The sequence below is a fragment of the Apteryx rowi genome, unplaced genomic scaffold, assembly GCF_003343035.1.
Source record: "Apteryx rowi isolate R43461 unplaced genomic scaffold, aptRow1 scaffold_64, whole genome shotgun sequence".
Classification (NCBI taxonomy): domain Eukaryota; kingdom Metazoa; phylum Chordata; class Aves; order Apterygiformes; family Apterygidae; genus Apteryx; species Apteryx rowi.
The window spans coordinates 420086-481667 of NW_020450916.1; the positions used below are offsets into that span (position 1 = coordinate 420086).

At 39.5% G+C, this 61582-nt stretch overlaps 2 protein-coding genes across 3 annotated transcripts in view; one reads left to right on the forward strand and one right to left on the reverse strand.

Moving 5' to 3' along the window:
- The window catches only part of ALK (ALK receptor tyrosine kinase), a 369344-nt gene extending 348993 nt beyond the window's left edge, over positions 1 to 20351 (forward strand). Inside the window, exons 19-29 of the mRNA XM_026084463.1 lie at positions 145 to 243; positions 2131 to 2317; positions 4565 to 4655; positions 5584 to 5648; positions 6639 to 6768; positions 12450 to 12547; positions 14187 to 14279; positions 16015 to 16116; positions 17570 to 17704; positions 18209 to 18299; positions 19647 to 20351. Of these exons, the coding sequence (XP_025940248.1) occupies positions 145 to 243; positions 2131 to 2317; positions 4565 to 4655; positions 5584 to 5648; positions 6639 to 6768; positions 12450 to 12547; positions 14187 to 14279; positions 16015 to 16116; positions 17570 to 17704; positions 18209 to 18299; positions 19647 to 20351 (1796 nt within the window). The remainder of the gene's footprint in view (positions 1 to 144; positions 244 to 2130; positions 2318 to 4564; positions 4656 to 5583; positions 5649 to 6638; positions 6769 to 12449; positions 12548 to 14186; positions 14280 to 16014; positions 16117 to 17569; positions 17705 to 18208; positions 18300 to 19646) is intronic.
- Positions 20352 to 29645: 9294 nt separating this feature from the next.
- Positions 29646 to 60419, reverse strand: CLIP4 (CAP-Gly domain containing linker protein family member 4). 2 transcript variants are annotated; one of them, XM_026084443.1, is made up of 17 exons: positions 60380 to 60419; positions 58059 to 58117; positions 57328 to 57474; positions 54109 to 54248; positions 53114 to 53207; positions 52041 to 52202; positions 48551 to 48669; positions 46125 to 46361; positions 42921 to 43056; positions 42011 to 42151; positions 38783 to 38866; positions 35265 to 35405; positions 34692 to 34805; positions 32395 to 32518; positions 31552 to 31616; positions 30756 to 30828; positions 29646 to 30094 (listed from the first exon to the last, which is right to left on the reverse strand). In XM_026084443.1, the coding sequence occupies exons 3-17, from the start codon at positions 57458 to 57460 to the stop codon at positions 29773 to 29775; spliced, it is 2085 nt and encodes a 694-aa protein (XP_025940228.1). In that variant the 5' UTR covers positions 57461 to 57474; positions 58059 to 58117; positions 60380 to 60419; the 3' UTR covers positions 29646 to 29772. The 2 variants fall into 2 exon arrangements, with proteins under 2 accessions (XP_025940228.1, XP_025940229.1); XM_026084444.1 differs by lacking the exon at positions 35265 to 35405.
- Positions 60420 to 61582: the final 1163 nt, after the last annotated feature.

The window sequence follows — 61582 nt, forward strand, 5'->3', positions numbered from 1 at the left end:
TGACCATGTCAGAGGTTGCTCCTACACAATATAAGTGGCAGATGAGTAAATGGAAGGAAAAGCCAAAAAATCTGTCTGCAAAAAGTGGCTGCTGGAAGATTATTTCAAACCTGTAACTCCCTCTTCTTCATGTCTCTGTTACAGCTGAGCCAGTGGTTCATCTCCCTCTCTCCTTGGTCTTGTCTGTAGTGACTTCGGCATTGGTTGCTGCCTTAATTTTGGCTTTTTCAGGAATCATGATAGGTAAGTGCCTCTCAGCACAAGAAGTTTTCATATGAGATAGCTGCATCTCAGCCGGGAATATTTGGGCCCTGGTGGGGGAGCCAAAGGATTCAGGCTTTTAGCTACTGCTGTACTTAACCTCCCACTTTAACTACTGATTTTGATAATTGTTTCTAACCACAATGACCAATTTGAGGAAGTTTTCTTTGCAAGAGAGAGGCTGAAAAAGGAAAGATTTTTCAATTGCTGTTAGTTTAAGCAAATATTTTACACTTGGTGTTTTAGTACTTGCCAAGGGTAAGTGTAAAGAGAGACCCCAAAAACTAATTGCCTAGTTTTTGGTGTAAAGCTGCCAGAACACAACTGCCAATGGTTTTAATAGGAGTTGTTGGTACTTAATATGTAAAAGTTGGTCTCTCCTTATTTAGTGTGTCTAGATACAGCTTTAGCCTCTGAATGTATGGCATTTAAGCTTGAAATTATCACATAGGTTCTCTTTTTACAAACTGCTACTTAATAGGATGTGGATGTTCTTAGCATCTTTATTTGAAATTCTAAAGGTGTTTTTTACCTTTTCACTTTCTTATTTTAAACAATCCTTCACCTGCATTTGATTGCAAACAGGATAGATTGGAACCAACAAAATGCAGCCAGGGATTCAACCTACAACTTGGCCACCTTTCTTTGTCCACGCTGCATGTAGTCTTGAGGGAGGGAAGGGGAGGGATGTACCCAAAGCAGCAAATGGTAGCTAGTAAATTAGATTTGTGCAGCTGTTTCAGTTTTAGGAATTTCAGGAGTTATCAGTTGCGCACATATGGTCCTAGATGTATCATTTCTGGCCTAACAGTACTTCTTTAAAAATTACTAATTACTTCTCAGGGAGTGGAAGAATAATCCGCTTTCCCTCCAACCAGCCTATCATTCCCATCTCAGGAAAGAGCAGAGATTTAAGAAATGAAAGCGAAAGCATTGAGGAGGAAAATGGAGGACAGGGAGGGTTTGTGGATAGGTCATTACATCCATCTGGCTTTGCCGGTGCACGCTTACCCCTTAAATTCTTCCCTTGAGCAACATCTGCTGGAGTAGACACATTACTGTCACAGTCTATGGGCTCAATCCAGCTTCCACGGAAATCAATAGTAAGAGTAATATTGATTTAACCTATTCATGATTGGCATCTTGCTTTGAAAAAAATATATGCAATATCAATTACTATTTCAAGGAACATCCACATGATGTCTTCTTTCAAGGTATGATTTCTAATGACATTTCATAAGTATCAGTGAATTGATTTGAAGAATATAAAAGCTAACACAAGCTCATTTCAAATTTAGTCCAACTCTGTTGTTTAGAAACAGTTTGTGCTGAATCAAGACAGAGTTTTGCAAAATGAAGTATTTTTATGTATACTGTGTTATTCTGAGGTAAGAGTTTAGTTTAACAGGTAATCCATTTTGAACAATGTGATGCACTGATTCATTTCAGATTCTTAGTTACTTCTACACAATTTAGGAAAGTTGATTATACTGAGCTCCCTCAAGTTCGGTTCTGGATTCATAGTTAGAAGCTCAGGTTAAACTAAACTGAACAGAACAAAACAAAAAAAACCTCAAAACTTTAAAATCACAGATCTCTGCAAGTGAAATTCATATTACTCTTTTCAAGCAGTTCATGAGCAAGTTCATGGTTCTTAATGTGATTTGAAAATCAGAAGTTCCTGGATAACTTCAGCTTCCATTTTCTGTGTTTAATTATTTGACGTACAGAAAAATGGCAGTGTCACTGTCTATTTTGATTCATTGGAATTTGATCATGCAGCTAATTCCAGCATGGATATGCTGCACAGTTGCCATCATGTTCCAAAGGCAATCTGTGTCTCCAGTTTACCGTGTTCTCTATATTTAGTGTATCGTCGGAAACACCAAGAGCTGCAAGCCATGCAGATGGAGTTACAGAGCCCAGAATATAAACTGAGCAAGCTGCGTACCTCCACTATTATGACAGACTACAATCCCAACTACTGCTTTGCAGGAAAAACCACATCCATTAGTGACCTCAAAGAGGTGCCTCGCAAAAACATCTCCCTCATCCGGTAAATTCATCTTTGCCTTCCCCATACTTCACTCTGTATTCATGTGTGCTGCCTCTCTTATACGGATGTGGACTCAGGTCTTTTGTGCAGGCATATACAAATACTCATGCGCTTTTAGACTTGTACCCCTTTTCACAGAAAGCTGTAGAGCTGCAGTAGTTGTGTGGAGTGGATTAGAATTTGGTAGAGTCTCCTTAGCCTTTTACAGGTGCAGTGTTAATCTGCTGGGATCATGGGAGGAACTGAAGAGTCATCTCCAGCAATTCAGACACATTTCTTGCAGGCTGTGCAAAGAATGACCCATTTCCAGTATTAACTGATGAAATGCTGGAAAGCCTGAGGCTTGTAGGAGGCTCTTCTAAAACCTTTGATGGGATCTTTGGTAAAGAGAATGGCAACCATACATGCAATGGCAGCAAAAAGCAATGGGTTTGAGGCTGCCAAACAGTCTTGAAAGGACAGGAATTTAAAGCCGGCAGGAAAACCATGTTAGTGTCTAGATCAGAACTTTTGGAAAGCTGGAAGCAGTCTCTAAGAAAGACTTGAAAAATTAAGAGTTCTTTCCCACCTTGCCCTACTGCAGGATACAGTGCACTCCACTAATGAATATGACTTTACCCTGGTACCATGCAGTGTTACACAAATAGTCAAGAAGTGGTAGCAGGAGAGCTTGGGAGACTAGGGAGCTAAAAGAGACATGCTAAAAGAGACGACGCTCAGTGAGGTCCATGCAGTCTGCAATGCATTTCGGCTCTTATCTCATTCCCCCTCACCTACAGGTCTTGCCAGGCTGCTTCTAATGTACTTCGTGCTGCTGCTGCCTTTGTCACTTGGGCTCTGAAAGGATTTTTTAGTATGTATCAAGCTGCAGAGAGCAGAAGACACATCTGGGAATTGACAGGGGCAGGGGAGGTGGGCTTTGGGGGAGAAGGGTGAGTTATGAGCTGTAGAGAACTGTTTTATATCCTCATTTTGTAATAGGTGGGTCAAGCATAGCCAAGAATGGTGTCTCGAGGTGATACCTACCACGTATAATAAAAAGCCGCCATTGAATCACAGGCAGCATGAGTTTTCACTCTGGTTTCACTGCCTAGACTGCTCTTTATGCTGGGAAAACTACAGACAGCCTATACAGCAATGGAGCAGGCTGCCCCTTAGCAGCACCTGTTTGAACTGGAATGAGGGCAGCAACCTGTGTGAAAATAGTTCACCAATAGACAAGAGAACAGACAATCAGTGCAGCTATCGGGCCAGACCTGAGTCAACCAGGAAAGTGCATATTACTGTAGAAGTAGTGAGCACCTCTTACCCAGACCAAGAGGCACGGATGTCTCTGGGAGACTGAAGCTACTATTGCCCAATGTGCAGCCCATGGAACATAAAGAGGGAATCAAGAACTCAGATGCAACCTCCTTGTCTGCCACAGCTCACTCTATTGTTATCATATGCCATCCATGTGATTGTTGTACCAGCTGACTTTACTTTCATTACCTGATGACTGAATAGACATATGCAAAATCTGTATTACAAGGACATAGGACAGGATCTTTAATCTGTTATGTGATTACTTTAATTCCTTTTTTTATTTTCCTGTATCCTTATTCAGAATTAAACTGTAAGTTTCATAATATGATCAATTGCAGTGACTGCTCTCAGTAGAAATTCCTGGAGTTGAGAGCTTTACAAAGCACTATCATCACCCTTTACTTGTGAAGAAAACAAGGTGGCTAACATACTTACCCAGAATCACAAAATAAATCAGGAAAAGATCGTTGCTTTGGAATTCAGGTCCACTGAGAACCATTGTATCATTCCTAGTTTCTTGTTCAGTGTTTTCTTTAATGGTGATACATAAACATCATGGGAATTTTTGATACGTTTAGGGTATGGGAACACCGAGACATAAGACCTGTCATTATTGGCCTGTCTTGGAGCACCCACCACTAGGCACTGGCACCAACATAATAGAAGAGTGTTATCCATTACACACTACAATGACAGCAGGTTGATTTCACTGGGGACAGTTCACTTTTGAGGATTGCTTCCCTTACCAGTTAAATACATTGTAGGTCCAAAAAAGGTCTGGTCCCCTGCATAGTGTGCAGAATTAGTGCCATTAGTGCCAACATCCAGTTCTCCATGTTTCACTGCCATGAAACACATGAGCCCGTTCTGTGAGCCGTGACCACAGTGTTATAATATGTGTTCTCTGTAGTAAAACCTTCTTGTCTTCTCTGGTCTGTCCAGGGGTTTGGGCCACGGAGCCTTTGGTGAGGTATATGAAGGTCAGGTGGCAGGGATCCCCAGCGACCCCACTCCCTTGCAGGTGGCTGTGAAAGTAAGTGACAGTGTATGAGTTATCATGATGGTTGTGTGCACCTTTCACCCAAGAGTCCCAATGCATTATAAAAATGGAGATGAATTAAGCTTTACTACACCACTGGAGGACACAGCTAGAAAGGTTGTAGCTCTATTGTATCACTTCTGTCCATCATAGTGATGGTACAACTTACAGCATATGGGCTTGTGAGGCTTTTTAAGAAGAAATCTGAAGTAATAATAGATAAAGGTTTCCCATGCAGCTGCAGTAGACTGCAGAGATCAGAAATAAATCTGTCCTCTGTCCATCCTTCACATGCTACACCTGGTGTGGTGATCTGTCCAGAGCCTTTGAGTCACAGAACAAAAATCTTCACATGGCCAGGAGCAGTTGGAACATACATCAAAGAGCCTGCAGGTAGGAGATGGCTGGTTCTTTAGGGATCTCACCACTCCATTGCAGGGTGGGTATGCACTGGGTGCATAGCTAAATCCTAAGAGACCCTAGGAGGTTTCTTCAGGCCTTCAGCAGCCTAGCTAGCTTGCTTTCTCCTATAGATTACATAGCAGCACAGGCCTACTACTAGTTATGTGCTCTTGATAGGAGGTAGCAGTACTGAACTGTCTGAGAGCTCAAGTGCTATGCCTCCCCCTCTACACAGTGGAGTCCCGTGTATTCAGCACTGCTCCCTGTACATTTGATGGTGTGGGCTTTGCTGGGAGGAGGATGACAGAGGCACTGATGGACCATATGTTCTGTGTGATATGTATCTCTCATCAGGCTTCACACTCTGGTTTAGTTATGGCCTAGGCATTACCATAGTCTGAGGCTTCTTTTAGAGAGACAAGGACCACTGCAGACAATGTTAGTCCTTTTGATTGCATCAGGCGTTCACATTTGTAAGTTTAAATACCTTCTCACTGTCATCCTGTTCTTTCTTTTCCAGACATTGCCAGAAGTGTGTTCGGAGCAAGATGAACTGGATTTCCTCATGGAAGCTCTTATTATTAGGTATGTTTGAATCAGATGGAAAAGCACTTGTGCCAGCTTGCAAAGCACAGCAGTAGTAGGATAAAAGGTGCTTTGAGGGATGATGTCCATAAAAATATTTATACTGTAATTTTAGCAACAGCTCTCAGTATTTTACGATGGGTTACTATTGCTGTTACTATATTACTATTCTTTTTCATTCTTCTTACAAACGGAGAAAATGAGTCACCAGTTGATTAAGGGCAAAATTTTCAGGAGAGTTCACACAGATTTACATTATCCAAACTGAAAATCTTTAGGCCCAATTTTCAGAACTGGTGATATGCTCCTCTGATTTTCCTTGGAGGTCAGCGCATGAGAAAAAACAAACCTTTGGAGTGTCACTTTGGCTACTCAAAACTAACATGCCATTGACACAATGCTGTTGTCGTGTCACATGTCAGTGACTGAGTCCTAGAATTCAAGGAAATAGTTCTCCATTACTGAGGTCTGGAGAAATAAGGGAGCATCAGAGAGGCCCTGGGGGGATATGCCTTGCATAAGCTGATTCCTGTGTCAGCATGTTATTGTTGGAGCAGCCCTACCCAGCTCAGCTTCTACTCCCCAGGATAGGGAAATCAGAGGAGAAGCAATAGAATCTCTTCACTGGGGTGAAGAGAAAACATGACAGAAACATAATCCAGACTCTTCTCTATTATCAGATGTGCTCTGCCTCCTGGGGCCACAAGCCTTTGCTCTAGCCCAAAGAGGATGCCCAAAGAAGAGAGTAGAAAAGGAGCCAAAAGGGCCCTCCTTCCCACCCTTTATTTCTGCACTATGCGGAAGGACAGACACAAAGTACAAGGGCAGCCCTTTGGCTTTGTCCAGTTACCCTGCCTTTGAGTTGTGTTACTTATTCTGAAAAAAAATACTCCTCCTCCCCCCAGCCCCAGCAGAATGTTTTCATTATTTTCTGTAGTTGTGTTTTTTGGATCAAAGCTGTTTCATGACCAAGTATCCTTGTCTCCACAGCAAGTTCAACCACCAGAATATTGTGCGCTGTATCGGGGTGAGTTTGCAGGCGTTGCCCCGTTTCATCCTGCTAGAGCTCATGGCTGGAGGTGATCTGAAATCATTCCTGAGAGAGACGCGGCCTAGACCGGTAAGAAGGTAGAAGAGGAGCTGTTTCCCTTCACAAGACTTGCAAAGGCTTCTGCATCTCTCTGGTGGCTTGCTCTGTTGACCATGATGAATACCATTCCTCACTGTTTTTTTTCTAGGATGAGCTAATCCTAACATATATCCATAATTCTCTCCTTTTTCAAGAAAGTTGAAACAAGTCAAAAAATAAAACAATGTTAAACTGTCCTCTTACCTTCCTCGCACAAGCGCAAAAATAAAAGTGTAGAGCTAGTAGTCATAAAGCTGTTATTTAAACTGCTGATCAGGTGCATTTCTGTGGAAATCTGTCAGTAGAAGCAAGTTTGACATAGGCAAGAGGAGAATCAGGCCTAGAGCTGTTGACTTAATAGTAAGTATCTTTAGTCCAGAATTTTAAAAATTTTCCCACTAAAGTCAGCTTCAACAGGAAATGACAGTCAGCTGGAAATGTGTGAGAAATTAATTGCCTCTTTCAAGAGGAATAAGTACTTCCAAAGAATAAAGTTCAGTCTGGGCTATTGGATCAGAAAGGCCCCCAAGATGCTGTTGGAGTTTAGTGCCAGATCCCACCTTCATACTTTCTACCTTTCTTTGCAAAGATGAAAAATGCTGGATTTTATCAATACAGAAAAGACAGGAATTAGCTCTAATGGATATAGAGAAGAGTCTTCATTGAGACATCTGGAAACAGATTGACTCTCTATTTTTTCCTTGCAGTTTAGTTTTCAGACCTACTAAAAAGGATTTGTGTTGCCCAGGTGCACCACAGTCTTGGATGGGATACAGGAAAATGGCTGCTGCCTGGAGAAGAAGGCTAAGCCTCCAGAAATATAAGATGTTTAAAATCTGAGCTGGCAGTCTTTATAATAGAGGTTGGTTTTCTGTAGCACTTACAGATGTTCTTGTCAGCTCATACAAATGGGCTGAACGTGGTGGTAGGTGAGTAGGGAAAGTCATGTTTTGCAGTGTGGGCTCTGCTCTCACCTGGTGCAGGGAAAAACAGAACAAGCCACTGTATGTTGTCTGGTAGGTGCTTTGATCTAAACTGCCAAGACAGGCTGTGGTAGCTGTATGAAATGGCAGGTGAAACAGACGGATGGTGTAGGGCAAGGACATCCATTACTTTGCAGTGGAAACCTCCTTTTGGCTTGTTAAATTAGAGGGAGAAGCCAGCTTAGTAATGATCAGGGCCTTGTGAGGAAGCACCACGAACGTTAGTCCTGAACAGCAGAAATTTTGACCTTGCAGTAAAATGAACCAGTTGTTTTTGTGGATGAAAAGTCCCTTATCTTCATAGGATGCAGTCACTGGAGCCTTCTGATCTGACGGGTTTCCTTCTCTCTACCCTTACCCTACTCATGAGTTCTTCCTTGCATGTCAGGGCTTTTATTTCTGTCTGTTAGTGGTAGCTCTGTGCAACCTCTCTGAAAGCTAATGTCAGGAGAGGCAGATGATTCACCCCAAGCACAGCAAACATTGCTTCCTTACTGTTTTCTTTCTCCTTTCACAGTCTCTTCTTCCTTTCCTCTTCTTGCCTAGTCCTTCCTGACCTGCGTGAAGTTATCCGAGACTACCATATAACTGCTACACACAGGGGCTGCTCCCAGCAACTTGAAGATCCTCCTCTATTTCCAGCATTTAACTTGATCCTGTGACTAGAGGAGACATGGGACTGATGCCGCTGTTTTCTGCTCTGTCCCATGCCTGTCACATTTTGGGAAAGATGAAGTTCAAATGTGATGTGCAGTCGGTAGCTTATTTAAATCTCTGGATCCAGTCCCTTTTTAACAGTTGTGTGAGCCCAAATAGCCTGATTGTGTGCAGACACGGATCCACACATTTCAGCTCCACTTCTAACAGCCTGTTACTCTTGCCTTTCCCCACTTCTGCTACCGTCCCGTTTGATGGTTGCCTGGTGAGAGTGACAGGGTGACTGCAAGGGCAGCTTCTGAACGGCTAATGGCAGCTGTGAGTGCTGAGAAATAAGCCTCTGGTGCATGTGCTTCTTTGCTGGCTCAGAAACCATGAAACTAGAAGGTAGCCTTCTTGAGGAGAGATGAAATGTGTACAGGGCATTGTGCTGTGTGAAAAATGGGATCCAAGCACAGAAGTGGGTTTACCCTCTGTGTATACAGAGTCTCTGTACCTGGGCCTGTGGCTGTATCTTTCCTTGTTCTGCGCTTAAAGATTTCTGAGCTGTTTTGTTCCTCCTGTTGCTTTTTCAAGGAAGGCAGGCAGAGAGTAAGGATAGCTTGACTTCTAGTTTTCCGGGTCTGTTAAAGGAAAAGAAAGACAAGGAGCTGAGCACAGTAAATAGAAGGCTTCAATGAGCTTTGCTTCCAGCAGGAATGAGCTGAACACAACACCTAGCTGACTGATTCAGTAATAATGTTTTATTGCTTACTGTACCTTACCCTTCCTCTTCCTTGCACTACTGTTTTTGCATCCCCTTGTTTTTCTCAGTTTTGTATTCTCCAGCTGCTTTCCTCACTGCCTTTTATTTCCCACCCTACTTCTGCTTTCAGCCTGGTTCCAACAGGGATAAGATGAACCTGTTCATTCTCTACATTCATCCCCCAGTGTCTCCTCCTACTCCCTAACTTTCAACTCATTTACTGATTTCAGTTGAGACAGAGGTGTCAAAGGCATTAACATCTCACAAAGCTCATGAAAAGAGAAAGCACCACTCTAGAGCAACCACTGAGTGAAACAGTTGTATCATTTGGCCTACAACTGGCCAGTGAGAGCATGTGTGACTTGGAGCAAGGCATACAGCATGCTGCCACGTGCTCAGCTGGTAAAAACTGTGGTAGAGAGCAGAGGGAATGGTGGAGGAGGAGACAGTAAGTGGTGGAAGGGGGAACTTAAAACTTTGTTAGGGACTGTGTTGTGGGAAGCTAGAGCTACCACAGCAGGTGGTATTAGGACATAGGATGCAACTTCATGAGAGATTGAGATGCTGCCAGCACAGCCTATTGCATATTGTTCATCTGTGTTCTTCATGCAAATAATGAAAGCAATGTTTGACCAACAGATAATGATTATTCTGGACCCTAAGCAAGAATTATCACATATGTAGGCCAAACGTTCATCTGACATCACTGACAAAATACCAGAAACTTTTGTGGGATATTATCAGTTTATGCCAGCCAGGCATCTGTCTCATAAAATTGGCCCACTCCATAAGCTTCAGATTCAAACTTCTTTGCAGGTCCGGGTTTTACGACACTGAAGAGTTTCTCTGTTCTGTTTTTAATAAGGTTTCACGTCTTTTACAGGATTACCTCTCCCTCCTTTTCTGCAGAGAGGCAGTCCAGATTGATAGATTCAGAGATGCCTGGAACTGGAGCCTCAGTGCTTATAAGCATTGCAGAATTCTCCATTCTGGGAAGTTCAGCACTGATCCTTCTCACACACAGAAAAGCAATCAAGATTGGAAGATAAACTGTAGTTTCCCCTCCTTTATATTCTGCAGTGTGTTGCACAGAGCAGTGATCACACTGAACAATACACAGAATTTCATTCACCTTTAGCAAGATTCAACCTCCCCCAGGGAAGTGTCATACTAGTGTTTCCAGTGTGCCCACTGCTCCAAACACTGATGCTTTCCAGCTGGCATTGTCCATTCATTTGAGGAGCAAAAGCTGTAAACAGCTGTAAAGTTAATTCTTTGGTGTCTCAAGGCTGCTCCCCTTGCAAAATGAATCCAAACCTTCCATTTTTCAAATAAATTACTTGGCTAAATTGTCCTTGGCTGGGAAGTCACATCTGTTTTAGGGCTGTATTTAGCCAAATAAAAGGTGGAAGGAATTCATCCAAGGAGGGAAGGGGGAAAAACAAGTAGAAGAGGAAAAAAAAAGAAAGAAAAAGCCCTGCTGGTCAGTCAGCTTGCGGCTTCAGCCTCCTGATTGTCTTGCAATATAGCTCAGGTTTGGAGTCAATTGCTGCATGGTAAAGAACTGGGTTTGTTACTCAGTTTTCACTTCAGGTTTCTGAGCCTTGCTCGGAAATGGAGAGAATGGGTGGACTAAGGTATTAATTTCCCTTTAGCTGTGTGCTGAAAAGGGAAGGAACAGCATCTGCAACCTCCTTTATTGTAGCCATGTTGTAGCTGGTGAGACACTCTAACTCACAGAGGTAAAAAAAGATTTCTCCCCTAACACCCCCCCCCCAAAAAAAAAGAGAGGGAGGAAGGTTTTAATATTTTTAGGAAATTGTTACTCTACAAAAGGAAAGGCTTGGGGGGGGGGGCACTCAGTCTAGTCTTTTGTGTAAAGAATCAATTAAGTATATAACATGTATATACAATTAAGTATACCGTGTGCATAATAAAAAATAGGCAGGTGGTACATAGTCACCAATCATTTTGTTTTATGGCACCACAGTGAAAAACCAGGCTTTGTTTCCACAGAGATATATAGCATTTTTCATTTCTTTTGTTAGTCAAATATTGAGGCCAGGTTTTTCCTAACCTCTTCAGAAGACATTAGGGCTTTGATTTTACTAGCCAATGCCCAGTGTTCAGTTATTGGCTGCTGCCTGCTGCAGAGCCTGGACCTATTTCCAGTCCCAGTTCGCAGTGTTTTAGAGCAGGGGCGTAGCCAGCACAGCATCACATCAGTCTGGAGAGATGTTTCATCACAACAGACAGGCTGGCAGAGCCAGAAGTCCCTGTCACTGGAGGACCAGTGCTGGTATGTGCATCAGTAGGAGAAAGCCATGCGCAGGTGAGTCTGTCCCCTGGGCAGAATGGCAGGTGTTAGGAGAGAGAGCTAGAGGGCAGGATGGGATTGTTTAGTCAAATAACTAAGGCYACAGAGAAATACTTTCTTAGGGAATAGCTGCAGTGGAAGAAGTGCCACCCTGGTTGTTTGTCATCCACATCATCCCTGTGGCAGAAATGGTCTCCTYCTCCCCCCCAGGACTGGCAGCAGGGATCACTGATTCACACCTCAGGGCAGAATATGATGGTTTGGCTTCAAAGGCCCGCAAATGCAAGCTGTTTCTAAGCCTGGCCTTTTCACTAAAGCTTCTGGCTCCTGCTGGCAAGGGCTGGAGACTCTATCAGAGAGGCAGGAACAAGGAGTTGGCAGTTTTAATCTTCTGTAGCCATTGGCTAAGCAAACCTATATCAATGCTCTAAGGGGCAAGATAAAACCTACACAGATGTGGAGGAGGGAAAGAGCAGATGTGACTCATGCCATTATACAAAATGTCATTCTCATTGTTCAAGGTGACTTTAGGGAGAGAAGAGCTAGAAATAATAGAAAGAAACTGAGTGAGGACCAGTTCAGGCTACATATCTTCACAAAAATTTTTATCATGCTGAAACTGCAGAACTGTCTCCCAGGAGAACTGGGGGAAATCCATTCGCATCTTTCAATAACAGTGGGAAACTTTTAAAGGAGAATCCTGATTGAGATGGGAGATGGCCTGCAGCAGTAGGATGTCTGATCCAGCTTTCTGTTATTGGGGTTTGTATGATAAGGTGCCTGCACATCCTTTTAATGGCTCTTGGATATGAATGCTGTCTCTTGCGCTTGTCTGTAATGAGCATACACATCCCTTTGTGTATTAACATCTGAGCTGCATCCGTTGTTGGAGAGTTCCCAGTGCTGTACTAGTGATGAATCTTGCCATGTTCTTGCTTTTAATCCAAGTTTGTCCCTCGTCTTTTGGTAGAACCAGCCCTCTTCCCTTTGCATGCTGGACTTGCTCCACGTGGCTCATGACATTGCTTGTGGTTGTCAGTACTTGGAGGAGAACCACTTCATTCACAGGTAGGTGAACACCCCTGTGTCAGCATGGGCATGTCTTGTATATGGGCCAGCAGAGGAGCATAATGCCCTGCGTGATATTTTTATGTCCTGCTGCACTCTAGTGGCTGGAAACCTTTAAACAAGGTAGATAAAACCTGAATAATAGAAGCAATTAACATAAAAGGCTCCTGTAGACCAGGTGGCAGAGGTTTGTAGTTTTTATCAAAGATCCTGATCTCTGTCTCAGTGCCTACACTCATGCAGCCTATTTAGCTAATCTGCAAATGGAAATGTGATCTCCTGACGGAAGTCCTTAAAGGTCTTCCCCTCAAGAATTTTACTTGTTGCTCTTCTGCTCGTTCTGGAACCCTTCTCCTCTTGCTCTCAGAGAACGGCTACAGAAGCATAGCAAGAAGTACAACTCCTCGTGAATATTGTTTTCTGCTCCCACAGAACAGGGTGTTTGAGAAGTGTCCAAAATTTTGCCTATAGCCTTGAGCAGAATCATGCAAACACCCTGGAAAAAGCAGCAGAAAAACAAAAAGTCTGCATAGGGCAGAGAAAGCCCAAAACACAGAAAGTTCTTTGAGTGATAAAAGCTCCCTGCATCAGCGCTTGGGTTTCTACCAGCTGGAACCTCTGCTAGCTCCTCCACATTCTTCCCAAAAAGCCAGATGGGAAGGGGGCACCCTACTGTCTTCAAAGCAGAATAAATTTCCCTGTGCAGTTCTGGACCCACAGAGATTGCTGAGATGAGGAATAATCTGGCTGCCTACCTCTCCCTTGACAATACACTAAAAGAAGCATTACAACCAAAATAGATAGTAAAAATAATCCAGCTATTTTTCCCATGTGTCACAGCTTTCCAGCATCTTCTCTAGATCTTTGGCAACACTACTTTAGAAAATCATGAAGGAATGTCATAGCATTTAGCATGGTTAGGAGTAGCTGCATTTGTATTCCTTCCAGCTGTAAAGTAAGCAATAACAAGAGAGGCAGCAGTAACAAAAGCAAGAGATGCCAGCAGTTGTTCTTTGGCTCCCTCTACTCCTGTGCTGCTCTTGTTCATGTTGAATATGCATGGCCACCCCGCCTACATCAGAAGAGCACAGTACTAGTGTGTGGCTTTGCAAGGGACTGTGATGCTGTTGTAGCCAGACTGTAGTTAACACTTCTGTAAAAGTAATATACAAGATGTGTCACCATGTTATTCAGATCTCAAGGTTTACTTTAGCCCAGAAGAGATGGAAAGGGAGCTTTACCTGCATGCACAGATTCAGGCCCATACCTGTCTTCAGAGCAATATCTGCATCAATCAAGACAGCTTGATTTTGCTGAAATCAACTCCCCTGCTTGCAATTCCCTAGAGACTTAATAGCTCCTGTGGTGAAGGGAGGTTCACAGGAGACCCATCCATTCAGCTGAAAGGTGTTAAATGAAGTTTAAAGAGGAAATGTCTTAATAGCAGGACTGCTCCTAATACTGGGGTAGGTTGGAATTTGGGACATCACTAGTTTTCCATATACACTGACTTCTATGGGTGTTGTGTCTGCACCTCAGGAAATTAGATACTGTTCCTTACTTTCCTTTTGGTTTGCAAAATTGTTGAATGATTAAGTGGTTCTTCTCTTTCTGTTGCTTTTCTTCCCTTTCCTTATAGGGATATTGCTGCCAGGAACTGCCTCCTTACCTGTCGAGGGCCTGGGAGAGTGGCTAAAATTGGAGACTTTGGAATGGCCCGAGATATATACAGGTAGCAGGGCTAAGTCCAGGGTATCAGCAAGTGGAAGCTCACCAAAATAAGGGAGAAGCAGTGTTTGCTTAGGAGAGCATGCTCACGTGCTGCTCTGTTTAACCTTAGCAAGGCATGAAATTGGAGCGATCCTACCCCAATGAATCCCTGCTAATGATGTGTTGGTGTTGGCTTTCATCTGTAGTTTAACTGTACTCTGAAGACTCTCCCCACTTCCTGAGCACTTTCTTCTGAGTAATGAAGTCTGATAGCCACAGGCAGCATTTCCCCTCCCTCTTGTATGCTAACCACAGTTTCTTGCCTTTACTTTCTCCACACTGAGTGGCACCCATGTGCCCTTCTGTTTTGTGGCCCCAAATCATTCTGAGTTTAATCTTCCCCCTTCATATTAGCCCTGCCCCTTTGGTTTGGTGTCATCAGTAAATCTCCTCAATTTACTGCAGATAAAGGAGGAAGGTGCAGAGAAAGGTCAGGAAAATGTAATCGCCCAGACTGGAATTCAGCCAGGACACAGGGTTAACTACTCTGCTCTTGCAAGTGCCAGGAAATCTTTAATGACCACAAGCAGTCAGGCCTGCAGTTTGATATCTCATCTTCCACACAACACCTCCAGAAGTGCAGCACCCTGTCCTGCTGTGCTGAGGAATTGATTTGCCTCTGACTTAGAAAAAGAAGTGCCTTGTACTCAGTCACCCAAACTGTTTATTCCAGTGTCCTGGCTTTCTTTTTCCCTGCTTGGGATCTCCTGTGGAATTACTAAGCCAAGCCTAGCCCTGCTTAGTTTGAGATCTGACAGTATCACAGCCTGAAGTGATGCAAATAGACTGCTTCCTTCAAAATAGAAGTGCATGTGAGCTGGGTTTTTTTCCTCTCCCTTTTCTTTCCCTCATAAAGAGCCCCCGTTCTGCCCACTGTCAGATTGGACAAAGTAGCATCTGTCACACTCGCACAATCAGCAGAACTGGCTGCCAAGATGAATGCTTTGGTGCTGAGTTTTCAAAGGTGCCTTTGAAGTTTGCACATGTTTTTATGTCCAGGAAAACCCTTTGTTGGATACTCAGACTGTGTAGTCATGAACAGTGGTACCTGCTTGCTTGAATAACCTCCTGCAGCTGTCAGCATAGGGTTTGGGGCTTGTAGGTTTTATTTTAAATGAAAGTGACAAAGAGACTGATGTACTTACTGCCTCAGGAGCGTGGGAGATGATGTTTGTAACTCCTGCCCCTGGCTATAAGAGCCAAGTGTCCTCCTCATCCAGTCCCTGGCTTTTGCTAAGGGTTGTGGATTTCACTTGCAGTGCTTTGGATTGGTACGTTTTGGGACAGGCTGTTTATTTTTGGTGGGAATGCTTAATGTGACCACTGTGAGATGAGGTGGAGATCTTGCTGTGGCAGTAAAGCACTTTTGGGAGAGGAGGGCTTTGCCAGCAGCAACGTACTGTGTGAGCAATTCACTGGGGGTATGCACAGAGGATAACCCAAGTTAACTGGATCAGGTCTGAACTGGGGGAGATTACAGAGCATCCTTACATGATCTGCCAGTTTCTGCTAGTGGTCCTCCAGTTTCTACCGTTATGAGAAGAAATAGGTCTCTTCAGCGTTTTCTCTGCCACACTGTTTTGCCTAAATTAGCCCCTCCTCAGGCTGATAAATTTAATGGTTTTAATTACAAAAACACTGATTAATGACATTTTCTGAATTCTTGGCTGATTCTTCATTTTGTTTGTTCTCTGCAGAGCCAGCTATTATCGGAAGGGTGGGTGTGCAATGTTGCCCGTCAAATGGATGCCTCCTGAGGCTTTCATGGAGGGGATATTTACATCAAAAACAGACACATGGTGTGCTGCTTTTCTCTCTCTCTCTCTCTCTCTCTGTGTGTGTGTGTGTGTGTGTGTGTATTTTAACCTGTTTTTTAAAGTCCAAATATTTTGAAAAAAAACATGTTCGTGTTCATTTCCCCCTTACTAGAAAGAGAAGCAAGGGCTTTCAGAGCCAGTAACCTTGGAGGAGACAAGGGAAGAGAAAGATCAGACGTGTGCAAAGGCAGGTGCTATTGGGGAAGTGAGCAGGCAGGGAACAGAGGCAGAGGCAGATTTAGGTGCTGCCTTGTTTACTCCTGGGAGGAAAGTGCCAGTTCCACACTAGTGAAAGCAGCACAGCGTTAACAGGAGACTGCGGGCAGGATCCATCCATGCCTGCAGTTGGGGGAAAAGGTATAATACATTGTGGCTTTCATCTTTCTCTTGGCCTGCAGCACCACTGTAAGCTCTGTAAACTCCGAGTTTCTGGTGGCCAGAGGAGGGGAGAGGAAAATTGTGTGAGCTCGTGGACTGGAAATAGTGAGGGCTCAACCCCAAGAAGCAGGTCTCTGTTGCCACTGCTTGTACTGTTTGTATCGCAGCCTGGCCTCACCTAGTTTGCTGTAGTGCTGAGAGGAAGCCATGGTGCAGGAGCCAAAGTGACTGTGATTTGGGAGGAAATGAACAGCAAAGCAGGGCCAAGACCTCAGGAGGTGTGCAGAGGGGAAGGGAGCTGCGTGGTCAGGATGGAGTTCCTGAGTGAGTCCCAGCACAGGGGTTGAGACAAGCTCTCTGATACAGCTGAGCTGCTGCCTGTCTGTCAGCACCAAGAGGATGAGTTGCCTGATGCTGCTCATAGCTCTGCTGCAGTTTTAATCAACACGATCGTGATTTCCAAGCATCTGGCCAAATGAATACTTTGGAAGGGGCCCTGCTCAGCCATTATCCCAGGGCACTGGCTACCACACCGCACAGGCCCAGGATTGTGGTGTAAGCTAGGGAATGTTTTTATTATACTCTCTGAGATACAGGAAGGATGCTCAGAGTGAGCAGTGGGGATTCGCTAACATTATTATTTTAAGCACAGCTGCTTATTCAAGAGTAAAGGTTTGTCATACGTGTTCAGGCCACTGCTCCCCTCAGTCCAGCCCCCAGCAGTGGCTGATGCCTCAGAACATAGTCTGCTTCACACTTCTTGTATCTAGCTGAACAGGGCTGAGTACAAGGGCAAAGCAATCAGGTTTACCTACCTGTATCATAGACTTAACTCATTTATCAGTCAATTGTTAGCATTGATGAAATGATTCAGAGCCAACCTTTAAAATTAAACAGCTTGTTCACATCTCAGTCCTGCAACAGTGAATTCCACAAGTCAACTGAGTACAGACTGCAAAGAGCAATACTGACAATACTACATCTAAGGGCATATCCCCTGAATGATGATGATTATTTCTGTATCCTTAATTTTGTTTTCCTTCTCTTCTGTATTCAGGTCCTTTGGTGTATTGCTGTGGGAGATATTCTCTTTGGGATATATGCCCTACCCTAGCAAAAGTAACCAGGAGGTTCTGGAGTTCGTAACCAATGGAGGAAGAATGGATCCACCTAAAAACTGCCCTGGCCCTGTGTATGAAATTGTAACTTTGATGTATTAATGCAAATGAGTGTCTGTTTTGAATACTGTTCTCTAGTCAAAAGTTAATGACTTTTGAGATTGATCTTATCTTGGCTGACCTACCTTTTTGAACTTGCCAATGACTTCTCTAACTGGTAGAGACTCCTGCTTTAGAGAACCCCTTTGAAGAGTACTGGTCAGTGCTTGTTTGGTTAAAGATTGTGCAATATTTCTGCATCTCAGGTTAAATGTGAAACTGCAACCTACCTCTAGTGAGTTCTCCGAGGGAGCTCAGGTGGATGGGTTATTTCTCTGATGTGTCATAGATATCACCCCACTGGTGGTCGCATTTTAAGGGTTACCTATACATTAGTTGTCTGACTCAGGGGAATGCTGACCACCCTTATTAGAAGTTGGACTGGTAATGTGTGCTCACAGTTTCCAGGCTGCAGTGACTAGCTGTTACGTACCAACAGGATCTGCCATTTATGAGCTTCTGTTGTTTTGCTCTTTCAGTTACCGAATTATGACCCAGTGTTGGCAGCACCAGCCTGAAGACAGGCCAAACTTTGCCATAATCCTAGAGAGGATTGAGTACTGCACTCAGGTATCAGTCTTCATTCATCTACCGTGAGAGGGGTGGAGAGGAGCAGTCTAGGCGAGCCAGAATGTAAAATGAGGAGAAGGCAGCACTGCATTACTGCAGTTCAGAGACACTAGCATTAGCCTGGAACCAGCTGATGGGACATTCACCACATCAGGTGGTTGATCCTACTGTCTTTCACTGCCTAAAAGCAAAAGAGCACACACTTACCCAGCTGTACAGAGGAATGGCAAATCTGTGGCTCTGCTTCTGCTTATAAAGACACAGATTTCTACCAAGCTGAAGACCTAAGACAGACCAGCATCCGTATGCACTTGTGCTTCACGTCAGCTGCTCTGTCTCCTTGTAACCCTTGGGACATGGTGAGCACTGAGCAGAAATGGTCCTGACTCAGAACACCTTATCCAGGTGGCCTCTGCAGCTGTGGGGGATTTCCAGAGTCTGACTGCTCTGGAGAAGCAGGTGCAGAGAGAAGTGCCAAAGAGTGGGGATTACAAGGCTAGACAGCAGGAAGAGGATGTGGGTGGCTTTCCAGGCCTAGATCTGATTTTTACCACCATTTTTAGCTTACAAAGAATGGTATAGTTTGGAAAATGTTCTGCTGCCTGAGTCAGCACAGATTTCTTGTGCAGCCTCACACAGTTATTTTCCTCAGTCAGCATGCTTTTCCATCTGTAAGTAATGGGGGCATTACTGGTCTACTTCACTGTTTGGGAGGCTTGATCTTTTTCATGTGTGTTTGGATCCTTGGATGGAAGACATTTTCTGTTATCTGTGGCATCTAGCAATAGTTAAAGGTTGTCCAGATCACCACATTTCTCTCAATTTAATTTTCAAAACTGCTTAAATAGCTCAAAACCCATCTCTATGGGCTCAGGCTTCTAGGGGTCTACTCTTGACAGTATTGCCTTCTGTCTGCATTCCCGTTTCTCCCTTGTTCTGTGTAGGCAATACTTTCATGGCTGTAACTGCCTCAGTGTTTGAAAATGTTATGAAGTTCAAGATGATAACGATTCCAAAACAACATTTCCATAGGAAATTCAGCTGGACATAAAAAAATCTTTTTCATTATTCTTGTACTCTCTGCTGTTCTGTGGTGGGTTTTGTGTTGGTGTTTGGTTGTGGATTTTTTGTTTGTTTTTTTTTAAGAGTTCAATTTTAAGGGTGCCCCATTGCATCTCAGCTAACTGCATTTTGTCAGCATCCCCTACACATGAAGTGTGGGCCCCATGATGGGAAAGACACACTGTGATCATACAATGACAGCTGTCAGTTGTCTTGGATTTATAACTGAGTCTGACCATACAGGGTGGTAGCAGACTGAAAAATTCTCATTGTTTTCTCCTGCAGGATCCGGATGTCATCAACACTGCTTTGCCAGTAGAATATGGCCCATCAATTGAGGAGGAGGAGAAGGTAGCGATGCGCCCAGAAGATCCGGAAGGGATTCCTCCTCTCTTGGTCTCCGCACACCAAGACAAAAAGGATGACAAACGAGCTCTGCCATCTCCACCCCCACTGCCATCAGCCATCACTACTGGAAAAGCTCTAGGGAAAGCAGGAGTGTTGGAGCCATCAGTCCCTGGGAAGGTGCAGTCAGCCTCGGCAGGGGGACATATCAACATGGCCTACACCCAGTCCAATCCCCCTTCTGAGCTGCACAAAGGCCGAGGCTCCAGAAACAAGCCCACCAACCTCTGGAATCCGACATACGGTTCCTGGTTTGCAGAGAAGCAGGCCAGCAAAAACAATTCTGTGCTGGAGAAAGAGATGTCTGAGAGGGAGAATTTGGGGCACGAAGGAAACTGTACTGTAGGGCCCAACATTGTGACTGGCAGGCTACCAGGCTCCTCCCTGCTATTAGAGCCATCTTCCCTAACAGCAAGTGTTAAAGAAGTGCCTCTCTTTAGGCTTCGCCACTTCCCTTGTGGGAATGTCAACTATGGATACCAACAGCAGGGCTTACCCTTGGAAGCCTCCACACCACCTTGCGCTAGCAGTTATGAGGATCCCATCCTCAGAAACAAGAACCACGTAACCCACCAGGGGCCTTGAGAGCCCTCTACCCTCTTGACTTTTACCCATGTGGCCCCTGAGCCTTGAAGAGATGTCCTGTTACCAAAACACCGTGAGCAAGGGATCTGACAGTGGTACCTTCCATTATGTGCCAACTTGCTCCAAAGTGCCACCCTTGAAGCTGTAATTTCAAGTAACCCAAGAGGCTTCAAATCACCAGAGCCCCAATACAAAAAAAAAAGAAAGAAAAAGAAACAACGGGGGAGGGAGGATACAGGAAACATGTTAACTGCAAGGCCCAGCTTCCTGTTGCATCAACTCATACGCATGGTTGTTGTCATGCCCTTCCTGTGAGCTTTTCTCAATTGTGCGTTCTCTGCTTAAGTGTAAAGCCACTCACTGCCTTGAGTGTTTCATGTCTGGGGTTTTCCATGCCAAACTAATGGTTGCTGTGGAACACTTGGAAATCTCCTGCAAGTGGCAGAGCTTTGTAGTGGGTTTAGGGAAAGCATCATTCATCCAAACCAAAAAAGGATCCAACTTTGAATGGAGACACAATAGCACATTCCCAGCTTGTGTTCCAGCTATTCTAGTCTTCGAAAGTCCTTGAATGCACAGTGGTTTTGGTGTCATTGGCAGGGCAGTAGAAAGATGCTGCTCATACTGCATCACTTGAAAGAGAGACTGGACAGGAAGCATAAAGGATTGGTATGGATGCTATGAGGCATTTTGATTTGAGTTTTTGTTTTGGGGTTTTGTCTTTTTTCTTTTTTTTTTTCCCCGCTGTGTCCAGCACTGAAACTGTGTAGAGCCCTTTAAAATTCCTTCTGGCCTACAAAAGTAGGAATGTCTTTCAACAGGAACTTGTGATTGTTAAGTGTGGAACCAAAGTAGAATTTTAAAGGACCATGGTCATGAGAGAAGCGTTCACAATGCCCTGAAAATGGACAGCCCACCTGCATAGCTCAGAGGTGTAAAATAGCCATTGATATGCCCTGTACCAACAAGAACAACATTAAGGCAGAAAATGACATTGTGCCACAATCAGGATGCCAGATACTGTCTGTATTTGCGGGGTTTATAGCCCTAGTTTCTTTAACAAAATATGTGTATGATAGTGGTTTAAAGAAAAGCACTGCRTTGACTCATTTTGTACACGTTGTGCATGAAAAATATTCCAGTAAGTGTATTGTCAAAACATAGATGTAGGAAATAATTCCTGTGTAAAGATATGCATTAGTAACTTCAATGTAGGGTTACAAGGAGCTGTTTTAGCATTAATGCTGTCTGAAAAAAGGGGTGCCTATTTCCATAGAATGGGTCTGCTAGAGCATCAGCAAAGGAATATGAAGATCAGTCCAGGACTCTTCATTTCAGTGAAGTGATTCTGAATGTGGCCCTGGATCCAGATATTGAGGTAAGCTTCCTGTCTCCAACATTGTTTACATCCTGCTAGCCTTTGAGATTAGGCAGATTTAAATCAGAAGGCTTGGTTTGGGCCACCACTCTAAAAAAAAAATTATTGGGGGGGAGGAGGGAGGATAGTTTTTGCTCATAACCTGCCTTTCCCATATGTCTAATATGCAGCACTAAAAACTTTCAGAGTAATGCCAAAATTGCATGTCCCTTTGGTTAATGGGGCTTATGCTCTTGTGTTAACTAGCTTGATTCAGGAGCTGCCTGGAATTTCCTGTTCATCTGCCAGTGATCCAGTGCACAGCCCTGCTGCACGGACTCAGTGGCCGTAACTGGGGTTACAATGCAGGTGTTCTGCTGCTGTACGCAGACTTCTTTAGCTTGAACTAAAAGAATATTTGTGATCTGTGAGGTTATTAGGTTTGCAGTCATCTTCATGAAAGAGCCACTGGGGAGGGATTCTGTCTAGCTTAGGATTGTGTTAGTGTCACAGTGTCCACTCTTCCTAGCACAATAAACTCAATGAGGTAATCTTCTAGTGGCTCAGGAAAGAAGATTCATTTAGCAAGTAAGTACTATAGGAGCATTTCCTTATGCCACAATATTATTTACATATAATTGCAATTTTCATTGAAATATTTTAGTTTGTTTTCAAAAGCATTTGTATCAGCAACTGCACTTTGTTTTCCTTAGCTCATCTTTGAGTAGGAGCCCACCTCAGGGCTTTTGCTGCCCTGCCTCTTAGGTGTTCTTTGAGGACAGAATCTGATCCAGAGGGGTGTTTTTAAAGAATACACAAGAACAAAAAACTGCAATATTAATGAGCTTTGTCTAGTTGATGGTATTAATTAGATCTGGGCAGCAGCTCTGATTGTGCACAAATACAAATAATTTGCCCAGTTAGGATATTAGAAGTGGCATTTCTAAAGAGGATCTAAAAGCACAAGCAACAGAAGATGATGGTATATTTGTGGGGGATGAAGGGAAGAAAGGAAGGCTTCCTTTCTCCATCGATGGTGATAGCATGATTACTCTGCTGTTTGTGCTGTGCAGTTATTTTATCATAGAAGTTCAACTGAAATATGTTATTCTCATAAAATGTGAGCAGTAAATAATGAAGGAGCTAAACACATTACTGCTTCTTACATATATATGAAGATGATGTTCCAGTCAGGGGAAATGATAAATTACTACTGATATTCTCCAGTCTGTGCTGGTTACTGTGCATAAAGCGATTATTGCAGTTCCTGCAATAGTGGTTGGTTTTAAGGAAGCTTTCCTTCCAGTGTCTACAACGTAAAATGTTTTTATCACAATGTCCATTTTAATGTCTGGAATTCAAAGGAATTCAGAAATCTCATTTTGGCTTAGTTTTAATTTTAAAAAAAGAGCATAACATCTGTAAGTGCTTCCACAACAAGCATTTAGTTCAGTACCTGTGGGTTGTCCACGCCTAGCTCCACAGTTTGTGAAAAACATTTTGTAAATACCAATGCTGATCAAATCTTGCAGTTCAGAAACAAGGTTTGGAGCATTTGAATGTCCTGTTTTTTTAGAAAAGGAACAGTACCATAAATGAATGACAAATGATTTCCGTGAACTGCCTGGACCAAATGGTGCTCTGCTACTTCTGTGCAGACTTCATCAAAGGAAGTGTCATGTTCTTCTGCGACTGCATTGCTTAACCTTAAGCAAGTGAATGTATGCCCTGTTGCCAAGTGTTTCCAAGATTTCAGTGTCAATACAGCATTTTGTTCATTTATTTTCCACAGTGCTGTAAGAGCACATCAGTGGGACAGTGTGAAGAAAACTTTCCCTAATGATGCCTGTTTCCTCTATCACAAAAATAACACTTGACAGGCCAGCACTATTGATTACTATTCCACCTCTGAAGGGCTGAAAGGAACCATGTAACAGTCCCACTTCATTTGCCAGTACCCATGTGAGGGCTGCAGTTACCACTGCTCTGGGTTGCAGAATTATTAGCAGGAGTCTGTTCAGAGAGGTCGGAAAGAAGCCTATGAAAGTCCTTCCCAAGGACAGGCAAAGTGACATGCAGTGCAGAGGGAAACAATAGAAATTTGGTTTGTGGAAAGTTTCTTATCTCTATCAAAAATCATTTGTGAGCTGGGGTAAAGTTAACAGATTACATTTTAGCGGTGATAGACTCTGTGTGTGTGTGTAAAGAGCTGAGTAATTTGTGCCCCATAGTTGTTAGTAATGAGACTGTCTTACACTGAGTGTGACTTAAATACTATACAACAAAGAAGGTACTTAGAGAATTTGTTTTAGGATTTCTGTTGTAATATCTGAATGCATTAAATGTTCATGTGTCTTACTGTGCTCCCATTTATACTGGGTTCATTCTATCAAATTTCCTTTAGATATATACCAGTAGCAAGAACATTTTTGTCTAGGCATGAACTAGGAATTTTTCATTTCTGTGTCTGGAAAGATGCACCTGTTAAGTTCTGCCTGCTCCAGTGACCAGAAGGAGCTTACGTCACCATGACCTCACCAGACCAAAGCTCCCTGCATGTATGTGAATCCTGAATCCCCTTATTAAACCCCTCCACACTGGGCTTACAGGGATAGCTCCTGGGAGGCTGTAGGAAGGAAAACTGAAGTTACTTTAGCCTTCATACCAATTTTTGTCTAGAGCTTATTTTTAAAAATAATCTTAGTATAATTTATTAAGATTGAAAGCAAATGTCTGACATAGGGAACTTGCTTAAAGACTGTTAATCTATATCATTGGCAATATTTACATTATGTTCTTCTGTATCCTTCTTCACACTAGAGTGGTAAAGCAGGAAGCCGTACGATCTACAGTATGAAAAGCACGAACGGGAAAATCTTGTGCTACCACGCTCAGACTCTGAAAATGGCTTATTTCCATGTGGATGTTACCTGTTTCTTATAGATGTAGGTTTTTCTGATTCTATGCTGATTTGTAAGCTGCTGAAGGTAAAATAGGCTGGGATGCCTGTTTATCTACCTTTCCAGCTGTCCGTTTGTTGTCTTCCTTTTTTGCTACTGAACCTTATTTCTCCATCATGTGCCCTGGAGGTATGAAGCGAGGCAAGAAGTTTGGGTTAGTCTGCTTCCTCCTGGAGTGCGGGAAGGAACAGGGGCTGGAGGGGGCTCTGCGGTGGAGAGGGTGGAGGGACAGGCACAGGTTAAAAGCTGGAGGGCAGCAGTCACTGGGCCAAGTCTTTCCCTGTGGCGTGGTATCACTGGCCCGCTGGCATCCCTCCCCACTGCGTGGTGAAAGGAGGCAGGCCCAGTGTGAGAGCAGCTGCAGCAGTGGACACAGTCGTTTATACAGAGCATGATACAAGAGGTCTGAAATAGGCTATGAAGGATTGAACTTTGCATGTCTGCTCCTGTTACTGAGCCTAGCAGCTTGGCAACAACAACCTTGACATAGGAATAGCATAGAATACAGCCTTTCACAGCTGCAAAGACATCACAAATTGCCCCAAACTTAAACCCATCAGAGGGAAATGTCTAACTTGTCTGCATCTGGCTTCTTTCTGTAACAAAGCTTCATTAGGAATGTCTGTCTCATATACAGCAGCTTATGCAACATTGTCTATAAAGGAAGGGCCTGTGCACTTCAGGGATACTATGAAAAAAAATATTAATATATGGTCATTGAGTATTTTGTATTGAATAGTGTATTTGTATTGTAAACAAGTGTAGTGAACCAAAAGGCATGAAGACAAATAAAATGACTGTTACTGGCTTTGCCTGTGTTGAGTTTTCATTGAAATCTCTGCAATGATTGTACAACGTCAGTTCCCTTCTCTAGAATGTAATAGCAGAGGGAGGCCTGGGTGTGAATTTTTACTTGTTAAAGTTAAAAAAAAGTACCAGGGTACACCTCTATACAAAGGAGCAGCTGTGGTAATAAACTGAGACAGCCGTATTCCTGGCTAGCAGTAGCTAGTTTAAGACTTGTTTACTTTGCAAATGTAGTACCTCCAAGTTTGTGTCTCAGAGAGGAGACGGGTGACTTTGCTTTCTATTAGAAACCACCAAGGCTGGCTTTCACCTAAACGAAACTGAACAGTATGAGAGAACAAAATACATGGTTCAAGAGAGTATTTGGGTGTTTTCATTCCTAAGTAAGTGTATATATTCTAGGACAGCATTTTAATTTGCGCCTGAACATTGACTTTGGGCAGGTCTAATTATAAGCTGTACTTAAAACAGTAGAGTGCCATGATTAAGTCCTGTGACAAACATAGGAAGAGCTAGCTCCTGCCTTGAAATGCTCCCCCCACCCCCAGCCTTGCACCAGTCTTATGCCTTATGGTGCTGCTTTCTCAAGAAATGGTCCTTCAAATTAGGACAGATTTATTTATAAACCGTGTTCTCCTTCACTTGCTCGTCCACATGCTTGTTCCACTGCAGGCTTATTAATGTGCTTTAGTTAGTTAATGAGACTTTTTTTTTCCTGATCAGTGTCCCTGGTGTGGGCATCAAGCAACCACCTCTCCCTCTGTCCTCCCACGCTTCAGTTCCTCCCTGTCATCTTAACTGAAAAAGGAGCTCTCCTGTGGTCTGCTGTGATTCCAGCTAGTCACTGAGCAACCACCATATATTGGTTTGGAGCTACTGTTGGCTAGCATTTTTCAAAATTTCTGTTTTTTCCAGAGTTGTGTGCCTGCAGCAAGGCAGGAAAACAGATGCAAGTTGGAACTTTGCTATGTGGCTTTCATGGACATTGGTCTCAGTTTTCAGCTGACGGGTTCTTCAAAATTTGATTTCTCTATAAACCATGCCATAAATGCTGGACTTGCCACGTATGCAACCCTCAGGTAGCAGAGCTAGCTTGTCAGAGACACTGTGTTCTCTTTTGCAAATCCATAGTGCTGGTCTTGGCTCCCTGAGCCTTAGATCTTGCTGGATGCCAACATTTGAAGGCCCAGGCACCCTGCCCAGGAAAACATAACTCAACATCTGCAGAACTATCACTGAATCCAACCAGACAGAACTCACTAGAAATAAATTCTCCATCCTGGGACTCTTCAAGGAAGCATTCCTCCTCCTGTCACACCTGTGCCCTCACATTTCCAGCCAGTTTCCAACAAAGTTGAAACGCTTCAGTGCTGAGAGCACTGAAGAACTACCTCTCCTGAAACCAGGCCCCAGAGATGTGCTGCAGAAAAAGGTAAAGCCTCCGAGTCTGCACAAGCAGCACAGAACTGCTGGGGACCATTTGTTTATTTATTTATTAAATAAATAATATTTTACTTCTATATTTCATGGGGACTTTGGAGACCTTTGGAGATATGTCTGTCTTTTAACAGGTCTAGGGCTGTGATCCTACAGACCTCAGCACAGCTGGTTTTGCTACCCCATTCAGCACAGCACCTAATTCCAAACTTCAGTGCCAGTTATTTTTCAGAATTTTATGACACGAAGTGTCTACAGCAAGAGTTGGGGAAAAGGATTATGGCAACTTACCTTGGATTTAAGGAAGCACGCATCTTCTCACATCACCAACTTGAAGCTATCCATCAGTAATCCTCCTTGGAAGTGGGAGACTGATTTATTTCTCTTTCAGGCTGCATATAGTCACAGGGCTTCCCATTTCCCCACAGAAGATTCTCAGTGCTACCAGAACAACTCTGTACTGATAACAGTCCCACATAACAGCTACAGCGCTATACCCTGATGATAGCCAGAGCTTTCAGGAGCTGTCGGCAGCTAGCTGAAGCTGAAATTGAAGGGCAAAGCGCACTACACCAAAGCTCAGGTAGTATCTGTGCTCTTTCCTCTATCCTTCCATAAAGGCAGGATTCAAAGTCCTGCAGTCATGGCTAGCCCAGGCCCCTGAGACCCCACTTCCAGCTGAACTGGGCACAGCTACGCAGCCTCCTACTGTAGAAAGTGCAGGCGGACACAGGCTTGGAGAAGAAGAGTTACCAGTGGCTTGGAAAATTCTTGGAAAGATGCTGGTCCCCTACATGTTCTTCATCTGTGCAAGACACGCCGCACATCATAAGTGCTGTGATTATAACAATGTATCTCAGCTTGCTGCCTTACTCACACTTATTTCCCCAAGCACCTCCTGAAGAACTCCAGCTGCTCCTCAGGAAAAGCAGTTATATTCATTCCATCTCATGAAATAGAAAAAAAATGAGTGTTTCTAATAATTCTAGTTTAGTTTAATACCCAGACAGGAGGGTGAGGTTGGGATAAACCAGAGAAATATGTTTTACACTTTGTTTGACAGCTGGCAATTCTGCACCATACACCTAAAGATATTAAAAACTTCTGATTTATATATTACAGCTGCTGTTTCACACTCTACCCTATTTACATAATTTGTAAGTAAGAATAAAAATGAGAGTGAGGATGTACATTCTATAATGACCTAATATAAATACTCTTTGACATACTGTTCACCAGAGTTTGATTTTACTAATAACAGCAAGAAACAGATTTTGGACAAAGTAAAATTCAGTACATCACTGAATATCTGCATTTTCAAATATAAAGCATTATTTTCTTTACATTCAAAATTTACAGCTTTTATATTCAATTAAAAACTCCCATAAATTAGAATACAGTCTATCTTAAATACAGCTCAGGAAAAATAGCTACAGTAATATTTAAAATAACGTAACAGCAGAATTCTGTCTAAAAATAGGATATTATGATGTAATTATTTAAAGTGTCACTTACTTTTCAAGTAGGTAAAAGCAAGCAGATCATTCAAGAATAAAATGACTGTTCTGGAACATAAAAACACCCTGATAACCTTCAATAAGATACTGTTTACATATGCTGAGTGATTAAAATACATTATATGCTTAAAGTGTGGGCAAAATACTAGTCGTTTTAAAAGGCTGAGATGCAAATAATGTCACATCATCACAATGTGTTATAATGCTGTATCTAAAACTATCCTGAATTTAACATAAGACTCTTACAGGAAATTTACACAGGAAACTCCTCTAAAGGAAACAAAAAGAAACATGTATCACAAACTAATCAAATGTTAATAGCTTGCTTGAAAACCCTGCATATAACCCATACCACTGGCAGGAAGAACCATGCTGTATTTATACAGACTTAATATTTATGATGCAGCTATTATGTATAGTTCCACTCTGGGATTATTTGCATTAAAAACTGTGATACTCATATCCTGCACCACACCAACAAACATATCTTTTAAAATGAGGGAAAACTCTCCAGGAGAGTGCAAAGTGCATTATTTTGAAGAGTGCTTCTAGTACATAGCGCTTTCTACAAATGCCTACAACAAAAAGTGCTTTTTACTATACAGCCTGACATGAAGTATATTTGTGCTTTTTAAAGGCTTTTTATTTAATTGCTGCTGTTCACTAGGATAGCCGCAAATAAATACTTTTATTTATCAGCCCTTTTGTCTTCTAGAGGGGAGAATGGGAGGGGGGGAAAAGAGGAGGGATATGAATGATAAAGTGTGGAAGCACTTCACAACTGCTTGGAAAAAAAGCCTTTCTTGTGCTCGCTTATTGCTAGCAACTGGTATTCAAATTGACAAAGTGCCTAGCAAACAGATGAATGTCAGGTATTAGCCACCTCCTCTGTCAAAAGCAGGCAGTGCACCAAGTAGTATCAGTTCATTACTACATGGAAGAAAATCGTTTAAATACTGCATGAATCACAAGCAACTTCAGAGAACATTAGATATACTTGCATTCTCTTATTATTCAAATAACACAGCATCTCAAACCCAAGATGCTTTTGCAATAACCTTCCCAGGCAAGGGCTGTTTCAATAAGAGCAATGGAATAGTGGTTTTGCTGCTTAATGTGACTGAACTTTTTTTTTTTTAAATGTATATGTTTGTGTGTGTGTGTGTGTGTGTGTGTGTATATATATACACACACACACACACACACACACACAAAAAAAAAATCATATACACACATGTAAAATGCAAATGCTGGTTCAATAATTTAAAAATAAGTTGGCATTCTAAAATAAGGTTCTTGTGTACTTTAAAAACTTATCTTCCATTGTATTAGCACATTTTGGCTCAGCAAATGTCATCCACAAGTTTTACCCCATTGATCCCACGATAGGTTACTCTACTAGGTCGAACTAAGACCCCATGGTTCAGCTTACAGGTGAAATAGCGCTTTTCCCCCACAGACCCATCATTCTTTCCCTTGGCACTTCTGAGTTCAAGTCCAAGCCATATCCCTGGTGCAAATTCTGTAGGACCAATGTACCTGATTGTACCCATTTCATTGGAGCTGGTTAAAAGAACCTGGGAGCCTTCGTGCAGCTTCACTGGTCCCTCAGTGTTAGCTGTAGCAGTATTACTCCAGCTGCGCCTTAACACAGAGCTCTTAGATCTAGTTTAAAAAAGCAAAAAACAAAAAAGCCTTCTCTGTATAAAACATCCAAGGCAATGCAAATATGTAATTCAGTGAAGTGTGTGAAAAACCCCTCAAATCCCTTAAAAAATGCTTTTGATCTCATGTCGATGGCAAAACACGTAACAACATTAATACGCTAGTAAACACAGTAGTCCAAAATACTTGGAAAATCAATTTCCTTTCACTTGCTGCTAGGATCCACAATATTTAGGATAATTGATAGTATTGGTAAATTAAGTAAGTGGTACAAAACATTTTATAGGGTGCTTGAAAGAGTTTAGTCAAACCAACTTGTAATGCATAAGGCTCGGTCAGGATCAAGAGGACAAAGGGAAGTTCTTTAATGAGACTTTCCGAACTTCACCCACAGCTGTGTGAAACCACAAGGATTTAGAGAATATGCATACAGTGACTGAATGACTGGAAAATAATCTTAATGCTTCCTTGAATCCAGGGACTGTGCTCCTAGACAGCACTGAAAAATAATCTATTTCTGTTTAATTTTGGAAGAAAAACAGGAACATATAAAGGTCTACACACTATACAAGCATAAAGATTTTCTTTTCTTCTGAGCCAGAAACAGTAAAGTTAACAGCCAGCCTACCCATACATTTTATTTGTAAGCACACACACTCACCTAACAAAGGAGTTTCTTCTGTTTATCTCTTTTTGTGAAGATGCAGAAGTCGTGCTTAAACTGCGTCTAAAACCTAAGTAAGTGGAAAGGTTAATAAACTGTGTAAAACTTTCAAAAAAAAACAAAAAAAACCCCACACACCATAGAAAAACCCCAYCTGAACTCATATTCTTTATGTTTTCTTTCATGCTGCTTTCACTTCTTTGCGGCACATCCTCCCCTCCTATTGGGAAACTAGGTGATGAAATTTCTCATGAAAATAAGTGTTAGTAACATGTTCAGATTTTCTAAGATGACAGAAATTAGATTAAACAAACAGAACAAGGTTAATTTGAAGCACCCCTTCCACAAAAAGTTTAGGGAGGAAAAATAAAAAATCTACTTCAAGTATCTCAGAAAAGTTTTAGTAGTTCAACATGGATCCCCTTCCCTGCACTGATCCGCTCATCAGTCTGGGCTTAATTTAAGGAACAGATTCAATTTATAGTAAACTACGACTAGAATGCAATATTGTAATATGGGGAGAGTGTCATTTGCTTATGAAAACAGTATTAACTCTGATGTAATTATTTCCGCAAGGACAGAGTTAATAACAACATGGTACTCCACAGTTCTTCCTGCAGAGAGCAACTGCAGGGTCCATTTTTAGAAAGATAACAGCCAGACTATTTGCTGGCATTTGGGTTCTCTCAAAACCTCCTGCACTTTCAGAGAAGGTTTTTTTGTGCTGTGGTTTCTGGCTGTAGAATGGTCTGTAGGCTACATAGGCCAAATCACAAGCGTCTTACACTCCTACCTGGAAAACTGTGATTTAGTTTATTCAACGAAGTTTCTGTGAGAGAATCCAGAGAACCTGTTAATCTGAAGAACAATAATACAGCAGCAGTTTAGAAGAAGTCATTTCAACTTAACTTTTAATAAAGCTACTGCTGGAATCCTTTGTAGATTAAGTTGAGGTTCTTTCTCTTCTCCCTCCACCCCCAAAAGACATAACATTTAATTGTAATCAATCAGGTTGGTATAAAACAGATGCCTATAACAACACATTTCATTTAAGTTACTAAAGAAAGCAACAAAGCATGTGCAATTTGGAGGCAAAGATCTCTGACAGTTCATTGAGCTAGAAACTTCAGGGAAAGGTAAGAAAGAATATGTCTGGTAGAGTAACTGGATACAAATATGGGAGGAAAGAGCACAGTACTGCTTTTGATGTTCCTCCAGAAACCTAACAAAGGGACTACGAACAAACTCAGTGGATGCTTTGGATCCTCTGTGCAGTAAGCAGGAATGAGAATAGTACTTCCAGTCATGTCCAAGGGCAACTTTCTTTTATAGTTGAATTTTGCTCACAGCCTCAGGATTGGGTCATGAATGTGAAGTTTAATGAACACAGACTCTTAGAAACATAGGCCCTGGAATAAAAATACTTGAAGTGGCTGCAACAGAAACGGGGAGCTATATTTCCAATTTACACTCTTGTTTTCAAAAAGCYGGTCTAAAACCAACAGGATCTATAAACCTCCATCAGCAACATAAGAAAGGTATTACTCCCATATGTGCTGCAAAACTTTGTTTCCCACTGGAAATGTACTAAGAAAGTGTTTGGCAACGCAAAGATTAAAACTGTTCCAGTGCTCACCTCTGTACACGAGATGGTGGTGCAAATATACCATATCTAGGAAGACAACTGAAGTACTGAACGCCTCCCACTGAACCATCATTCTTACCATGAGGTTTGTCCAATTCAATGCCACACCAGAATCCTGCAAGATTTAAAATAGTAAAATTGTGGGGTGGGTGGGTTTTTTTTTTAATAAAATACAGGCTTTACTTTACCTAGACAGTCGGCACTCACTCACATCAAGGAAAACAGTTTCTAACATATAATATTTATAATATTATAAAATAACTGTGCTAAATTTATATATCAGAATAAATCTAAAGATAATTAGCATTTTTATATATGTATAAATGTTTAAAAGTAATGTTATTTTAATTAATACAGAAAAGTTAAAACCTTTGATGTTCATCTTGAAGCTGAATGGAATGTTACTGAATGTAACAGTGGCTATTTGACAAAAAGGAAATATGAACGAACAGTAACGGTGGTTCAAGTTTCCCCTCTTCAGTCCTCTGACCCCATGGTTTATGCCTCATCTGAGATCATCAACACTTTTCTCCATCCAGCAAATAATGAATACAATTTGCAAGGGTGATTATACGATATTGAGAGAAGGGTGTAAGAATCAGAACTGGGCGACCGTTCATCTCATACAGAACACTGAATAGGCATCAAGATGTTAATAAGTTTGATCATTCATAATCTGTGATAAATGTGAGCTAATTATGTAAAGGTGCTAAATTTCATACTCCATTAGTAGTCCTTATGCTATCCATCCCCAAAAGATTCAAAATTTAATTCAAGTCACTTGGTACTAAGGCAGTGGATATAATGGTAATACTAATTTTCAGCTCAAGAAACTCAAGAACGCCAACTTACTAATTAGAAGGGTTCAGTATGTCAGAAGTTCTCCCTTTCCTGTTTTCAGAATTAAAGATCTGCATTGCAGCAAAATGAATARGAGATAAAGTTTTGGCAACTTCCCAGAGCTTTGATGCATTTTAAAATAGCAATACTTAAAAATGCTACTGTTACATTTTCCATAAATTACTGTTTTTGCAAATGGTGAAGAGTTGCAGCCTTTCCATTCTCACTTCTTAAAATACCATGATTTTCCTAAAAAAAAAATTCCTTCTCTAATTTGAGGGTGAAAGGGAGGAGACTTAAACCATCAAATAGCTTACTGATTTTACACTTGCTATAATAGAAAAACAGTCCTTTTCTCACTGTTCACTTAGTAAGCAACAACATGAAGGAAAGGCTGATCATGTGTAAGTGTAGAATTAGATTACAGGAGTATCTTAAGCAAGGACTGCCTAAAACGAGATTGTGGAAACGGGAAGAGTGAAATATATATATATATATATATATATATATATATATCTTGTACTGCAATCTTGCACTCTAACTTAACATTTTTTTAAAATATTGATGCCACCAAGTGTCAAGACAGGGTATTGCCACTTACATACCAATCAAGCAGATTTTATTTAAATTAGATTCAGTGCAAAAATGCTCATCATCTTACCCAACACCAGTACTTACCAACTGCTTTTGCATTAATCTTGCAATTATAAGATTATAGGTAAGAATAGAAAACACACTGAAGTAATTTGGTTAGAAAGAATGAGTATTCAGAAATTACAGTTTCTGTAATTTAGAACAACTCACTTCTGTTTGAAGACACCTGGATTCACTACAATCTGTTTTTTTAGCAATGGGGGGTGAAGGAGGAGAAGTATGAGAAAGAGGAGTTTGGGGGTGTTTCTGAGATACTCATAACTTTTCATCTGTCCTGGGACCTAAACGTTTGTCAGTCTGAAATCAGTTAAGACTGAAATGTTCAATTACCCTCTTAAAGAAACCAACAGGATAAAAATGAGACAGATATATGATATGGTAGAGCACCAAAACTGCAAGAGATAAGTTGAGTCAAAAAAGCTGCAGATGAAAGTTAGGAAGTAAAGGCATGTGATCTCAATAAACTACACATCACTTTGGAGACTAAACTGAGGATTTTCAGAAAACTTTGTAACAATACCTACAATTTTAACATCAAAATATTTTTCCTAATTGAACGACATAAATGGACAAGTAAAAGTCACATTTTAAATCATTACTTTTTCTTTGCTGTTTTGCATTAAAGTAAAAAAAATAGTTAATGAAACAAAGGAGAGAGAGAGAACTTCAGCACAAACCAGTAGAGCTTCTTTGGAGGGAGTGAGGAAAAAGATGGTGTTCTCGTAGTGTTCATGTCCTCACGTGCAAGTTATTCAATACTGATTCTACAACATAGGCAAAGAGTGTGCAACTACCTGGTGCAAATTTTGTCGTCCCATAGAATCTAACAGTGCCTGTTCTCTGTCCTACCACCAGTACTCTGTCTCCAGGCTGAATTTCTCTCTCATCACAAGGGTTTTTCCTCGTAGCTGGAGAAGAACAAGATCTCAAATTAGTGAAATTATATCTTTAAAATTCAAAAAGGTCTTAATAGTTAGGGAGCCAACTGACTGGTCAAATAGAGTATCTACCTTTGACATAGTGCACCTTTAACACGTGGCAACATGCCACGCATTAGGCTTAGACAAAGAATTGCTTTGCTTCAGCATGTAAGTTGTGGACTACAGCCTTTTCTCTGCAGTTGAAAGGTATGGTGACAGACTATAACAACATTTTTCTGCTTCAAGATGTTCTAAAAAACTTATTAAAAAGTTAGAAAACTTAAGTTTATGGATTAACTACTTTGCAAGTGCCTTTTTTGAACTATCTCAAATTCTGAAACAACACAAGTAGTTTGTGTACATAAGTATTCAATATGAATACATAAGTATTCAATACAACAGTAAACTTCCACCTGTGAAAATACACCTTGATAAAACAAACAATACCAGCACTAATTTTAGATGAGGCAGAAATGGCTCTAATCACTGCCCTTTTATTGCTGCTAGTTGAGTTCCGTTTTTTGGAATAGTTCTGTTTGCCTTCTAAGGAGGTAGTAGAAGAGGAAGAGCTGCTGGATCCAAGAAAAGCTGAAAGACATAAATGGAAATAGTCTTTCAGAGATCATATTCAGGAAAGAACAAATTAAGCAGAAGGGAAAGCTTCTGTAAGGAACTTATCTGTTCTTTCTAGTGGGTAGGATACAAAGTAAAGGGCCAAAAAATTGGAGGTTTTTTAAGGAGTAGTTTACACAAACATCGGTCAAGAATGACATAGGTACACCTGACCCTGCCTCAGGAATAAGGTGATAGCTTGGGGCTTTTAGAGACTTCTTCCAGAATTATTTCTGTTATTCTATAAAAGTTTTTGTAAACAGTCCCATGCATATTTTTTAAAATACGGGAGTTTTAATAATAAGAGATCTTACCACCTCTCTTTCAGCAGCCACCTTATTAAAAATTTGATGAGAAATGGAAGGAAGGTGATAATATGTGAGTGAATTATTGTGTGGATGAAAGTCTACCATATTCCATTACATACACTATTAATATTAAAATCTGTCCCACAAAATAAGAATGGGAAATACATCACTTTTAACTCCATTTGCAAACCCTGATGTCTAAGCTGTCCAGTAAGACTTATGCCCAGCTTTCCTCCTTCCTTTTCAAGTCTCTTCTCAATTCCCTCTCTTCCCTACCCTTTCGCCCAAAATAAGGCAAGGCGCAGGAAGACAAGTTATGTACTTTACCTCAGTTTCTCAATGTGAAAAATTAAGATAGTGTTATTTATGAGACTTTCCAGAATGCTGAGAGGTTTAATTCATTAGTTTTTGCAAAGCACCTTGAGATTGGGTTAGTGATAAGAGGAGTTCAATATTAATATAATTTAATCCTTCAATCTGGCAAAAAAGTAAAGAATGGCAAAGAGGCTGCAGGTCATAGCAAAAACTTAGGTACTGGAGGTAGAGAACAAAAATCTGAAGACTCTAAAATTAAGATACTGGCTGCAGCTATGTTACAACAAAGAAAATGCAGACTACTAAATGAATGGTGGCTGAATAGGCAAAATTCAATTCCAAGTCCAAGGCGTAAAAATACATGGGTGTGTGCAGGCATGAACTAGAACTCTGTATTTGGAAGTCAGATTAGATAGATTCATTAGAGGTCACACCACCTAGCATCTTTACATGAACTCAACAAAAATTACTGGTACAGCTATAGAGAAAATGAAGCCTGTCATGGACATGCTTCATTTATGGGAAATCCTGGGCGGGAGGGGAAGGAAGAGCAGAAGGGACCTCAGCAGGTCCCATATAATCCATTCTTCTGCCATCAGGCAAAAACAACAATTGTTTGATCACTCCTCACAGATGAGCGTTTGACCTGTTCTTAAAAACCTCGCATCAGGAAGATCTTAGGACTCTCCTAGCAGTGTATTTCATCACATAATTATCTATACTGTTACATGTTTTTTCCCCAATATAAAATCTAAATTACTGCAGTTTTAGCTCAAATTTCTTGCCTTACCCTCTTTACACATGCAGAATAGATTATACCTTTCCTTGTATTTCAAAGCTTCCTGTTTAATCCCTCAGTCTTCTGTCCTTTTAACCACACAATGACAAATTCCCTTAGTCTTTTCTCATAAGTCATGTTTTTTATATCTCTAATTATTGTGGTGTCTTCTCTGAATTCTCTCCAGTTGGTTCACGTTTTTCTGAAATGCAACGCCTAAACTAGACACAGAGCTTTAGCTAAGGCATCAACTGTGCCAAGTAAAGCATCCAGGTTACTTCATATATCTCATGGCTGATGCTCCTTTTTATACGTTCCCATATGTTTCCCCTTTTTGCAACAGTATGACACTGATGACACTGATGACTCATTTTTACCTCATTTACCTTTTACCTTACTCAATAAGCCCAGATCCGTGCCTACAAAACTATTACCCAGCACATCATTCCCTGTGGAACTGATTGTTCCTGCCTTGCTACAGAACTGTGCAGTTGTCCTTATTCCTCTGCATCATTTTCCCCCCAGAAAATTTCTTCCAATTTGTCAAGGTTGCTATTTTTTTTTTAATATTAATCCTCTCAATTATCTACCAGGCATCACCTGCATATTTAGTGGCCAGACTCTCCATTCCCAGTGTCTTAACTGTTGATCAAAAAATTACCAGCCTCAGCACAAACTCCAGGAAAACCCTGAGCTGAAATAGCCTTCCAGTTTGACAAAGAACTACTGATAGCTACTTTCCAAGTTGGATTTCCCAACAGTTCTGCACTCACCTTACAGCAGTATCATCTAAACCACTAAATCCCAAAACAAGGCTTACATTCACATCATTTACAGCCTGCAAAGCCTTTGGAGTCCTTTTAATTGTGTCTATCATATTGTATCTATCAAACTAAGACACTGCACTGCAAATTAATTTCATTATGTGACCAGCAGCCTGAAGACCAAGCCTTTAAGTGCCCTCCAGGAACAATGCAGTAGAAACCTCTGTCTGCACAAGAAGTATTTTAGTTCACTTCTGAAGAAGTGTCATGTAAGACAGTGCTTGAATATCTTACCCTGCACTCTTCCCCAGTCTCCTCCTCACAACTGTTCACTGACCAAGGATATAAAAAGATGTTTTTCTTCAAAAAGAGACTATTTAAAGTCATACTTGATATTATTTCAGGAAAATACTGCTTTTACAAACACTTGCAAGATGATTTTATAGAGGAAACCTCAAAATAGACCTGATTTTTACACTATGTTAAAGACATCCCTGAAAGTCAAGTCCCTTTATGTCTTAAGTATAGCACACAAAAACTGATGCAGCAGAAGTCACTATCCAATTCTGAAACTAGATAATTACAGAGAATGATTCATATTTAAAAGCAGGTTTAAAAAAAGCTAGAATTTCTTTTTTTATATTTGGAGCTTGTTACTATGAGTCTTACATGATACAATGCCAAGATTGTTAAGTGCTGTTAGATCATAATACTTTATTATACAAAGCTCAAACATGCAAGTAGCAGGAGAGGATAGAAATTCCAACACAACACATACATAGTTCTCCATCAAAATACGTGCAGCAATGATACAGGGCAAAAGGTCTCTCTCAGAAACACACGAAGGTGAGACCCTCTGTATGATCCTAAGAAGGCAGACCCTCTGTAAAAACATCTACTACAAGATAGCTTTCGGCTTTAGGGGCTTGTCTTTATTATTGCCCATGTATTTGTATAGAGGTTATTACCAAGGCAATATAGCATGCCAAATGTCCACACAAATTACTCTTGCTCCTAACTAAACTAATGGTATGCTATGGACTCATGTGCTTGGAACTTGAATACAGGCAAGCAACTGTTTTTATATCATAGATGCAGAGCTTTCAAGGAGGGAAGACAGCAATAGTACTCCCTCTGCCCTACCCAAAATTTTGCACAAGATGTTAAAAAAATAAAATGAATAGCTACCTTCTTTTGCAGGTACAGTTTTTACCCTGTCCGCAGTCATAAAGGTGGTTTCAGAACCACTGTCTTTTTTTAGTGCAGTTAGGCCTAGAATAAAAAATATAGAAAGACGATTAAATATACATGTCCTGACAATGAACAATAGAAATCATGTATGAAAACAATTTGACAGATTTGTAAATTACTGAATAAATCAAGTCATTTCCATCTCATCCTTTCAATTTCACTATGCTTCACACATGACAGATGATTGTAATCTTTAGAAAAGGCAGTAACATGTATTAGTTTATATAACAGTATAGTACAGCAGGGACTCCTACTTGTAGTTTTTACTCATTGAGTAAAACTACTTATCTCATGAGGACATCACTGGCAAACCACAGCCGTTGTATTTGGATTCTCTCCCTCCTTCTCTTCACCCATTTCCTATGATGATGCCTGTGTGCACTCACACTCACAGAACCTAGGACATTGGATTGTAACTGCAACGTTTCTTAGACTCTACATAAGTGGGTAAAACAATACGTCAGATTTGTTCTAACAGACCAGCAAAGGTTAAAACCATTGACAACTTAAAATGGTCCAAAAGATCTTGCCAAACTATAAAAAAAGTTATTTGCCAAATATTAATGTTTATATTGAAGTAGTTTAAGTTAAATCTTTCAAACATTTACATTTATTATGTACACAATACACAAAAATACTTTTACTACTTGAAGTATACCATTCACTAGCCTTAATTCCATAATTTCTGCATTAAAGATTACATATGAAATCAAAGTTTTGAGATCAAATCTTTATTCAGGCTAATGAAGTATGCCAATAGCAATTTTAAGTAAAAATATGATATGCATATGAACTAATACTGCCACCTAAGTTATAATTCATAAACAGTCATTTTGCATTACTAACCATTTTCTACCTAACTCAACAAAGAACAAACTTATCTATGACTTCCCCCTGCCCATTATGAAAAAAAACACTTTTTATTTAACTATATCTCTCAGCTTAATTCAGCTACAGAAAGTAAATAAAAAACTAGTTTGCAAGTGTATTCTATTTTCAAAAGATTTTATATTTCATTCATTGACGCATCAGATCAAAAAAGTAGTGTTCAGGACTGATAACACATTTCTCACTTTGATCACAGTAATCCTTTTTCTAAAAACCTGAAAACAAACTATCATCATCAATTGAATCTGATGGATTATTCAAATCCAGTAGAAACAGATCAAATTTTAAAATCTCTATACAGTATCATAAGCAAATTTTACTTTGTAGTTTATAATCATATCTACAAAAAGTGTATTAATTATTTTTCTTGGATCATTACAAACCAGTGTACTGCAGAAATGAAGTTTAAAGGAAAGAAGAAGTTTAATCTGGTGACGCATATAAACACTGAGAAACAAAATTTTGCTTTATCCTCCCACTGCAGCCAGTGAATCAGCCTGGCACATTAACTCTAATGGGCCTTTCAGCACAAGAACATCTTACAAATGGCAGCTTGAAGATAACTGGGTTTGGACGTAAGCTCTGTTGGATAGATGATGCATAACTCACTCTGATTTTTACCTAAGACAAGTATCAAATGTTTTAAATTTACAAAGACAGTCGTGCGCCTTTGTGACAGAAAAGGTGGTTTATCATTGAACTATCCTGAACACACTGTCTGCGACAATGGAAACACTCCTTTCCATTAGTTTAACAATTTCTATACAGTTCACAATAAACTGGATCAAACACTGAAAATATTTAACAGAAAAATCAGTTTAGATCTGCTCCTGAGCAGCACTGCGAACAAGCTAATTATTCTGAGAAGCATTTTTTGCAGGACATTGGTTTATAAATAGCTCAACTCTTGCGCTATTTGTAAATACACAATTAAGGCTTACTTCTCTCTCAATCTATATAGCGAAGAGTTACATAAATCCCCCAAAATGTTGCCAAAATGTATTATGCACCTCTTCTGCCGGCCTGTCACGTTATTTCTTTATGTTGCATATTGCTGGTAAAGAGTGGAACGTTTTAGGGCACTTAAGCAAACTTGTTGAGAATGCATATATATCCTTTCATCCCTTAAGCTGTGCTGCCTTAGTATGAGTCATCAAAGCAGGATTCAAAACGCAAAATGAATGCTAATGTAATATATTTAATGACATTATTATTTAGCCAGCCAGACACAGGGCCAAATGATGCATGGTGGGCACTGTACACGCACACAGCAGGAAAGAGTCAATACTCCAAACACCTTACAATCTGAACAGATGAGAAAAGATGCATCATTCTTACTAGGCAAGCAGGGAACTAATAAACAGAAGGATTTAGTAATTTGAATAAATTACTAAGAGGCTGAAACAGAGCCAGGGATTGAGCCTGCAACTCCAATCAGTAGACTGAGACCTTATTACAAGGACATCTGTTTTCTTCTAATTTGCCTCTGATTTCACTCAGATAAATTGATTAGCAGATAGAACACAATCGATCAAATAGCTCCTTGGTTATTTTGCCAGAAAATAAATTTAATTTAATCATTTTCTATACAGAAAGTTATATACAGGTAAATGTGCACATTTTCACTGATCTCAGTGAGATCTTTCAAGTTACTCAGGAAGATCTTAATAAATGAAACCACAGTTTTAGACATTTGACTGATATCACAGCCAGTCAGAAATGACTTTAAAGGGTTGAGAACAAATGCTGCAGTGAACTTTTTTCATACAGTATATAAAGACCCCTCACAGTATATCAAATCACCATAATTAACATCTCAGAACAAGCTGACAGTTTCCCTGGCTCAGCTTCACTATGGCTGAGACTCAGAGCATCATAATTTTAGCAGAACTGGTCAAAGGTTTGTTTGACCATGTACCTGACCTGAGCAGAGTTACCTGCTTATGCAGAGTTACTGAGGAAGACAGAAACGGGCATAGCATACCCGTCTTGTAAAGCAAGTAACATAAAACAGAAAATTCAGACTGTAATTGTGCGAGGAGGCTGCTCCTGTGAAGCACTAAACAACTATACACAACATCCTAGCAGTAACAATTTAAAGGTTAGTTGACTTCCATTAATGAGAACATTTAGTTACTAAATATCTTATTACCTTCTCATACCAAGCGATGAACTAATTCCAAGCAAGTATTTTAATGCCAAGATTTACAGGACTGGTGCTAATTCTTGAAGATGAGTATCTCTCTATCCTGTCTCAACATTCAAGAAAATACTCACCAGAATTCACTTTGGAAGTTACGTGTGTCACATCTATTTTCTTGGATTTAACCAAAGGTGAAGACCGCATGGAAGAACTTCGTACTGAGCTTTTTTTGTGATCGGAAGCCTTGCTTATTTTAGAAAGAGGTGCAAAAATACCTGGAGAGAAAATTGTATGTGCCAGAAAAGAACCAGGGACAATATTAACATGACAAAACTTTGGCTACTATCTCTTAGATCAATTAATCTAGGTATTTTTTCTAGCCATGACCATAGTTGTTGTGCTGCCAAAGCACCTGTAATGTAGCTCAAACTGAGCAGTGAAACCAAAAGGTATATGAAGCAACTGGACCAAAGCAATTCAGAAAGTCAGTAAAACTATCTATTAAAATCTCCTTTTTATCCCAAAGGTAGCATTCAGTCTCCACTGTTACAAAACACAAGATCTTGTGTATTACGAGTGTTAATGAAATATCAATAAAAATAATGTATACATCTGAATTTTATAAACCAAAGACAACCAGATGAAATTCTTTGAGGCTCAAGCTGGAAGTTAAAAAGCAACTACATACATGAATCTCTCTTAAAAAAGAAGGCAAAGCAAGTAAAGAAACATTGCCATTACTGTTACAACAAAAACATACAGCTTCAACGACACAGACAGAAAAACAGGAAGGGTTATTATCTCAGTTTCAAGGAATTACCAGAAATTGTGGCTGGTTGGTTGGCTTGTTTTTTTGTAAACAGCCAAAAAATTAGGAATAGTTAAAAGAATCAATAAAACAAACTAAACACTACAAAGAAAAGCATCAGAATTAGTTATCTGTACTTATTCTTCCAAAGGGGTCATATCTTCTCATACACATTTTTCAAAATTCAGGTGATGATAAAAAAAATGTAAAACTTCTAAAAAATATAAAGATTATACCGCGTTTTGGTGCACACTTGAAGTACTGGACTTTTCCAACACTTCCATTGTTCTTTCCTTCTGGTTCATCCAGTTCTATGCCAGCCCACTGGCCACTGGCAAATTCAGTTGTGCCACAAAATCTTAATGTACCAACCTAAAGCGAAAAGCATCAATGTAGAACAACTTTGTTAAACAAGTATTGCTCACAAGAACGTAGCATAGATTATGAGGAAGACAACAAGTCACCTCCAAGCTTTTGATCAAAACAGAAAGAGAAATGCAAATATAACAATCTCYTGATTACCGACCTTCCTTCCTTTCAATGCATTTGCTAATGCATTTTCCAAGACATACTAGTGCTTCTGTGTAAATTTTATATTGAACAAAAGCAGTGCTTATTGACAGCTCTCCTAACAGACAAGAATTAGACAGTAAGCACCATTGCACAATACAACTCCAAATCAGCAAGGTGCAGCAGTATATATATGCCTAACCTGAAGTTTTATTTTCACTATCTTCCATAAAAATACTTAGGGAAACATGACTTAACATCTTGCTGAACTGGAGATTCCATAGAAATACTAGATTTAAAATTCTGTAAATATATTTATAAACACACACACACGCACGCACGCACACACAGAGCACAGAGGTTAAAGAGTAAGCACTGCCTTCAGGGAAGATTTATGAAACTTTTTCAATGAAAACCTTAAGTCTTTTATTCCCTCCTTATGATTAAACAAAATTTAAAAATACAATAAATGTTTTATATATTTTGTTGCTGTTTTAATATATATTATGTAGACTCTGAACAGATAAGTAAATCAAGAAAATCAAGACAGACCAGTCTTGCTGGTGGACCTCAGTCTCCACAAACATACATTACAAGCTCACACACTTCAACCAAATGTAGGAGAAATAACTAACAGAGATGCATTTAAAATTGATTTAAATTAACTTTTTTATCTGATTTTTAAATTAGTTTTACTAACAAAAGCTTTTCATCTTTCAGTTGCTCAATTTTCACTATCTCATGTGGCCTTAATATTATTAGTTCATTTTTTTACTATGATTTTACTGTCTAATCCAGCCTTTGGAAAAAGAATAAGCAGAGAGAAAACATTTTTTTGTTTAGTACAAAACCTTTCAGCTATGCTTTCTTAATGTTCTCTAAAGAAAAAACATGACCCAGAGCCTACTTTTCTTTTACTCTGAAGATCTCCTTTAAGCTTACTTGTTACAGGCAGGTATGTCTATACCCAGGCTTTTTGGCTACCAAGCCACAGATGGAAATCAGCCTGCGGAGGCTAGGCCAAGTGGCCCACCAGATTGCTCTGCACTCCAGGCACCAGCCAAAGAGCACTTCCTGAGCAAAGGGAATGGACCAGCAGACACCTTCAACTGGAGGAGCAGACAGTAAAGCTGGGGCTCCAAACTCCCCTGCTCCTTTCTTTCAAAAGTTGCTACAATCCCCTATCATGTCACATCTAGGACACGGGAAGTATGGTAGAAACCAGAGAAAAGAGTTTTCTCCCAGCTACTGGCTTCCCTGCAACCTCATTTCACTGAGTCTCCATTCAGATAACATATAATCTAGCATAGTAGGAGCAGCTGAAGCTGAGCGACCCCAAATCACGTACATACACACCCCTGCTTATATAGTTTTCTACCCTATAAAACAACTAGAATGACAGCTGAAGTAGGAATCGGGAGAGGAAAGTACTACCCAACTCCATTTTCCCTCCAGCATCTACTATGCTTGGTTCTCATTCCAGCTGCCTTAAGGCTGTATGTCAGGAGACTGCAGAAGCAGGAAAGAGAATAGGGATCCATAAACCCTGCTCAGCGCTGCTGTTCCAGTGCCCTCCTTCTAGTTTCTGTATTCTCCAGAAGCAGGAAGTGATCCAAGGTGAAGAACTGGGTACCATTTTGATCATCCTGCTCTCACATCTGCTCCACCCTGCACACATCTATGGGTGTGAATGGGGAGGAGGAAACACTGGTATAGCATATTCTCAAAAAAAAAAAAAGTCACCAAACCCACAAAACTTCACTAACACACAGCAAGCACATGAAAGTACAGAGATACTAAAGGCTCTTTCTTGGAGGAAAAATACACAAAAGTACTTCTCCTTCTTGCTATAAGGCCTTTATTAACTTGTAGCTACATTATTATCAGCTCCCCTTGCTTTCATTGTGCAATGGTTTTCTGTAAATGAAATTTCCATGGACATGTTACTGTCTTTATAGAACAAGCAGTTTTCTGTACATATTCCAGTTTGCCTTCTGCATAGCTAGTGATTGCTCCCCTTTTCCTGACCCTATTTAAAGAATACACCAAATGACAATACATAATGGAGGCTGCTTTGGACTCTCGGTGGAGTTCACTTTAATTGCAGTAAGTACAAACCTGAAGTTATATTAGAAAAAAATGCTTAAAGGTACACATTGCTACTCAAACATAAAATTTTGCTTGCAAATGCCTTCGATACTTGCCAGCAATATATCTGAAATCTTCAAGAAAAAAAAATACTAGCACTCTTAATCATTTCAAAGTCATGCTTTTAAAGCAAATAAAAGGTGTGAATACTAACTGTAATAATACCAGTGTGACATTTTTCAAATACATTTTTTTAAATATGCATTAGCAAGTTAGCTTCTTAAAAGCTATTCAAATTTTGAGCTAGACCCATATTAATACTTCTGCAGAACCATATAACAATCCCTTTGGCACAGTGCTGCTTCAAAGATTTTAGCTGCATTGCACCAGTGAAATTGGGTTACTACAGGCTAAGCAGGATTAAGTTTTCTCTTTTACTGCCTTCTGGAACTAACAAGGGTAATTCATGAAGGCATCCTTGTAACGTCGAAAGCTGGGCAACTCACAAGGTGATCTGTAAATTTTACCATCATTTTGGAGTGACACCCAAAATGTTAATAAAAACTAAGCCATGCTTACATATTGTAATAGGCTGTTAAAAAACTATTTGCAGAACAAAATGCAAACCTTAGCTGCCAAAACAGCTTTTGATAGTAGTGAAAGACTTTAACACATAACCATTCCTACTATAAGGCTTTCTGTAACCAGATCCTTACTGCCCTCCAGAGTTCATACCCTCCAGAAAGTGTTTTAGACCTTCAAATTTTAAATATGTTTCCAAAGAGTCAAATAAATTTACTGTCCACAAATTTATGAGGGTAGCATCAATTTACTCATCATACCTTCTGTCCTGCAATAATAACGCGATCTCCCAGTTTCAGGCCAAGCGATAGAAGCATGGCCTTGCCTGTGATATGATCATAGTTTGGAATCATGGCTTTGGAGATGTCACATGAGAGAGGCACTGCATCCAGCAATATCTGTTTGATTTCTTTTGCACTGGCTGCTGCATCTGCCATTTCCAGTGGCATATCTACTGGATCAGGAACCACATCGGCTGGAATCTGCCCTTTGTCATTCTGTAGAAATGTAACACAGGACAGGATTTAATGCTGTGAAAATATAAACCTGATTAGGCAAAAAAATAGCAGTTTATGAAGTTTTAAATCATCTTCATTGGATATTTTCCATAGAATATAAACAAGTATAAAAACTTGTTTTCAAATATGGGTGCCAAATATTAGACATATAAACATCTACAGCATCTTAATTTCAAAAGTGCTAAGTCCTCAACATTTTTAATCTTAAGAACATCATTAGTATGCAGGACACATTAGAAAAAGAAGTTTATATCTGTGTACCTGAACACAGATTCAGAAAAGTAAGAAAGAATTCTAGTCTCTAATACCAATTTAAAAAGTAGTGTTAACACTTCCCAAAGCATTTACCTTTCCCCAGTGCATAGTTTAAGCTTTGGTGAGGCTTATTCCAAATGTAAGATACACTTTCATTAATACATATAGCATCTATAGAATATACAAATAAAGATGGTGTCTCAAATAAATACTTGAATAAAGTTGTTCATGTTTATTTAGATACAGGCTATGCCATGAGAATGAATTCCATGAGGACAAAGAGTCCTTAGTTTCCAAACTCTTCCCCTTCCCACAGAGCAGTAACTGCAGTGCCCCATACATCCCACGTGACACTTGCCTGAGGCCAGAGGCAGCAGAGCTCTGGCTGGTTGGGGGTTAAGCCTAACTCAAGTGCCATAAATACACTGTTTGGCTGTCCAGCTGCTACAATGGAAAGTTCTACTTACACTTTCACTGGTGAAAGCCTTAGTAAAGATCTTTTGCCATCTTCCAATTTTTACAAAGTTTGAGGAAACATAATTATCTCAAACTCTTCCAAATTTGTCTGAACTGCCCCATTGTATTTGGAAATTGCTGGGTGCTCAAAAAGAAGAGCAAATGACAGACAACATGATAATATACATTTCTTTTTACTTAAAAATAGACCTTTTCTGGGCCCCCTATAAAATCTCCCTGTGTCAGTCCTGGAAAATTATAATCCTGATTCAGCACTTTTACGCTGCTGTCCTCAAATAAGCAAACTATATACTCTGCCTCTGGTCAGAGTTTTATCGCAGTATTGAAGATTTAAACACCTACCATTCTTTACAAATCTACAGCCATTCTGTAAGCAAAAGGACAGCCTCATTTAAGTCAGTGTACCTTAAAAATAGGATATGGCTGGGTTAAGGTTGGGTGGGGTGTTTGTTATGGAGTTTGCAATCATCACAGCAGCTATGGTTTGTGTCAGACCAGTCCTGCAATCCAGTTCACCAGGTGCCCTGCAAACCTTAGGGTCAACACAAGGTAGGGGGCAGAGCAGAGGCAAGAAGAAACAGGCAAGAGTGGGCAGCGGTACAGGATTGCTTTTTTCAATGCTTTATGCCACATCAGAATGTCTATGGAATCACAGTGCAGTATTTCCTGTAACAACAGACTCTTAAAAATACAGGTGCCATACAGTTTGAAACATGCACATGAACACATCCTAATGGGGCAAGGATGACAAACAGGATTTTCAAAGAAGTCTTCACTGAATAGCATGCAGAAGTGGCTGAAACATGATGTTCCAGAAGATTTCACTTCATCGCTGGTACATAAAGTAAGAACTTTTAAGTACCATGAAAGCAGTTATAATTTCTCATTAAAAAGATTGAATTTGAAATGGAGAATTGAAATACTGCCTACACTACAAAAATCAAACAAGATTTGTGACTAGACACAAATAGCAGCATCTTACACTACAACTCAGGCCCACTATTTGGTTAGTAAGCGGAGCAGTTAATGTTTCTTCATTATCGGTTATTCACACTAAGACTGAGATTACTACTGCATTTCTGGAGGTCAAAGACTGCACTCCTGTATTTCTGAAAGGTCCAGCTCTGTGTTGCAAGACACAAAGGAGTATTAACAATTGAAAGTTCAGGCAACAAATGAAAGAGCATCTTGACAGCTATTTAAATTAATTAGCTGGACCATGACATAGAAATACAAACTTTAACACAAAAATATGACACAGCAGACAAAATCATCCACTACAAATTACAAATAATTTTTTGGAGGCACTCTGCATAACACATTTTTAGCTAACTAAAACCCTGAACAGAGTGTTCCACTCTTCCAGTTGTTCTTTCCCAGATAATTAAACCAATTAATTATTAGCCTTTTGCTGTATCTGCAGTCTAACACCTTACCCTAAAGGCAGGATTTGCTCCATGTTCCAGTAAACACTTGACAGATCCTGTACATAGGTTAAATGCAGCAATATGCAAAGCTGTTCCAAAATCAAAGTCACTGCAGGTGGCATCCACATCTGCAATTAAACATCATATGTGAGGGATGTAAGTCTGTTACTTGAAAGTTTCATGCTACTTATTCCTTCACAGGACATTTATGTTTATATTTTCTGTTAATGTATATACAGAGGCACCATTAATTATAAACTGAATGCAGATGAGAAGTGATTCTGCCTAGAACATCAACCCTTACTCTCTCTGTTTATTCATACCATAAACTAATCCAAAAGATGAGCATCTACTTTCACTCATTTTATAATACTGGTGACTTAACTGCAAAATTGTTGCTTAGCAGAATGCCCCATCTACTGTGGTAAAATTAAAAAGTTAGCAACTGTATACTTGTGTGTAAATTAAAAACATTTCAGATTATATTTATATCATCTATATAAAATAAGATGAATTTTCAACCAGTCCTTTCCCTTTGTGAGCAGGGAGTGGGGCAAGGGGAAACTGATTCTACCTCTGCTTTACACTACCTTTATTACTAATGGCCAAGAATGAAGTACTGGCAATTTTTAAAATTCCTGTTTTCAAAGAACTACACCAAGAAGGGTCTTGGACTGATGGTTTGGAAAATGCAGTACTGCATTTGACTGAAACAACTTATTATACGTTTCCATTGATTGATACGTTTCCCCCCAAAATATGCTTCAGCTTGCTTGATTTCATATACACACCAAAAGCCTACAAACATTAGCAATAATGTTCAAATTTAAAATACTGGCCAGGAACATAAAACTTTCCACCTCTAGGCTGTACAGTCTCTTAGTATTTTCCAGTCACAGTCTCTGTCCCAAAAAGACACTACACCCCTTCTCACAAAGTGATAAACAAAGTATATTCCTACATCATCAACAGTCTTACAGAGTTATACTGATATAGAAGATATGTTTCTACATATATCAACTTCATACATACTGATAAAGACATACTGTGGATCTAAAGAGATCAAAGATAACAAACTTTGGATCAAGTTTTGACAGTCTTAAAATTGCACCAATATGAACACCAATTTAGTAATTCTAAAATTAATTGGCTCATACATGATAAAATACTGCATTCGCATGATGTTATCACTACCTCAGCTACGAATGCAGAAGATCCCTTTATACATAAAATGTCAAAAGACCATTACCAGCTTAAAACTGGGTAGAAGCCATCTAACGGTATACAAGCACTGAAATTTCCATATTCGATAAGGTATTTCAACTGGGTATTTTCTACACATATATATATATATATATATATCAACTGGGTATTTTCTACACATGTATGAACTGATTTGCAGAAATATTGATCAATAACTAACATCAGCTACTGAGTCAGCAACAGCTGCACATACTCACTATCCTTTATTTTAAAAAGTCGTTGATGTCTGTAGATTTATTTAAAAAAAAAAAAGACTACTGTGACTTCCTCAGACTTGCAAGCTCCATGCTTGGAGTTTTTGAACACTATCGTCTATAGCAATTTTATAGGTCTAAGTTGCATAATACAGGTGACAGAAAGAAACATATAGATGAAACACTAAATTTATTTAGCATCTTAGTCAGGTAATCCATTTAATTGTGTTAAGTGAATAACTACCTCCAAACTATCTGAGGGGAACTTAATATGCAGCAGTAGTTTGTCATTAACAATCCATATGGGTTACAGTCAATGTCTAATAGCACTATGCAACATTTCTCATTCCACAAGGTCCAATGATTTTTATTTTTAAAAACATTAAAAATCTAAGATCAAACTAGCTCTCTATTCTAACAACTGAGGAGTAAAGCTGCATAAAAAAATTTAACTGCAGAACTTCATATAGGAAATAGGCAGTATATCAAAAGGAAAGAACTGTGGTACTAGCTGTCTGATGATGGGTGTCTCTGAATCAGTAAACCACTGGCTCGAAAGTTACATATTCATTAACAACTATTTTTTCTCCAGTTCAGTATGGATCCATCCAAGGTGTATTTGCCTTCTATATATATCCTCCCCACTCTGCAAACTGCCTGATGAAGATTAAGATTATTCTATTGAAGATTATTCTATTAATTCAAACAACCAGATGTTTTAATGCCACACTCAGAGCAAACTATTTTATATATTTTTTGAGATAAAAATAATTATCTGTTCTAGTTACTTATCCAGGAGTTGCCAGCTGGCAAGGCATTTGACCAGATTAGTTTCCTTCAAATTCTGAGCAAATCCCTGCCCTTCCTGGAGGCACTGCACAGGAGAAGATGAGAACAACAAGTGCAAATGAGATCTGAAAGAAGACGTATTCTGCTGGTGCGAGTCATGAAAACCGGACTATTGAAATTTGATGTGGGTTTGCTATTGTGCAATCATATTTTTTCTTCTGTTACCAACCTACAGTTGTTACCTCTTAAGAAAGTGAAGTCAATAGCAGCTTTGTTTAACAATTACCTCCACAATGATTCAAGACATGGTAAGCAAGCCATGTGTACTCCAAAAAACCTATTTTGATAAACAGCAGAATTTCAAACTGTGAATAAAAAACTGCTTTTCAGAGTTTTGAGATCAAGTCTTTAGTTATGGCTAGACAAAAAAGGGCATTAACCATTTTGCAAAATGGCACAAGCAGAAGGATGTTCAGCAGAACAAACAAATAATTGTACAGTTTTAGTATTAAAATGTGCTTACTGGTGTTGATATCCAGCCCAAATTAGGAACAAATGTTTTTCTAATTTTCTGGTTCACCATCATTTCTGTATTTCCATTTGCATTACTGTAAAGACGACTTCAACAACCAACCCTTCATATCATCATTTTCAAAGACATATATGTATTCATTTATGCCAAACACTAAAATCAAGCTGTTCCCTAGACATGACCTTCTATACATTTTGTTTTTAAAAAGTGGATAGGTGAGGTGTGAGAAAAATGACCATGTCAAAATTGCTTCAGCCACCAGTCAGTTTTCTGTTGTTGCCAAATCTCCACCTTTCCTTTACCTTTCTCCCTGTATTTCAAATGTACTTCTCAAAGATTAGGTTATCTTAAAAACCCTGAGAATTTACCAGAAAGTTACATCTTCAGTTTTCTGCATCCATTCTCTTATTCCTCAATCAACTACTTAGAATTTACCTGTTTCCCTTCTGCTCTGTCATATGCTTCTCTCTCATTTTGTACAAAGCCTTTGATCTCAGATTCTCAATTTTAAAAAACAGCAATAGAGTCAGTACATTCACCACAAAAATTCAGACTAAGAGAAAATGTACCAATGAAGCTGATGAAAAGAATAAGAAATTAGAAATTATTTATGTACAATGGATAAACAAACCCTGCCCTTAAAGACCACTACACAACAACCTGGGGTCAACAGAAGATCAAAATATAGCCTACTGCATGAAACAAAGGTACCAATGCCTACCTTTTGGCTTTGCATTTTTCAAAATAACACTTATAAGTTCTGGAACATCAAAGTAAGCAGCATAATGCAAAGCATTCATATTTGTCCAGCGGCTGCGTAAACTACTATCAGCACCCAAATCAATAAGCTGCGTGGCAAATTTTACGGCAGTTTCAACATCACCTGCAAAGCAAATTTTGTAAAATATGCATTAAAGATTTATTTAAATGATCTCAAAAAATATGCACATGCTTACATGTCACATATAATGCACTTTAAACCTTAAAGCCTACAGCAAACCAATTACTGTAAGATGTCTCTGCTGTTAGGATTAGGGTACAAAAATCTTTGCCTTTTATCATAAAGAGCTGAAATCACTACTCTATTACATAACATTACCTATTTATCTCTAATGTAAATAGCATGTCACCCATCAAAAACCAGGGATATTAGTACTTGAAACAGGACAAAAAATTCCACAATACTAAAGTTTATTTTAACAGAAGATCTTCCACCACCAGAAGAGCTAACCTCTGCCAGACCTCACTCAGAAACTTAGTTCAAACCCACATTCCCTGTTTAGGATCAGCATAAAAAAAAAGCACAACTGAGAAAAGCAGGGGTCCTCAAGAAGACAGCTGAATGTGCTGTTGTTTCCAGTAGTTATGATCATAATAACGCAAACCTAAATGATTTTTTCCTCTGTTTTCTTCTGATGTGATCAGGGTGAATAAAAAGAATATGCAGTCACCTAAAGGTTCTAGTTTCGTTGACCTAAGAAAACTGTAGATTGCTCAGTTCACAATTCGTACCTCAGTCTGAAGCAGCCTCTGCTACATTAAATATATATTTTAAGCTAGTAATATTGTTGCAACATTAATACCAGTAACTCATAATTTTTTCCAATTGTAACTCCATGTACTCCTAACTGCCACAATCCTAACACTGCTACACTTCTGTATCTTCCTTTCTGATGTTACCAAAAGAACCAGAACCATGTACTAAAAAAACCTACTGCAAGAAAAAAAAATCTGTAATAGTGGGAGTTACCTCTGTGAATTAACTAGGGTATATGAATTAACATCTTTACTTACCAATACCGTGAGCCCCTGATTTGCAAGTGTAATGCAAGAGAGTCATATCAGTCAGTCCATCTCTGTCATTCACATTGCAACCTCTTTTAATGATCTGTGGTGGGGGAGAACAATCACATTTTAGCTCTGGCATATCTCTGACATAAGTATTATTCAGTAAGTTATTTCAGCTATATTGACACATGGATTTGTTTGAATGGATGCTAACAAAGAAGCCTGCCAGAATACACTGTAACTGCAGAAGTGCAGAATACAGTAAATAGCGTTATCTGGATATCATTAACCTGTACTGTTTACAGATTTAAAATCTTCCTTATATTGTTACTTCTAACATACATTTCACATGCTGAAAAGTTAACTGTTTGACTGAACAACAGAAAAAAATAGATTACTTAAGAAGTCTCCCCCCAACTTCTTTGATCTCTCAACCACTTTTTCAAAAAGCCTCCAATTACACTATGGTAGGAAGAATGCTTACCATATCTCTACTTATCTAGAAAAGCCTGTAATCCAGAAGAGGAAAAATAAGAATGTAGGATGGAATCAATAAAAAACTAAGGGTCTTATCAAAACAGGCTGTTGCAAGTCCCAAAAAGATTTCGGGTCCTAACATATTTTGTTACTTGGAACTATTGTTCTTAAGGTCAGGCTTCACTGTAACTTTGTGTATCGGAGTTTTACGATTACTGTTAAGTAGGAAACTGAAATACCAAGATGGAGGGCATCTAAGCAAATAACTGCTTTAAGAAGAAACATTCTGTCTTTACCGCCTATCCAAATGTTCTGAATTTTTGTCAATCTTCTTCATCTTTCCAAATGAAAACTGAAAGTATTTGGAATACAAGATGTTGATCGGTAACTACATGCTAAGAGACAAAAACAGTATCTGCATTTATGATCAGTTCTGCTTTTGAATAAACTGTTTTTTAAAATTGTCACTATTATAATATTTCTTTAACACTGAAAGCTTTCAAGGATCTTCATTTACTCCTCACCTCATTCCCAATAATATCAATGTTCTGCTGGACCTGCGGAACCCACTGCCTTAAGATAGCAAACAGTTCAGAAACTGATGTTTTGGGGTTGAAAAGTATTTCTTGGCATGCTGCATCATTGGGATCAAAGAAGGAAAACTCTGTTAAAAAAAAATAAAGAATCACTGTAAGTGCAAACATGCTCTAAGAATACATCTAATTTTCAAACTCAGATGCAAAGAATAGGAGAGAGATTCACTTTACTACTGATCAGACTGGAAATTTAGGAACTCTGATTAATTCAGAAAAGTCTTTCTTTAACATCTGGTCTTTTTTTCCCCTCTTACATTACAGTCTTACTTACACTTTGGAAAAAGCTTTGCATCAGCAACCAGTATAACAGTACTGCAAGGCTGATTTAAAGCTTAGGCAAGAACCAATAGAGATGTGCAATGATTATGCTAAAAAAGGTTTACTCTTGCTTCAAGCTAGCCACAGATTGCTGATTCTAAGGTGTTCCCAAGCAAAAACAAGCCTCTTGAAATCTCAATCGAGTGATGAAATGTGCACATGATATCTCCGTATGCTACAGACCAGGCATTTTCCCTCTTTTTCAATCCCCATTTTCATAAAACATATCAAAACATATACAGGAAGGCATTCCATAGCCTGCATTATTTTCAGAAATGTCGTGAATGTATAAAACCCCATGAATGTATAAAATAAAATAAAACCCCGTGAAACTGGTGGTAGCTACAAGTAACAAACACCTTTGAAAATTAAGCCACCAACAACCAAGACCAGAAAGAATTTTAAGACTTTAAGCTTCATCGGGCAACCCAAAGTACAGGTATAAGACACCCTTTATTATTAAAGTGTGACATTTCATATTACTTACATGTGTGTATGTGTACACATACTGTATTTTAAATTTGTTGAATTTCTTCCAACTCCGCAAAATTATATGAAGATGTCTGGATAGCCATGACTATCAGGAAAAGGAATGGAAGCAGAACATACCCTCATCAGCAACTGACTGAATAATGGAAAACACTGAACTTTTACCCACTGCAGCTATCACAGAGCTGCCTTTTAAAAAGGTTTCAAATTAATATATGATGTCAGTTTGCATCAATCATAAACATAAGGCTCTCAGAACAGAGGTACAAGCTGAGTAAAAATAGGGCATCAGACATCTGAAACAGGGGTGGGTGTATGACATGGTATAAACCACCTCTGGATGAATCATCATAACCTTTCCTCAAAAACAGCACACCACACTTTCAGTTTGGATCAAGAAATAAAAGCACATATGGAGCTCACTTCTTGGCTATCTAGAGTTTCTCTAACTGCATTTTCTTGATTCAACAAGAATGAAAAAGGAGGACCTCTTCACTGATATTTAGCATGAATTTTGATTTGCATCTAAATTGTAAAAAAAACAATATATAAAACAAAAATTCATCTCCCTGTATTACACAATGTGGGCTTCTTAACCTAAGTCCCATGCATTGACACAGATCTACTAGTTTATCTACTAATGTTTAACCTCTGCCTGGACCTCAGCTGACTGCATGCTGAAAGCTATGAAGAAAATCCACTATCAGCCAACAAGATTAATGATCTTACATGACATGCATGATTATTATTCTGCCAGGAAGCTTTGTAGCTACTAACCTGAACTTCAAAATACATATCAGAAATCAACTCTACCAGACCTTTACAACCAGCATGTGAGGATAAAAAAAAGAGAATATATTAATAACAACCATAAGCACTTAATAGCTGATCAACTGCAATGTTTGTAAGAGCAAAACAAAGAGATGTTTTAGAAAATCTCTTAAAACAAAAAGTTCCATAAAAAGTATATTTTATCTTTATCTGGAAGAGTTTGGCAGAAGAAGGTTAAACTTCAACAGACGAAATACTCTTGGTCATTCCACCACTAGTTGTCCTCTAGTCTCATGCACAGGTACATACATAACGGTTTTAAAAACACTCTTATAAAGAAGTGACCAGCACACTCCAAATAAGAAATTATAGAGAAATGCAGTTACACACAAGTATAGCTATATAAACTAAGAAATAAAATTACTGTTTCATATGTGACAGCGACTTCTTATAAAAGGAAGTCTTTTTATTCACTGGGTAGACATAGATCAGACAGATATTAGTGATACTGTAGCGATATTTGCAGATATCACAACACAGGAATGTTTAAAGACGGACAAAAGGAAAATTTTTCTAGGGGATAAGAAAGCTGAATGGAATAACTTATGGAAGTACTTAAGGCAGAATAAGACAGAAGGACAGACAAAAAAGCTAGGAGAATAAGGGTAAACTGTATAAAGATGCACATGTACTAAAACTGTATAAAGATGCACGTGTACGTATCACTTGGAACTCTTAAGTTCCCAAACCCATACTACCTCATCAAATGGGTCTCAGGAGCGCTAAGTCTACCAAAGACAGAACATTATGCTAGGGGTATCTATGTCTTAAAATAGCTGACCATTGTAATCAATGCATTGGGAAAATGGAGGTAGAGAAAGTAATTTTTAAGGGTTTCTAGATACCATTGACATCTTCCACAATATTCAAAGGCATTATAATTTTAGCAACTTATTGAAATCCTTACCCATAGAGACATTACATACTGTGTTTTAAATACGATTGTAATTTATACATACAAAGACCATTCAAAATTATTTCAAATCACCAATCACCAACACTTGCAACAATTTTCTATTAAAACCTACACCACAGTCCTCACCACCCCAAACACCTAACCTTTAACAGAAATTTTCCCCTATACTGTTTAAACACTGAAAGCACAAAGAGAAACAGCATCTCTATGCTTATAACAGACTTTAAACATAATGTAGATGTTTAACTATATTTGAACTTAATTGTTGCAATTTTACAGAATTTTCTCATAACACAATATGTATTTCTACATTTAGATGTAAACAATCTATAAACATTTGACCACACATACAGAAGAAATAGTAAAAAGGAAAAGATGATAATTAAAAATGTTCACAGTAAGTAAACTGAAAAAAGTGTAGGGAGGGGGGTTCTTCATCTTGAATTTCATTTAAAGACTCATTAGAGAATTCATTCAACAAGCAATAAAATTTGGAATAAATTAAGAGTTTATAGTTTTCCTTTAAAAGTATTATTCAAATTTATTGTCTGTCAAAGTAGCTTCACAGATTCATTGTCTGTTAAAGTACATACCACAGTCTGAAGGCATTGGTGCTGCAGCAACAGAAAAAGTAACAGGTGATTCTGAGCTTGGGAATAAAAACGGATCTCTTTCAGCGAGGGAATCTCCTTCTAAGGAAGGTTCTGGGAGATCCTCTATGGTCATCTTCTAGAAAGCCACTTTAACAGGAGCAAAAAAATGAATAAATAACCTTGTTGGAAATATTGAGGACTAGTTCTACTATGATAAGACATAATGTACAATGAAGTTAAAATTTTTCCTTTAATAAACATACAAAACATGAATACTGTAATACTTTTACAAGCTAGTAAGATGCATTTATTAGTAAAAGCTAGTAGATTGAGTATTGTGTCAAGGTTAACCAACTTCCAGTTTTGACTTCATCACTCATTTTGCATGGTATTAACGGAAAACATGAAATTTCTCCCAGTTTTTCCACTTGGGCAATGAGGAAAACAATAATGCAACAGCTAGAAGGCAGAGTGATGTTTTACAGCTATATGAAAATGTGAAGTACCAAGTACTGTTCCTCATACGCAGCACTTCTTCTTTCCTTCACTGTGAACAAGAACACTCACGCTACCAACTATTGCTTTCTCCTCTTTTCAAACTCTCATCACTTTAATCTTCCCACACAAAGCTGCAAACAATTCATCACTGAGTGATTCATTCTTGAACTCATGATTCTGTATCAGCTCCTTTCCCAACCTCTCCCTTCTGTGTTTTAAAATAGTGTACTCACCACAGTGTTGTAACCTCCACCCTAGTGTTTCCAGCCAACTTTTCAAGCCTTACAGCAACCTAGGAGAGAGAACAAAAATTAAATGGTCCTACAGAATTCTAGTCGCATTTTCTAACAACCAGGCCAAGTTACATTCTAATTTCAGCTCATATGCTAAGATCAGAGGAGAGCTGGCTACCACTTGTATGATAAGATATTTCTGTGAGCAAATTCAGTAAGAAACAGAGCAGAATACTATTCTTAATTAAAATTGACATTACCAAATTACCAGAGACTACACCTTTCAGCTAAAAAACCTAAATTCTGTATCTTGAACTTCCACGATTATATACACCATTCTCAGAGTAAAAGCAGTGCTTCTACTAAACATGTTAAAATTTGTATTCTGGAGATTGCTACGCAGTGCTCTTAACTCAGGAAATTGTTTAGCCAGTCTGCCTGACAGAGAAAAAATTTATGGAGCTTCAAGGCATTTTTGAGTTTAATCCATATACAGTAAGTGAACAGTAAAACAAGAGTAAGTAGAGTCTTTTTTGAGACTTATTTTAATTTGTTTTATATATCATACATGCATAAAGCTATTTTAATGGACTTATTCTAATATTTCCCAAAATAAATTTGCCGCATTATTTTGGAACCTCACACAATCTACATGCTAATAAAAAAAGATATTTTAACAACGGATTAGGGATGTTAATCTTGAAATAAGTAAATAAAAATTTCCTCTCCTTCTACATCATGCGCAGTTCACTGTTCTCAACTTGGAAAACAGATCTAGATGAAAAAGGGTTGTATTTTTCCAAGTAGTTTACTTCCTCAATCCACTGCAGCTGGACTAATGCATGTGCTGGCACAAGAAGGAAGATGTCACTGTGGAAGGACAGGACTATTTCTTCCCACAGCATTAACAAATTACATTGGTTTAGGCATCCTTGGATCCAATACAGCCAATAGGATCACTAATTATTTCAATTATTATTTTCATCCAGTAAGGACAAGTTAGAGTTTACATTTTGAATGACTTTATAATCACCATAAACATGACAGCAATGACTTTCTTTTATCATGGACAGTTTAATAGACTACTAAATCACTAATTTTCTCTCTTTTTTATGGCAACAGTGAAATAAACTTGGTACCATCTGTTACTAGTTCAGAGGCTGCAGGGAAAAATAAAAACCAAAAAACTTTGTAAGACACATGAATCCACAACAGTTTTTCACAGGTAACACACTGGAAACTCTCAACAAATGCTCAAAGAAAGCTAGAACAAATAAGCATGTGTATAGAAGAGATGATAGTTGAATCTGTTAAGTCAGAAAAAATACAAGAAAGGAATTCACAGCGCTTTTTTCACAGCTCTGCTAGTACAACAGTGAAGAAACAAAAGAAACTCAATGAAAAGTAGTCAGAGCTTGCTGAGCAGATGGAAAACAAGAAGATGGGCGATTCATAAGGTGTGATCATGAAAAGTTTTGGGGACTAGAAATCAGCAGGGTATTYGAAAATTAATACAAAAAAGACAGTTGTGGACAGAGTAGCGGACTAAACAGAACAGGATCTGTCCTTTTGCAAGGATCCWGGGCATCTTTTACTTTGTAGGGCCAGAGGGGAGAACGCAATCTGTCATGCAAAGGAAAAGAATTCAACACAAACTAGCAAAGCAGGCAGGGAAACAACCCAGGTTGTTGGGTGGACAACACGAATACCCAAGTGCAATGACAAATATGCCCACCCACCACTGTAAAGAATGGCTACAAATGTTTACACGAGTGCCATTACCTCCTGACCCAAGCTGGTACACCCATACACTGTGAGATTTTAATTCAGATCTAGAAATATATTATCTTATTGTGACACACTACTGAACTACACAATGTCAATGCGACTACATGTTCTGCACCCATGACTACCTCTGGAGATGGCAAGCTCAAATATAAGAACATCGCAACCTGTTAACATGATGCAAGCATACCTGGAAAGGCAAAGGGAAAACCAAAGGCTAAAAACAGTTTCAGAAAAAAGGACAGACAGAAAGACAGAGCGAAAATACAACTGCCTCAGGTACTAATAGTACCTGCAGTATACAGACTTAGAGACATTCCGCTAGGTCTCGTTCCCTATCTTCTGGAATAAGTTCCAGAAGAGTACTGATTTCCCTACAAAACAGATGATGTTAGTAGGATCGGAAGATTAGAAAGACAGTAGAAAACAGTAAGAGAAATTCAATGACAGAAATGACAGAATTTTCCTTTCCACAGTAATGCCAAACCATGGTACCACTAAGTGTAGTATTGTGTTGCAGCAAGTACCATACTTACTATGTGCCAGTCATGCGTTGCTGTAACTGAATGCAGTCTGAAAATGAAAGAAAGAAATATCACTGAAAAAAAAAATTAAGAAAACTTGAAGGAGTCATCAGATGCACAAGCACTCATGTTTGCAAGACTGAAGAACAAGCACAGGTTTCCCAACATCCACACGTTACAGAGAATGTGAATGGTACCTCTACATATTAAAAAATAAAGTTAGCCTTACAATAAGGGATCCAATTTTTTTAATATACTTCAGGTTTTGTAATTTGAAATCTTATCTTAAAACCTAAATATAAAATTTTCCTGCAACTGCTGTAACAAACACTTGCAAAGGTTAACAGAGGTTAAGTAATAAAATACAACTTCACTAGAGCTTTGATGGCAGAACTTGTCACAAATGCAATGTTATTTTTGACAAAAACTTGTATAATGGGCTACCTATGATCTTAAAAACTTCTAAGCAAGAAGGAGAACTAAACACTTCACAGAACAAGACTCTTACATATAAACTGTCTGCTTGTTCTGTAAAATTTGCAGTACAAGAGATGCATCGTGTGAATATAGACACACTCAAGACTGGTTTCTCAGCCAGAGCGTGGAGCCTTCTTGCAAACATAGCGGTGCTTGGAGAAGTTCAAAGTTTAAACGAGTTTTGGTTTCAGAGCTATCACCATTGCCTGTGTTAGTTTAAACTTTCATTCATTTCCTCCTCCAGCAGGAAGAAAAGGCAGCAAAGATACTGTGCAAACACTACTACACACTGGTTCTCAGAATGAAACCCTAGAGGAAGCTCAGCAGGGCAAACGGCCGTGGGGGCTCCCGCAGCTGCAGCCGCCGTTTCCTCCCTCGCTGGGGTCGGGCACACGGTGACATTCCAGTAAGATGAAATTACACCTCGACTCCAAAAGGCTGGCGCGAGCGCATCAGCTACGTCGCTTACGCTATTTTATGTTATACGACGATACACAGAGCAAGATGCAAAATGAGATAAACCAAACCAGCGCGCCAGATTTTATGGGGGAGCAAGAAACAACCCTTTGGGTTCTGAACCTCTCCGTTTAACCTCAACTGCCGAAGAGAAACCCGAGCCCAGCGCAGCCGGGCCGCTGGGGCTCACGGTCGGCGCCAGGACCCGGCCGCGGCCCGCTGCCAGGCGGCTGCCGCCCGCCAGTGCCACCGCCTCGGCCCCGCGCGCCTCGCGACCCTCCC

Excerpts from the sequence above, each read along its gene's own strand:
- CLIP4 (XM_026084443.1), bottom strand. The coding sequence starts at position 57,460 with ATGACCATAGAGGATCTCCCAGAACCTTCCTTAGAAGGAGATTCCCTC. Across the intron at positions 42,152-42,920 it reads CAAGTGTGCACCAAAACGCG|GTATTTTTGCACCTCTTTCT; the intron begins GTATAATCTTTA and ends TTTTCTCTCCAG. Across the intron at positions 31,617-32,394 it reads CCACCATCTCGTGTACAGAG|ATTAACAGGTTCTCTGGATT; the intron begins GTGAGCACTGGA and ends ATTGTTCTTCAG.